Source organism: Corylus avellana, chromosome 11 (assembly GCF_965113065.1).
Source record: "Corylus avellana chromosome 11, dhCorAvel1.hap1.2, whole genome shotgun sequence".
Classification (NCBI taxonomy): Eukaryota; Viridiplantae; Streptophyta; class Magnoliopsida; order Fagales; family Betulaceae; genus Corylus; species Corylus avellana.
This window is the reverse complement of record NC_142500.1, coordinates 12,273,131-12,345,219: the sequence shown is the minus strand read 5'-3', so window position 1 is coordinate 12,345,219 and position 72,089 is coordinate 12,273,131. Positions and strand designations below refer to the sequence as shown.

The following is a 72,089-nucleotide window of genomic DNA, read 5'->3' as shown; positions in this document are numbered from 1 at the left end:
TCCTAAATTTTTTCATTTTTTCATTTTTTTTTTTTTAAAGAAAATCGAAGAGTAATTTTGCTTTTTTAGGGTTTTTAACAACAAAAATTGACAGGAGGCTAAATTGCATCAAATTGAAAATTCGAGGGGTGAAATTGAGAGTTTTTGAAATTTAGGAATGGTCCTCTCAAATTGCTCGATAGTTCAATGGTCCTTTGTGAAGTTTTCCCAAATGTTTATCATTGATTTTTACATATACATAACTACAAGAAGTTCCAAAAGCAACCAAGTTTCGCACGTCAGGTTTAGCTTATGCTATGAAGGTGAAAATATTGTTTAGAGATATAATTGTCACGGGAGAGGGATCTTGGGCACCATCCATAGTGTTGGTTCCTAATGATATTGGTGTCATAGATGGTGTAGATGTAATGGTTGATGAAGATGACAATTTGAGTATTAGTGAATATTTCGTAGATGATACAAATGTTCCTTATATTTACTGATTTTCATTAAATGTTTGAAACTTCAGTGTGACCCCGGCTGAATTTCATAGCTATTTAGATACCATTGTTCATACAATATGATGTTGCTAAGGTTAATTTTCTTTTATATATAAGTTTATAGAAATGAATGAATTCATTTTTTCATGATGAATAGGCTGAAAGTTAATGTTTTTTGAAACTATATTTGATATCAATGAATGTCACGTAATTAGGAAGACAAACAAATACATTTTGACTATATACTATTTGCTATTTAAATTAACTTTCACTTGGAATTTCTTTTTTTTGTGCATCATATCTACTCGCTTAGAGCTACTGATGATTTGTGTAAAAGTTTAAATTTGCTCTTCCGTAAAAATGTAGATATTAACTTTATTTTTAAATATTTTTTTATAAATAATATAAAAAATAAAAAACACATAATAAATTACATTTATCATTATTGAACACCGGGAATTAAGCACGTGCCTCCCTTACTAGTTGTTCAAAATAAGTACAAAAAAAAAAATGGTGGACATCACTTTTTATTACATAACAGTACAAAAGAAAGAAAACGTTGACGTTTTATTACCAAAAAAAAAAATTAAAAAAATTAAAAAAGTTAACATTAATCATTTTTATATAAAAGGGTTGCTATAAAATGGAATAAAATTACCTTACATGTCTTTTATTGTCATTTTGCAACTAAGAGCACTTTTTTAGTTTTGTTACCAAACATCAGTAACATCAAAAAAACACGTAAGACATGCAGTTACCAAATATGTAAACAGTTTTTCAGTAATAGCACTTTTAACAAAAGCTCACAGTAATAGCACTTTTAACAAAAGCTCACAGGCAAAAACTCTATTTTCTACCGCAATCCCAAACATGCCCTTAGTCACAACAGTATTCACAATATGCATTACCCCATTCACATGTGAAAATTAAAATCAGACTCCAAACAACATATAAAAGGAGGGTTGAATATGTATTTACCAAACGATGGGGAATCTTCTAATTAAGCAACCACGCAAACATTTCATCAAATATAATGAAAGCAGTAAATCAATCAACACAAGTAATTTGGTGACGAATTAGAAACTCTTTGAGTACCTCAAAAAGAGAAAAACCATTATGAGATAGCCAAGCCAAAAATCAATCCATTATATAAAAATAAGGATTACAAGAAGTTCACACTTACAAAATCTTTAAAGTTGACACTCTCTTACATAAGACAAGCGACTCACTTGACTTCTACAACAGTAGTCCCCCAGAAGATCTGTACAATTCTTCTATTTTGATCTCCATTATCGGAACTCCGATAGGCTTTAATAGTTGATGAAGAGTTTGCATGGTTTACAAAGAAATAACAGTACGAGAGAAGAGGCAGGATCATCCTAAAATTAAATACTCTTCTTAGCACATTGAATTCTAGACTTAGAAGCCTTAAGAAATTCATGCCCGGGAAGGCTCTATAAATAGATTTGTAAAACTCTAGTCCATAATAAAAACAAAACAAAATAGTTTTAATGTAGATTTTAAGGCAGCGTACGACTAAGTGTAAACCTCGTTCTACGAGAGTAGGTTAACTTATGAAAACTTGGGTTTATGAAGCGACAGGTCCATACAAGCTAGCAACCAGGCTTGCAGTTGAGTCATTTTGCGGTAGCCTCATTTGTACACACTGTGGACGAGATTTCAAAAAAGCTTCCCTATAGGCATTTAAGATGCATTTCGTCAATATGCCCTTCAGGCGAGATTTCAAACGATCTTCTCAGTGGGACTTTGAAACCCATCTCTTTCAAATTCATTGTAGCTAAGATTGTAGACAAGCTTCTCATTCATACGAGACTAGGTTAACTTATGAAAATGCAATTTCATGAAGCAGTGAGTCTGTATGAGCTAGCAACCAGACTTGTACACGAGTCATTATGTGGTAGCCTCATTAACTAAGAACGAGGTTACAAACGAGCTTCTCTATAGGTATTCAAGATGCACTTCATCCGTATGCCCTTCAGACAAGATTGCAAATGAGCTTCTCAATGAGTCTTTGAAATCTATCTTATTTGAACGCACTATAGAAGAGATTGCATATGAGCTTCTTGGTGGTTCTTTGAAATCTATCTCATTCGAATGCAGAAAAATAAAAAAACTATGTATCTATGTGGCTATTTACGTACATAGACTCCCCAAAAAAATCATGATTCCACTTTGAAAGTCTTCCCTTATATGCAGGGTCGATTGTATACAGGGTTGAAGGGAAGGGGGTCGAGAGCGGGCAAATTTCCTTACCTTAGGTAGAATTCTCCATAATATTTTTGTGATACCCCAATAAAAACAACCGTTTTTATTAAACACTCATTATGATTAAAATTTCATAAAGCATAGTTTTAAAACAAAAGACTTAAGCCCTCACACATAACCAAAATTTCCTAAAAAGCCTTGAAGCAAAACCTAAATTCCATCCTTACTGACCGTACGTACGCCCAGGGGACCACCCGTACGTACACACTTGTCTTCAATGAGGACGTATGCTAGGGGGCCCACCAATACACACGTTGACCAGTCTTTGATCCAGTGGGCAATACCCCATAACATACGCCTTAACCTTTTTACCCAATGTGTAATAGTACCCGTACGTACGTTGATACCCTGAAAAGCATTTTTAACCCATTATCTATTTTTCCAGATAACATCACGCCTGCATCCCCTATATAAGGTCCCCATTCAACCTTCAGGCACCCTTGCACTCAAGAAACCCTAAAACCTAGTGTGAGGAGTGATTTTGTGGAGAAATGAGGAGATTGGAGGAGTTGGCCATCTTCTAAGGTAATCCCTTGCCCATCTCCTCAACTTTCATGTTGTTCTTAGTGCCTTTCTTATGTTATAAGTTTTAAAAATGCCCTGACAAGCTCTTGTACTCTTTTTCTTACAAAACCGAGAAATGTTTTCAAATGACCTTAAAGCACCTCTTTGATTCTTTGTGTTGCATGATATTGAGTTTTCTTACGATGCATATGTTTGCTTGGTAGCCTAGGATGAGATGTATCAACCCTCAGATGGAATAGAAGCCTCAAAACATAGTTAAGAGCTGTTGGCTGAAATACCTGACTCACTGGCCAAACATACGCTCTCAAGGCTGTACGTACGACCAGGGAGCAAGGTATCTACCCCTCCTTAGTTCCACTTGTGTAAACTTAGGGTCTAGCAATCTCTTTTGTAAGATAGAACTTAGCACCATACTCGTAGAAGTCCTCTAGTACTGCGCATAACGATATGTCATATTTCGTTATAGCAAGGTTTTGTGATGTTGGAGGACTCGAGCAAGCAAACGAGGTAAGTAAATACTTAAGACCACTTTCCTTAAAAACGTAGGATATGTCAGTTGACTGACCATGCGTATAATATGAGCATGTCTTCATTTTTATATTAACTTGGTAACTACTTTAATAATTTATTAATAAGATGCATTATATGACATGATACACCGGTACGTGCAATATAATGGCTATAGACTTACTATATAGACTTGATTTTATGTTCAAACGTGTGTGTTGTTATATGTGCCTTGGATCCAACGGTTATTTCGTGATCGGCGCAGCCTTAACAAACGATCACTACAAAACGTACATCATTAATTAGTAACGTAGGCCACCCGATGCCGAACTCGGTCGGACTGCTAGTGTTACGGACAGTAGCATACAATGGTCGGGGCATCGGCATTGTATTATAGGTCCATCGAAATAGCACCAACCCTACTGAATGGGTAATATCTCGAATAGACAATACATGATAGTTACGACCTATAAGTATTAGTTTTTCTGCATTAAAATGCTTAGGCAATTGCCGCCGGGAGTACACTACATTTTATTAACTAAACAATACTTTTTGGTGTATTAACGGAGACAACACCTATTTTTAATGATACCGGAATTGTACGTTTATTTCTGTATAATAATAATGAGCTCATGTCATACTCAATTGCGAGGTTTTCTTACTAAGTCATTAGACTTACAGTGTTACTACTCTTATAGGAAGTTCATAACTAGAACTCAAGAGTGATACGGTTACACTATAGACTTTGCTGTAAGACCTCCATGCTGTCGTCAAGTTTGTTTATTATTATTGTTAATTGCTCCATGTCTTTTAATTTCGAGAATTATACTTATCCCTCAAATGATTTATAGATTTCTCAGATTTATTTCACCTGACTTTGAACATTCTTAGAGGAGTAATTTCTCATCTAGCCACTAGTTGGTTAGACTAAGGTAATTGCCAATAACTCTGTCAGGCTAGCCAAGGCCAATTTTGGGAGAGTTACAATTTTGGTTGCCCACCCTTAACCACTTATCAGATGGCATTCATATCATACTGGAAGAGCTTTTTGGATGGCCGGAATTCAGTCATGCTTTGTACTGTTTCACATTTTGAAGTTTCAGAGATTTAGGTTAACTTCTTTTACAAAGAAGGAAGATGCTATAAAACGCTCAATTTTAATAAAAGTTTTAACTGTGTTCGTGACGCGTGTTCTATGCATGTTTCATTTTAGTAACAAAACTTTAGTAATTAAATTTCTACACTTATTTATTTTGTGAACTTTATTAATTGTTTGTGAATATAGATAGTTTTGTTACATATTTAATTGTATGAAATATATAATTGTAGTTAGCTAAGATTATAGAAAACAATAATAGTTCTATTGAACTCTAATCAAATTCTAAACGAGCTTGTGTCGAGATTGATTTAGCAATTTTTCCAGTAAATCATTGCTTAAGAAATAAATTATGATTACCAAGAACTCCACCCCCCCCCCCCCCCCCCCCAAAAACCAAAATCTTGGATCCGTCATATGTCCTTTCCATGTTGGATGAGAGAAGAACTAACAAGGTACTATTATTGGTTTTTGGCTTAAATAAATTATATCTTTTACTTTTTAAGCTTTAGAAAAAGAGAGAAATTCATTTGTATTTTTGCAAATTTTTGGTTTGATTTCTACAGCCCAACTTGCTTTGGGCCATGCCCATCCCTTCTAAATAACTTTCTTTGGGTCGTGTCCATCCATTTTGGACATGTCGTTGGGCTTTCACAATTCACTAAATTTTATAAGGTAATATATTCAGAGAGGGAGAGGGCTATATATATATATATATTGTAATACCTAGCTTGTACGTAAAATATAATGATTATTAATACAAGCAAAGATAGCGAATGGAAAGTTTTTACTTATATACCGAACTTTTTCCATCTTTTTCGCATATTATTAAAAAAGAGAAATAATTAGTGTTAATATTTTTTTTATATCATCTTATAAATTAACCATTAGATTTGTAGACTTATGTGAACCCCACAAATCTAATGGTTGATCGATTGAATTTGTAAGAAAATATGAGAGAAATATGGACAAATTATTGACACCAATAATTTCTCTTTTTTAATTATCCTACAGTTGATGTGTCTTTTAAATTATTATTGGATTAAAATTTAATAGTAATATTTTAAATTTAATGATAATTTTAAAAGTCACATCAACTTTGAGATGATAAAAAAATAGTATGCAGAATTACTCTTTTACAAATTGGGTTTTAGAAGTTTCTTATAAATCAGCCTCTAAAAATAACACGTATCTTTTAAGTGTCTTATTAATAGTATCTAAAAAATGTATGTTTTTCGCATGCTAAAAGCCGCATATCATTGGGTAAGGTCTTAGCATCAATGTGTGTATCTCTTTGTCATATCACCGACCCTACAAAGGCGGAAGCATATGCGGCTTGGAATGCAGTACTATTTTGCAGAGATTTGAGTTTTAAAAATGTTATTTTGGAAAGTGAATTTATTCATGATGTTGTAAACGTTGAATGTTGTAACCTTTGATGATTTGTGAAATGGTTGAATTAATGAGGTTTCACTTTAAAAAAAAAAAAAAAAGGCACTTTTAAAGGCGGGTTTATAAGATTCCTACAATTTAGTTTATAGAAAATTTATGTAGGACGCTAAGTATCTTAAGAGATTTTCACCTGCATTTATGTCCAAAAAATACTCTAAAACATGTGTGTATAATAGACTAAATTAAAAAAAAAATTAAAAAAAAATAAAATAAAAAAATTCAAACCTAATTTAAAGAAAAATTTATCCTATTATAGTCCCAATAGATTAATTGACCAAGAATTATCTTATGATACGTAGGAAATTGATTCGAATCTATCCTCCTTCCTTGGAATCCAACTTCACCCAAATAAAAGAAAAGAAAAAAAATTCTTAAGTTACGTGTGAGTTTGAAAGTAGTGGGGTGTTCTTTCTCTTAATTACAAACCATGACTTTATTATAGTGATGCTACAAAGTAATCGCTGATGATCACTTGTTTCACAAAAACTTTGCCTCATAGGGCCAAAGAAACCTAAAGGGAACAACCTTTTTTTTTCTTTTTTTTCTCCCAGTCTTCCACAGGGTGAGAAGTCGTGTTCAAGTTGTATTCAATATATAGGTATAAAACTTTATCAGTCAACTTTAACTTGACTTATGCTGCTAATTTTGTGTTAGGTTCGTATCACGTTCTCGAATAATATCAAAAAAATTTAGTCCTTATATTACATGTTAGGTTCGAATCTTGTCGAGACATGGGTATAAAACTATAAATGTCAATCTTAACTCAATTCATTCAATTAAATAGATCATACCCATCAACTCTAACCTGCTAATTTTGTTTTCGGTTCATCTCAAATTCACAAATCGTGTAAAACTATCCTCCTAATCCCTCCCTCTTTTTTTCCTCCTTTTCATGACAACCCAATTAGAAGGTAACGTGATTCCAAAAAAGATGATGTCAATTTATGGCCATTTATATTGGGGATTTATTAATGAGGTCCTACACTATCCCTCATCAATCATAATGGTAGTTAAAGCAGTTGATCTAATGCAAATTAAATATATATTAATGGAAAGAGAAAATAGGTTGTTGCAAAGGAATAATATCCTAATAATCTTGTCTTAATCATAAGGATTGTTATATTATATGTGGTATCATTAGAATGAAATGATTTTTGGCTCTTTCTAATTTCTTTTTTCTTTTTTCTTTAAATCAGCCCAAGTCTGACAGTATTTATAAAGGTAATTGTATATTTCTTGTGTAGGGTATTTAATAATATATGATATAATGTTAGCAATTCTTTGCACGAAAAGTTCATAATTATTATATAATTTGTGTTGTATATATCTCGTTGACATGGAAATTACATGTATTTTTATCATAAACTATACTATATGGTGTTGTTAAAAGAATTATTATGTTGTCTACCGACAATATAATTAGGGAAGATGATTATTTATTTTTCTTAAAGAATTACACTCCAATTATCACTTTTGGGGATTCGATTGGGTGGCCGACCACAACTTGGGGCGAAATAAGAATTTTTTTGTATTAGAGGTCCAAGCTTTCGTAGTAAATATATAAATATATGTTTATAAAATTATCTTTAAAAATAACTTATTTTTCGAATATAAAAGATTTCTAATTTGCTGCTATGAACATGTACAAAAAAAAAATCCAAAAAATAATTTGGTATTTCCTTTGAATTATGCTCGATAACGATCTTTCATGAAATAAAATTCATCAATTATCATCTATGTAGTGAAATTTTTTAACAATTTCTTTATCAATCTTTAGCAATTTCGTTAGATAATTTATATTTAAGGGTGCGAAAAAATCATAATTCTCAAGGCTATAGTATAGAAAATTATACTTTTGTAAAGACTTTAAAAGTTTTTGGGGTTGCTGAGGACCCACACCTAATAAGGTAGGGCTGTCCCTGACCACAACTATTAAATCTTTTTTTTTTTTTTGGTAAAGTCCACTTAACCCTCTTAAACTACCACCCTAATGACAATATATCCCTCAAACTATCAATTACGACAATTTACCCCCACAAACTACCAAAACAATGGCAATGTTCCCCTAATGCTAGCAAAATGATGAAATTACCCCTATATAATTTTTAATAAAACAAAAAGAGAAAATTACAGTTTACCCGCTCAAAGTTGACAGCGTTTTTCAATTCGAACACCAAAGTTTCAATTTTTGCAATCCACCCCCCCCCCCCCCCCCAAAGTTCCAAATTTTTGCAATTTGATCAATTTTATCCAAAACTTCTCATATTGCCCATAATTTTTATTTTTTTTTATTTTTTATAAAAATAAAAAATAAAAAATAAAAAATCGGGGTGGCCGTAGCCACCCCTTTGGTCATCTGGTCATTTTTGCACCCCCAAATTTGTTTTCGTTTTCATAAATAATAAAATAAAATCAGGGTCAATATGGGAATTTTTGGATGATATTGGTCAAATTGAAAAAAAAAAAAAAAAAAAAAAAAAAAAAAAAAAAAAAAATTGGAACTTTGTGGGGGTGGATTGCAAAAATTGAAACTTTGATGTTCGAATTGAAAAATGCTGTCAACTTTGGGGGGGTAAACTGTAATTTTCCCAAACAAAAAGTCCCTTAAAATTTTGAAAAAAAAAATTAAATTTTAATATTTTTATTTTTATTTTAGTAATGGTAATTTCGTCATTTTGTTAAAATTGGGGACATTGTCATTGTTTTGGTAATTTGGAGGTAAATTGTTGCAATTGATAGTTTGAGGAGTAGATTGTCATTGGGTGGTAGTTTGAGAGGGTTAAGTGGACTTTACTGTTTTTTTTTCTTTTTTCCTTTTTTGTTTTTTTTTTTTGCCAATAAAAAAAAAAAAACGATTTTTCATAATTTTATTTTAAAATTTTTGGTTAAAAAAAATTTCATTCCATTCTAGCTAAAAAATGGGGTCATTTTTGTATTATTACCCAACTAAAAAAATAAGAATAATAATTTGATCTACAACCTAGCTGGCCCACTCAGAATATTAACTTCAGTTTCCGAGTATTTCTTACCGCGTTGAACCATTCAACTGAATTGATTAGATTATGCAATTGCTCCCTTTCTTTGGGGCTCATTGCTTCAAAAGCACTCCAGTAAAAAGGTTGACTGAGATAAAATAATTAGTTTTTACAAAGTTTCTATGGAATTATTCTTTTTTTCTTTTTACAAAATTTCAAGAAAGTTTTGTAATTCTCTGGGTTTTTAACTCTAAATTGGAATAATTTAACCCATTTTTCAATCAATCCAAAACTTGCAGGCACACTTTGAGCACCCTGATTGAAAAGTTTTCTTGATGATTGATGGACCATGTTCTCAATATCTTTTCAACTTTCCAAAAGAGGTTTCTGTAATAAGAATAACCTTTAATTAGATCGGAGTGTAAGTCGGATGTTTTTGCACCATTCAATAGAAAACTAATATTTTTGAAACACAAAAAAATTAATATAATTCTTTACACCAAATAATTTTTTTTTCTCTTGAGAAAATACTTCTTAGGTAAAATACTCATTGATAAAACTACCGAAGTCACCGTCTTGATTGGTTTTAGAGACTCCAGTGTTGAGGGCTCAGTGATAAATTGTGGGTGTTAGGTTAGAATGAATGGAAATGTCCATAGTCCACTAGATTGATTTGAACTATAAATACAGTGTTTTTCATCTCCATTGTATTTGATATTTTTACCAGATCTGCCAAATTTCTATTGATGGGTTTTACGCAACTATTTTTTTTAAAAGATAAATGCTATAGATCAATAAGTTTTTCTTACAAATTTAATAGATCAAAAATTAGATTTGTGAGGTCTACCATTGACTTATGCAGAGTTTACATAAGTTCTCAAATCTAATGACTGATTTGTAAAATGAGATGAGCCAAATATAAAAGAAAAAAACAATACTGACCCTTAAGATTTTTTTTTTTTAATAATAATTTAATCAATCCAGATTTCCAAGTCATATACCCAGATTTCTCCTTTTTTTTTTTTTTTTTACTGTTTTTAATTGATAATGTGTTCTAGTGCTATTTGTTTGACCCTTGAAAAGATTGGGTCCAAGCATGCATGTGCCATGTGAGTGTGGCCAAGTCCCATTTGGCCATTTCCCACAGTTTGCCTAAAGGGACTAAGTCAACCATCAGGTCAAACAATTTGTCCGTCCGTACGTGTTGGTCCTTCGGCCTTCAAAACAAGCCCTTTTGATGACCTTTGTAAAAGTTGATTTGGTCAAAACATGGAAAAAAATCAGTACTATTCTTTTCAAATATATTTTATACTTTTGTTTTTTTTAATTGATAATATTTCTGTTCACCTTCATTTAATTATTATACATATTAATATAACATATTTTAAATGATTTTTTTATATTTTCTTATATACTTAATATAAAAAAATCACTTAAAACCTGTCACATACGTAAAAGAAATTCAAATAAGAAAACGGTATATATTTCCTATCTAAGTCTTATTTTCTTTGTGTAAATTAGGTGTACAAAGAAATTATTTCTTTTTATTATTATTTTTATTTAAATCCCTTAAGAATTTTGTGTCTTCTAATTAAGGTCAATCACCTTTGAAAATCATATTGGGGGGGGGGGGGGGTCTAACTTTCTTGGAAAATTCCCACAAGAAACAAAAAAAAAAAAAAATCTATTCAACCATAGACTTCTTCTTTCTTTTCTTTTTTTTTTTTCTCCTTTTTTCCTCCAATTTTCTTTTTAATTTCCTTTGACCATCCTATCAATTGGTATCAAATAAACAATTCAAATCATAATTATTTCAAAATTATTTGGACTTAACAAGTACTAGAGATGAAGTTTGAGCCACTTCTGCACACCAAATTCATTGTAATATTATATTGTATAAACTATAAATCTACAAATAGCTCCAGAAGTGGATCTCAACCTTTAATCAAAATCTTCCAAAAAGTTTTTATGATTATGACACAGACGGTTTGATTAATTCATTTACCAACTTATTTGGTCATTTCCATTTAAAAAATAAATAGATAAATAAACTTTTATATGAGAAAAAATGAAACAATATATAAACTTTTATTTAATTCAGAAGGTGTCAAATCATTAAACCAACTCCTGAATTTCCCTAAAAATATAGAGACAAATGGATGCCAATGTGAATGTTAATATTATAATATAAAAAATAATAATAAAAAAATAAAACTATAAAGTAATAGATGATCTCATGCTCACAATATTATAAAAATTGAATATAATATATTTATTAAAAAAAGACAAGATGTCCTTAAGGGATAGCTCAATTAGTTGTGGACTATGTCTCATGAAGCGGTGGTCACTAATTCGAATCCCCTATTCTCCTTCCCTTATGTGGACATATCAAAAAAAAAAAAAGGACATAGTTTTCCTCCAAACTGGATCGGAGAAATTTTCTCTAATCTAATCTATAAAAATGACATATGTCCTTTGAACATGTGAGATACACGTGCTTTTTTTAATAGTAGGGACAAAATTAAAATAAATTTTATCAAAAACTAATGTATATTTCATATGTTAATAAAAAAAATAAATGCATATCACTTTTATAGACTATATTTAAAAAAAAAAAAATTCAATCGAGTTTAAAAAAAAACTTTACCCTTAAAAAAACAACCTAAAATAATTAAGAACCAATAAGCAAGTCAACAAAGAGTCTAATCAATAAAAATGACATCAGCATAAATATATTATGACGTCACTCGCTTTTGGAGTCTTGCGTGTGCAGAGGCTGAGGCGGCACATTAAACCCCCCTCACTCCTGAGGCGTCAGATGCTTGGAAGGTCGCTTTGTGCCTACTTTTAGATATTTAGCAAATTAATTTGGAATTATCGTGATGACTTTATTGCTGAAAAAGACTTCTTTGGAATTTAAATTGGCTAGTTCACATTTCTTTTTTTTTTTTAATTGGTGTCATTAAATTTATATTAGTTTATAATTTTTTTTTCTTTTTCCTAAAAAATCTCATTTTGGTGCACCCACTTGGATGGAATTCATAATTATTAATTTAGAAAAAATTTAGGCATTAAAGCGTTTGAAAAATTATATCTTTTAAAAATGTAACATGTTTTCAAAATAATTTTTTTAAAAAAATTCTTTCCAAAAGACTTTATCTTCAATTTTGTAGAAACGCTTCTTTTTCATAAATTCAAAAGATAATTTTTTGCCTAAGTTTTTTTATAACATAGGAAGCAAGAACCTAATAACAACTGTAATGGCACCTTTTTAAAATATAGCATTTTTCTAACGTCTTAATGCCTAAAAAGTGTATAAATTATGAAATTTAAGAAATTTAAAATTGTAAGGACCCTAATCATATCCAAATACCTATTCCGGCAGTTGGATCTCAAGTGAATTATCTCATAATAATTGTTCAAATTACTACCAAATTCAGTTAATTAATTACTATGAATCTCAATCCCACTCGTACATTATATAAAACTTGATGAGTAATACAAGAGATTATTTTTTTATCCTTTTTTAATCTTTTTAAAGCTGATGTGACTTGTAAAATCACAATTGAATCAAAATTTAAGTATGATTCATTTAAAATTTAATTGTAATTTTTAAGGGCACATCAACTTTAAAAGAATAAAAAGAAAATAAAAATATATCCCTGACATTACTCGAACTTGACAAGACAATCAATTATGTTGCTAGCAAGTAGCAACACATTCAATGCATAATTGAAGGTGCAATTAATGAGGTAGAGCTGACTTTTAGCCCATGCCCCTTCCCATTCCTGAAGATAGTACGTCGAGATTATCTGTGTAATGTCAAGTTGTCAACTATATGATACAAATCAATTCAAATAATTAAGATAAAATACATTTTAGAGTGTTTAATGTTTCCTTCCCCTTCCATTTTGAACTCTTTTATTTCCTTTCGTTCTTTTTTTTTTTTTTCTCATATAAAATATGCTTTAAATAATAAAAAAATCCAATGATCAATATAATATCATAACCAGCTACTATCCACTATACATACCCAAATATAATTATTTTGATAATAAATCCATTCTTACATAAAAGCATATTTTAATAAAAATAAAAAAGGTAGGTTATTGCTTCAATAAATCATACTTGTTCATATCAAATTCTGAAATAATATAAGTTTTTTTTTTAGACAAAAAAAAAAAAAAAATCAAGAGTATTATTTAAAAGTGGTTGACTTTATAATTAAACTCTTTTTTTTTTTTTTTTTGGAAACATGTATTACATCCGAATAAAAATAAAAGGGAATGAGAGAATTCTAAATAGGAATCTGAATTCATAATTCTATCCAAATTTGAAACGATTTGAGTAGGCCAAAATGATTTGGTATTGTGTTATGGATTTCACATGAATTATAATTAAATTCACGTGAGTAAATCAGGAGTTGATTTTACAAAATGAATTCTAATTCAATTCATTTGGACCAATTCCTGAGTTGTCCAAATATGTTAGCTTTTCAAGGGAGATGCATTTACTTTACTTCATATAATTCCATTTCCCATTAAAATGATGGAGGAGTCCCCCAAAGTGCAGTTGTAGAATTCTAGGGCCGGCTCTAGATTTATGGTGTAGGGCTCCACAATTTTGCTTTACTCATGTCTTTTCAAAAGTTGATTTGAACTATTTCCTAGTGGTAGCTCAATCAGCTGTGGACCACGCTTAATAAAGTGGAGGTCACTAATTCGAATCCCCCCTCCCCCTTCCCTTGTGGGGACATGTCAAAAAAAAAAAAAAAAAAGTTGATTTCAATTAACCCTTATTTATTTTTAATTTTTATAACAAGTATATTGATTGAAAGATTAGTTTACTATCAAGAGAATTGTGGGATAAAAATGTAACATAAATATGAGAGAAAAATACAAAATCACTCCTTGTGTTATCTGATTTACAATGAGCTTCATGTGATATTAAAATGAATTTAGAAATTCATGAGGTATGCCAAAAAAAAAAAAAAAAAATTAGTCCTTACAATCAAATTTCGTTCACAAATTTTACATATTCAATTCAATTAGTGTGACACTGGCTTGAATATGACAAATGTCATAATTTTATTGATTTTTGATAAGTTAATGAAGATAATTCAATTGTAAGGACTAAATCATTTTTTTGACATATCTCAGTTAATTAATTACAAGTTAGGCAAACCACATAGACTGTTTTATATATTTTTTTTTCCTAAATAAGGAGTAAGGATATGAAATTCGTGCTTGAAAGTTTCCAATATCACTTGGTTAATTCATGCTATTTTAGTATTTTAAGTAAATAGACATTTAAGGAATTAAAAGCTTTTTTTTTTTTTGTTAGGTAAGGAAAGAGTCTAGTGTATTGTGATTTTTATTAATAAAATTTCAAATTTGAATCTAACGTGAATTTTATCCCTAAATTAAAAATTAATATTTATTTTTAAAAAAAGTAAAATTAATATTTATTTGGATAAAGAGAAGAAACCTCATAGACACGAGGATTATACTGTACTCAGTCAAGCATTACGTCAGTCAGCAAATTCAAACATCGACCGACAATGTAACGAGAATTGTTATTTCTCCATCTTCAATATATATATATATATATTAAAAAAATTATTGTTGGATCTTTTACCGATTCAATAATAGCAGGTCTTAAGGAATATACCCACCGACTTACCAATAGGCAATCGAGACCGTTTTAAAAAAATTATAAAAATTTCTTATGAACTAGTTTGTAGATTTTGTATGCATGTGAGACGATCATACAATTAAAAATAAAACATGTAATTTTGACATGCTCAAAACACTATCACATCATTTGTAGGAAATTTTGGTCCAAATAAAAATAGTAACTCACATGGATTCTAAATTCCCAAATTAGAGCATCTTCAGCAATAAGAGGTATTTTACCTAGTCAAAAAGCACAATTCTCTAATTTAACTACTCATTTTTTAATATCAACTCTAACAGATTCTTTATTTTATTAAATATTATTTTTAATCTTTTTTTTGTTATCCGATTTTGGATCATCTTGTAAATTACAATAGAATTGATTCACGCAGCATATATGTGTGTTATTTTTATTTATTTTTAGTTTTTCAACTATACGCATGCTATTCAATTTTTTTTTTTTTTTTTGGTAGTTTTTAGTGATTAAAAAGACTTAAATTTATATCATAAATTTATGAACAAAGAAGAAAGAAGAGAGAGAAACGTTGAGAGAAGAGAAAGAAACGTTGAGGGAGAGAGAAAATAATGTGAAAATAATATTATATTTAATAATCTAATGTGCTACAGTAGCAGTTAAGATATAATAGCTAATATGAAACTATTCTGTTAGAGAAAAAAATGACAAAAATAGTTAAATGTAGCTAATATTTTCATTTTAGCTACGTTGCCAAAGATGTTCTTACATCGTATTATATTTGTGAAATTAGTGTCGATCATATAGGTATTATGGATTATACTTGGCACTATCCTTGATGATGACGAATGATAATAAAGTTTATATAAAAAAATATTTAACACCATTATTTAGCATTCATGTAAAAAAAAAAAATGAAAGAAAGAAAAAAAAGGTATGGTTCCTAATAATGTGCCGCCTACTCCGTGGTTTGATAGAAAGTTTGGCTGTCGCGAGCATAGGCGATAATCTCGGCCGACACCAAATCCCTAGCAAAGACAAAAATAACAACATCTTTAGCCACTTGATGAGAAGGAGAGGGAGCTTAATGCTTATCCGCTCTCAATCTACCAACAAATATGTCATCCAAACTATATCCTCACTTTTAACGTTACAAAGTAAATTTATCATTTGTTGTATTTTGTTTTCAATAAATTATGAGGCTTTAGACATGACCAAAGAGTCATTGGCAAAGACAAGGCCGGCCGGAGCTGGGAGGCCACAATTTTCTTCTCTTTTTTATTTTTTTTTTATTTTTTTTTTTATGATAAAACATAGCTAAATGCTATGAAATTACAATACAATTAGAAAAATAATACAATCAAATCATACCTATGACATCAGCTTTCGCTAACCCATGTACAACTTCAGTTATGAAACAAATTTTCTTCTAGTAAACTAAATCTAATACATTGGTAGCCCAAACTCCCAAAACTTATTTTTCGGTTGTGAGACATAATCCCTCCTACAGATCTAATTTTCCTCGGCCCAAAGGTCAAGAGTCAACTCACGTCTTCAACTCAAAAAGTCAAGACAAAAAGAGCAAAAAATAAAATAAAAACAACAAAAGCCCGTCAAAAGCAGTTGCAGAAAAGCATGGTATCAGATACATCTTCAGGAAAACATGACTTGGCATGTGAGATCCACTCATCGGGGCGTGAGAAACACGTTCTGGGACACAAGACTCCATTGGTTGATCGGTACAAAAGCAATGAAAAATTAATTATCTTGTCTCTTTTTTTGAGTAAGTATTTCTAAAAATAGCGCCATTAGTAATATTGGTAAAAAAATTATCCAAAAAAGTAGGTATTGTATATATAAGAAGATTCGACCATCATGCGTCAATCCACTTCATTCCTCGGCCTCCCAGCTTCCCAACGCCACCTCCTTCGGCCAGATTTGACCACCACGTGCCGGCGCGTGGATCTCACCTTTCGGCGTGTCTGCACCACGCGCCTGTCAGTGTTCGCCAAACTCCGCTCCCCGGCCATTGCTACTGTTTTCTGGTCTTTTTGCTGCTTTTCTGTTGTATTTCTTATGTATTGTCATTTTTTGTTGCTTTTGTGTTTTGTGGGTTACTATCTCCTAGTTTTTTATTGGTTTGTTTTTTAAGCGGAGATTTTTGTAACTGAATTTGTGTTGATTCCTCTCTTTACAACAGTCCTAGTTACGAACTTTAGCAGTGCTTTTATCGCTTCAGCCTTCTTCGGGTGGTTGTTGCTGGTTACAAGTAGGGGTTCAGATATGTTCGCCTTAATTTGTGTCCCTTTTGCTTCTGAAACCGCCTTGCGCGGCCTCTTGAGATGACCGAGTAACTTGTTTGTCCTATTTCCTACATTTTGTAATTATTTCTACACTGCTTTAATTTGTTCTGGGTCTATTGTTGGAGAGCCTACCCCTATTTCGTTTTTAGGATTGTCCTCTCTTTCTTCCTTTCGAATTAGGTGTGGAAATGATCATTTCCTGTAACCATTTCCTTATTCAATTAGAATATATATATAGAGTTAGCAATCACCCAAAAATTTGTGTACAACGCATTTGTTGACTTGGGTTCTATTTTGAGAGGAGAAATATTATGGGTCAATAAATTTTGTATATTTAGTTCATATTATTTTTTAAGTTTAATAAATCAACTATTAAATTTATGGGGTCTACCATTGACATATGTGGGGTTCATATAAGTTCACAAATCTAATTGTTGATTTGTAAGATGAGATAATCCAAATATGAAGAAAATATTAACCCCTAACATTTATCTTTTTTAAGAGTGCAAAAGTTGTTAACTAGGAATTATTAATTTTAAAAAAATTGAGCATTTATTGACTAAAGAAAAAAGGGACAAATAATCAGAAGAAACAGCGAAAAAAGAAGAAGAAATATTACCAGGTTGGAGGCAATACAAGAGGCAATGAAACCAACCAGTGACATAGAAGAGTAACCTAATCACAGCTTTTCAACAGGAATTAAAACATTTTTTTTTTCTAAAAAAGAAAAATTAAAACTTATTTACAGATCAACATATTTTTTTTAGAAGATGGATTGAGGTGTTGCCATAACATATGAAACCAGCAATTTTGTCGATTCTTCTCCAATTTCTTCAGCATACAAATTCTTCTTTAAACACAAATTTCAAATTAAATTGTAGAGATCGATTTTACTATATTAGCATTTATTATTTTATTTTTTTTCTTCATATTTCCAATGCATAGGTAATAAATACAAAACAAATGCAAGCCAATGCATGAGTGTCTTGGTAGCATAGAACCCCGAAGCTGAAATCCATCATTCTCTACTTGAAAGTCAAGATATCAATCGCATCTATAACTTAAAGATCTCGACCAATGTAAAGATTTTACTATATTAGCATTTATTATTATTATTTTTTCTTCATATTTCTCACTTTTATAATAAATTATGATAATAGTGAAGTAATAAATATTGACATGACATTTTGACAACATCACTCCTATTTAATTCAAAAATAATAATTAAAATTTGAAAAAATATATACTTAATAAAATCCAATAATTAGAACAAAAATGTATTCAGAAAAGATTCTAGCATTGTTTATGGTTAGAGAAATGCTAACCTAACAGCCCATACAATACAAAAAAAAAAAAAAAAAAAAAAACAGCCCATACAATACTATTATAAACAGGCGGGTGAATAGGTGAGAAAGAGGCACCAGCTTACCGCCCACAGATTCTATGCTTTTAAGGAAGGAGGAGGACACGTGGACATTGTTATGGTTGTGTGACATTATAAAAATGGTCGTTTTGGTCATGTGGAGCTTTGTATTGCTCAGTTTTGTTAATTATATAAGTGAAGTGTCCAATCATCAAAATGGTGATGGGATTAGATTACTGCTCATAATTCTTGTCGTTTTTTGTGGCTTTGTAATGAGATAAGCCAATTGCATAAGCAAACAAAGATTCGGATCCCACCATTACTTTTTTTCTACATTCCTAATTTAAAATGAATGATTTGAGGCAGTTATGGTGTTTTTTAGCCGCCCAAAAAGAGTGGTTTGAGGTGGCCGACTACTATAGGGCCAAAAGAAGATGGTTCGGACACCTCTGAACGGTCAGTTTAAAATGATCGAACCATTTCATCACTCTTTAGTTAGAGCTTTTTAGGGGATGATTTGACCGCTCCAAAACACAATATTATGGCTAGAAGTGACCAAACCACCTATTTTGAGTGATTCAACCACCAAACAAGCGCTACTCATACGAGATCCTAACAATTGTTTTTTGGAGAAACTTCACAATTTCTCTCAAAACTTCTACATATTTTGAAAGTATCGTCTGAAGTTTAAAAGCTACTAATTAAGAGTATTAAACTTTTAATTTATTTCAATTACCAAATTCTGTTAGAATTTTTTGTTAAATCTTGTCAAAATTTTCAAAATACCCATACTTTTATTATAAAAAATAAAAATAAAAATTGTAAAGATTTAGGAGTTTATTTATTTATTTTTTTTAAAAAAAATCTTTGCAATTTTTTGTAATTAAAAAAATGGGTATTTTGACAAAAATTAACATAAAATTTTAACAGAATTAGATAATTGAAAGTTCGATACCCTTAATTGAGAGTTTTTAAACTTTGGAATAATATCAAAATGAATGAAAATTCAGAACAATTTTATGATATTTTTCTCAAACCTTCAGTTTGAGAAAATTTTTAGCCACAAATTAATTTTAAGCACAAATTATACAAATGATTTTATAAATTATAAATATATCTCGAAAGATTAGACTGTATTTATTTATTTTTTGTTGAGGGGACCATGTTAATAAAATTAAAATAATAACAAATTTTAGAGTTTTTTTTAAAAAATTATTTAAACAGCACATTTCATAAAAAATATAATGTAAATTTCCAAACTTTTTGGAGTAATTTCAAACTCAAATCACACTGCCCAAGGTGTGAACCATGCCACATTTCATGTGTAATATTTTGATTTTATTATTATTATTATTATTTTTACGAAAATTGTTCTTATTGTCACTTTAGCATTTCTTCTTCAGTGAATAATAAATAATCAATAGTATTATTATTGGGGAAAAAAAAGACGTGTGAGGGGAGATTTTTTGAAACAATCGTTATGTCATTGAATTCAAATCATACACTGCAGGGCTAAAGCCTCTGCATGCATAGTCTCGCGTATACAATCTGGGGGGTCATAAAGCCACACCCTATCTATCTCATTCTGCAAAGCCAAACTTGCTAGAGCATGGACAACTTTATTACCTTCTCTTTGTATGTGCCCCATTTTCCACGATAGGATAGAACGGAGAGCTATACGCAGGTCTTTCGTAAGATGTCCCATAACACTGTCATCAGGCAGCATGGATGTCACAACATCCACGACCACTTTCGCATCTCCCTCCAACTGGACCTGCATAAACCCCATCTCAGTGCACAACTGAGCCGCCATAGTAGCTGCCAAAGTTTCCGTTGCTGTGGGTTCCAAAAATCCCAATCGAGTCACACATTTCGCCGCCCACATTCTGCCTTGATGATCCCGGATAACGACCTCGAGACCCACACGACCTGTTTGATGATTGACTCCGACGTCCCAATTGGCCTTGATCCACCCAAGTGGAGGATTTTTTCCAGATACATGAAGTCGGAGTGTCATAAGCACGCTCCTGCCATACCGCCTCATCCCGCACCAAGTGAAAAGAATCCACCACCTGGGTTGCTTGCTGGACGATAATATTGGGGTGCAGAAATCCACCATCATGAACCATCTCATTTCGCCTAAGCCATATGCGACGAGCAATGCCATCAAACTGAGCAAATTCCGTTTGGTCACAACACATCAGCATTCCTTCCACCACTTGGAAGAAAGACGGCCTTTCAAGACAGCTTTTTTGGAATTTAACACACCCAACACTCCAAACATCCCTGGCCGCAGGACATTGCCACAACACATGATAGGTTGTCTCCTCCTCTCTTTCACAGACTGGACAGCAAGGGTCCATGGTCACTTTCCGGGAACAGAGATTTGCTTTTGTAGGCAAAATCTCATGGCAGGCACGCCAAAGGAAATGTTTCTCCGCATTTGTTATTTTTTGCCGCCATATTGATCTCCACACATCATCACTGTGACGGACCCGAGAGGAGCCATCCGCCTTTGAAGCCGCTTCTTGCTCTTTTTCTATATGGTAAGCACTTCGCACCGAAAAGAGTCCTTTTGCTGTTCCCCTCCATATAAGCGTATCTTCTTGGTTCGTAGTACTCAGAGGTAATGATAGTATAGAGATATTCTCCTCTCGAGAGAACAACCTCTCCAATAATGCTTAATTCCACCAGTTTGTGTTTGCAGCAATGAGTTGACTAACTACCGCATTCGGGTCAAGTATCGATGGAGGTGAATACACCGTGTAAGTGGTAGGTCTAGGAAGCCACCTATCCTTCCATATTCGGATTGTTTTGCCGTTTCCAACTCTCCACACTAGACCATCTTTGACTAGATCACTAGACCCTTGGATACTCCGCCATGCAAAAGAAGGCCGGTTTCCTAAAGAGGCTTCAAGAACCATGCATGTCAAATAGTATTTTCCCTTCATAATCCGTGCAATGAGACTGTCCGGTGTTTTCCAAAGACGCCAAATCTGTTTTGCTAAAAGAGCTTTGTTAAAACAAACAAAATCACGAAATCCCATACTTCCATGATTTTTAGATAGGCCCATCTTGCTCCAACTCATCCAATGGATTTTTGTCTCATTTGCTTGATGGCCCCAAAAAAATCTCACCATGAGGGAATTAATCTCCTTGCAAAGAGCCTTTGGAAGTCGGAACACACCAATACAAAAAGTAGGTACTGCTTGAATCACAGCCTTTAACAGAATTACTTTCCTCGCCTGTGACAAGAACTTAATCTTCCAATCCTGGAGGCGCTTCCACACCCTCTCCTTGATACATTTAAAAGCGCCGATGCAAGATCTTCCCACCAAAGTGGGCAACCCCAAATAAGTATCATAGTGCTGCTTTGTCGGAATCCCAGCTATCTCTTGGATGTGTTGCTTGTCTTCATTTAAGGTGTTTCTACTAAAAAATATAACCGTCTTATTTGCATTCATTTTCTGCCCTGACGCCTCTTCATATTTTTGTAGAATAGAGGTTAGATGGTTCCATTGAGACAAATTGGCCCTGCAAAACAATAAACTGTCATCGACGAAAAAGAGGTGGCTTAATGCCGGCCCCTTCTTCGATGTAGGTACCCCTGTCAACCTTCCATCCATGTTGGCTTGGGAGAACATAGCACTCAGAGCTTCTGCACAAATAAGGAACAAGTAAGGTGATATTGGGTCGCCTTGTCGGAGACCTCTAGATGGGGTGATGAGGCCACAAGGGTTCCCATTCACCAAAATCGAATATTGCACCGTCTTAACACACATCATGATCAGGCAAATCCACCTCCCATCAAAACCCATCCGCTGCATCACGGCTTCTAAAAAACCATTCCACCCTATCATAGGCCTTGCTCATGTCGAGCTTAACGGCCATAAAACTCTTTTTTCCCCTCATCCCTGAGTGCATCGTATGTAGCGTTTCATAGGCCAGTAATACATTATCGATGATAAGGCGTCTCGGAATAAAGCACTTTGCGTGTGAACTTTGGGCCATTATAGCCCAAATTAGTTAATCCAGATGCCTTTAGAGTTTGTCGGAAGGCCTCCATGAGATAACGTTGCCTTATGTTTCTCCCAAAATTTTCAAACATTGTCAATACTTCATTAAAATCATAAGAACTATCCACGGGTCAGGGGCTAAATGAGCCAAAACCTTTAAAAGTTCCCATGCTTCATGTCTTTCTGCCGGGTCCGGGTGGTCATAGAATTCGGTGGATTTCCATTTTAAATCCCGATGTTGGTCATGAACTATAACATTTATGTGTCTATGACTATAGTTTTGAACCTCCACCTCCCATCCTTCCTCCCAAAATAAAGCCAAGCCCCCACTTCTCCCCACACAATCCACCACAAATATGTTAGAAAAATCCACCTTCATACGAATTGTCTCTAATTTTTGTTTACGTAATTTAGTCTCCATTAAGAAGACTAAATTGGGACGCTTTTCTTTCACCATCCGACGAAAATCTTGAACTGTTCAAGGGTTCTCAAGCCCCCGATAGTTCCAACTAAGGATATTCATTGCGGTCGGTGGGCTGGTCACCAGCCACCGCCATCCCCGAACCGTCACTAGTAATACTCACAGAGTAGGCCTTTTTTTCAGTCCCCTTTAATTTTCCTCCATCTCCAACTACGTATTTCTTACAGCTGGTTTAAGGAGTGATCATAAGTTCAAGAGGTGTCACCAACTCGTCTCTACTTTTTCTCTTCCATGAAGAGAGATTCCCTCCCTGGCAACTTGTATTCATTTCCTTCCCTGATATTTTCCCCTCCTTGGCGTCCTTCAAAGAATTTTCAACCTCTGTTAGCACCAGACCCGTGTATGGACCCCCATCATTAGTGAATAGGCCTTCAAAGCCCACAGCCTGTTTTGGTTGAATGTCACTGTTCATGTCTTCCTTTGCCTGCCACGTACCCTTAGTTGTTGTCAACCGTCTGTTGCTATAAGGGGATAAATCTACCAGCATGTGTCTCTTAATGCCTCTTGATTTTTTCCTTCCAGAGAAAATTTTCCATGCGCCTTTGTTCTGGTAGATTGAAATTCAAATTGTTCTTGCATAACACCCACATTAATTCTTTCCTTACTTGGTTGGCTTGTGCTAAGGAAACTCTCGTCATTTCTCCCCATATTCCCGAATAATGGCTCGCGGTTTTTGTGGGATATGTTTTTTGACTTTCCTGATTGGGCTCACCGGTTTCTTCATCCTTACCGGATTCCTCGACTCCTCGTTTCTGGCCCCCGCTTCTACGCCCAGTTTGGTCTGCCCTTTTCGGCCGGTCTTCTTCTGCTTGTCGTGGATATCTATCTGCATGCCAGTCCAGAATTCGGTCACCACTTCTAGTTGGAGATTGTGCCCTTATCCATGGTCCATTCTGGGTAAAGTCCTCTTGATTTCTCATTGTTTTCCTCTTTAGACACCCCTCTGGCCCATGGCAAATTACACCACAATGAAAACAAAATTTTGGTAACCTTTCATATTGGAAAACAATCAAATGTGATTTCCCTTCATATTTCATCATCCGGCCCCGGGGGAGAGGTTTATACAAATCAACCATGATCTTCACTCTGAGAAATTCCCCCCATCCAATCCATCTCTATCAGTGTCAACTTTCTCGACTATCCCAACCGAGGCACCAAGTTTGAGACCGACTTCTTTGCCCATACATGCCAAAGGTAACTGTAGCATTCTCACCTAGAAAGCGGCTTTGTCAAAACTGAATTCTGAGGGCGAAGATTGGCCGTCAAAGTCTTCCACCAGAAAAAGATTTCCTTCAAACACCCAGGCTCTTCCTTCTAAAACTCGCTTCTTATCAGTGGCATGTTCAAATTCAATCAAGAACAAATTCCCTCCCAAAACTTTGAAAGTCAGAGCCCCGATTAATTGCCACCATCGCTTAAGCGTAGTTTTGATGGTCTCCTTGCTCACTACTCGCTTAGACATCAATTTTCCCACGATGCATGATTGTCCGCGCCTAACCACCTTTGTCATGTCCACTGCTTGAATCTGAACCTCAGCATCCTCTCCCTTTGACAATGAAAGCTTTGCCCAAAGGTTCGATAGATCCTCCGCCATTCTTACAAATCGATGAAAAATGAATACTCTAAAAAATCTCACAAAGATTATGAGAAACTACTCCTTCTCCTCTAGGACTGGGCTAGAGAGAAAACCATCCTTATCATACGAGGGGAGATTTTATGGTTGCCTTTAGCTGCTAACATGTTATTGCCATTTAATAAAATAGTAGTATTTAATTGTCTCTTTTATTTTTATAATAAATTTAGTTTGTCATTATAAAATATTTTACCATTTTCTAATCGCACTCCATGATTGTCCAAAACCATCTTAAATTGATGAGACACGTCACACACACACACCATTTTATACTTTTAATTTTCTTAAAATTTAAAACTTAAATTTTTATTTTTTATTTTTATTTTCTTGGACATTAAATTGTGAGAATTGTGTATGGGTTGATTATAATCTCTCAAACCCAATTTAGGGCCGTTTGGAAGTGGGATTTCAATAAGTGTAATTTTAAAAATTGCGTTTTTAAAATCGCTTTTTAAAAAAAAAAAATTGCACAAGCATTTAGTAAAACATGTTAATAAGTATTTTTTAATTTTTTTTTTTTATCAATTGAGTGTTTGAATAACATTAGCATATAATTGCGGTTTCATGACACTACAAAAAAACCATTTTTTCCTGACTGAAAATTTCTGACGTTTTATGGTGTTTGACACGTCGGAAAATTTTTCTGACGTGTGTTGACTGTTAGAAGCATAGGTGTCAGTAATTTTTTTTTTTTTTTTTCTGACATGTTAGTGGTTAGAACCTCAGAATTTTTTGACGTTTTATTATATCAGATGTCAGAAAATTTTCTGACGTGGCAGAAATCCCATGTCAGAATTTTTTTTGACTTGGAAGAAATTCCTTGTTAGAAAATTTTCTGACGTGGAATTTCTATCACATCAGAAATCTGCCACGTCAGAAAAATTAGGTTTTTTTTTTTTTTTTTTTCCTCATTAGTTTGTTTGTTTTCCTGATCGTTAGGTTTTACGATTTATTGTTTTTTTTTTCTCATTTGTTTTTTTTTTGAATTGACAATTTCATAAGCACATCTTCCAAAGTCAACAAATCTTAAAGACACGGTACATATGTCCTAATGACTTGTAGTTGATGGATCGGGAACAAAAATTTTTTTTTTGAATGGTAGCAAATTTAGAAATAATGTCATGTTGCATTTGCCATTTGGCATGATAAAACCATGCAGTTAGAAAGGACATATGTACAGAAATTCAGTTACATGTAATGAAATTCGACATTTAGATCTATCAACATAAGAAAGAAATAGAGAAAGCCATGGAATAACTAGTAGGTCATTGAGTTAGTTCAAAAATTTTATTAGGATGCCAAACCAAAATGGAAAACAAAATCCAACCAAACTAATACGTCTTATATGACCAGGTTATACATGGCAATATGCAGAGGCCATAGTATACTGGCAACAACATCCATGAGCTTCCTATACCGCTAATTCCAAAGGCTTCCTAGATAACTTGATGTATACTGGCAACAACATCCACGAGCTTCTTCACAATCTGCAGTAAGAAATAATTTCAAAAAAATATGTTACTCTACAAAGAGAAACAAATACTCTACTCTATCCTGTGGAAAACAAGACTGAATAAAGTAGAAACTTTCCTCCATGACCTACCACAAAATCTTATTAAATCAATAGGTATTTATATTTGATTGCCATCTACATTCATAGAATTGCCATTTACATGAAGAAAGGTAGTATAATATCTATTTCACAAACAACAAGAAAACCTAACCAAAACTAGCAGTTTAATTTATAAATTGAAGCATAAAGTACCTTCAAGAACATAGAAGCAAATTGATAATTGATTTTTTCTACCGGTACCCAATTATCATAATTTTTCCACTTCATAAAGAGTAACAAGTGCTCATAGTTACAAGAGGCCCAACCTATTAAACCCTAAACGAAGTATTGATTAAACATCCATCAAATGCAACTTACTATATATCATATAGACATAATTACAAGTATCACAAACATGTAGTCTCTACGTCAATCATATACAACCAAACTATATATGTTACCATGAGTATAGACTTAATTACATATAACATTAAACATCAACAAAACAAGAACAAAATATATAATAGGTTTACCAACTACAAACTCACAGACAATGCTCAATCTAAGTCGATAGCTTCCTCACTCTCCAACTTCTCCGCATTACCTGGAGATGATAAAACAATCAATCAGGAAGCAGTAGGTACCTTTCTTATCAGGATCTTAGGCCAAACACAAAAAATGGCACCATAACAACTTTAACATATATACTAACCAAAATGACATTATTATAATAGAACAAAAAATGCACTAACTACAATTATAAATCATCATCAATGCAATATCTATCTATATATAAATATATATAGATATTCCGACTGGAAAATAATATCCTTCATTCTAAAATTAGACGCAAACACAATGCTAATGTTTAGTAGTAGAAATAATAACAAACATCATCGGGGTCACTATCAACAACAACAACATAAAAAACCAATACTAATTCCAATCAAATGAATCGCCAAACCAATGAAGAACAAAACATTTTGCAACAAGAGTGTCCATATATATATTCAAGAAAACCCAAAAAAAAAAAAAAAAACAAATTGCATTACCTGATCCACTCCCCACCGACGATCTCACCACCAAACGGGCTGCAAATTCTTTGTCTGGGACATCCTTAACTCGAGTCATATCGGATGAGGACCTCGACTATAACATGGACTCAAGCTGAGAAAAACGTGCCTCATACAAAGTGTTCATACTAGCCTCACTCTCAGTTAGCCGCACAGCAACCTGCTCTCGTTGTGCATCTAACAGCGCAGCTATCTCTGCCCTATGCCTCTCCCTTTCAGCTTGCTACGCCACTGTCTGCTCTCCCTGTGTCTCTAGAAGCACATCCATCTCCTGCTTGTGCTTCTCCCGCTCAGCTTGTAGTGCAGCTTCTATCATTTCTGGGACACCAAAGCTCCCAAGAGGTTGTGACCGTGGCGCGACTGGTCTATAGTAGGAGTGGATGCTGCCGCGCACAGGTAGTATACCTGCTCCAACTTGGCGAACCCGACTAGTGTACTCCGGCTTATTGCCGATCCCCCGTGCGTACGCATCGTCGGGTGCCCACCGTACGGTCCCCTCGGTTACAGATCTTGTAGCAGCAGGGTCAGTGGGAAGCAACTCCTTCATCCTCTCCTGTAGAGTACACATTAAAAGAAGCAATTAGAAACATTAAATTAAAATACAAAGAAATATACATTAACCAAGACATATCGGTTATTAGTAGCATACACATCTCTCCCTGACCAAGTCATTTGGATATCCGCCATCCTTCTTCACGTGTGTGTTAATGTAAGACTATGCTCGTGTTGGCGGAGTCCCGGTATTTATGAGCTGCATAAACAAATAAAACATAAACATAATCAACATAAATTATATATATATATATATATATATATATATATATATATATATATATATAAAACTGATCAAAAAATGCACATACTTCTTCATGTGTAACCTTTGCATAGCTCTTTGACCCGGTGCAGTGAGGCTCTTTGTTCTTCGACCGGATTCCCTTCATAAATGCAGCATAATCCTACACAATTAACATTGTTAATAACTTAGGCTAACACATTCATTTTAATAAAACTAAACAAAACTCACTAAAATATGTGACTTACTTGATTCTCTTTAGTACACCATTTCTCCAATAATATATCCACGTCCGTTCTGTTGTACATAGATAATTGTCCCCCTTCCCTAGCCTTCACTGTCGCCGGAGTATCGTCCGACGTGATGTGAAGACTCTGCTTCAAGTCATACCTCCAAGTCTTATGCTTGTTTCGCATATCAAGGAAAGCGTCCCGTTTTATGGCCGCGATATCGCACTCAGGCGGGATATAAAAGTGCTTCTGCATATATTCACACGTATATTTATATTAACAATACATCATGTATTTGAGATAAATATATGAATATATAAATAATTATCATAAATACAATAATATTTAATTATAACATACCATCAATGCATCCCAGATATCTTCCTTCCTACGCTCCGGTACATTCTTCCACTCGCCGCTAATCCTTACATAAGTACTGCTCCTGACGAACACTCCTGTCATCCATCTAAACTTGGAAGCGCTTTGTCCCACAGGCTGCCACGCGGGGTTATACTCACACACGATCCTCTGGCCATCGGGGATCTCCCACAACTTGTGACATGACTTGACAATCAAGATATGGTAGCGGGTGATGCCATTTTGATCTACACCTAATACATTAAGGATTTGAATAAGTTAGTTACTTATTTAAACTAACTACGTATTGAAATAAAAAAAATATTACGATTTTTTAGCACATATACTTACTTATCGTCCGAACCTTGTTCACCGCCAATGGGCGTGTAGCGGCATCATCGGAATGTGTCATGCGCGACACCATCCTCATCACCCACATTGCTATCCAGGGGCTGTGTCTCATCACTATCATCCACCTGTGATCCGGTGGGGTACGGGTGCCGCTCGAAATGGCCATGGGAAACGATCCCCAGCTCGCTCAACGTCGTGAAGTCAAGCGTGAAAGGTGTGGATGTGCTTGGCTCTGGCGGAGTATGCTGAGAATCTACATAAATGTCACCACCAAAGCCCACGTCCTGCCCTGCATGGGTCTACCCTTCCACATGATGTGGAAATACCGGTCTATACCCTTCTGGCTCCATATCAGCCCGAGGGGATGAATGTAACGCATGGGTGCCGGATGTCAACCGCACGGTCGGTTGCCTCTGTGCTTTTCTCTTTTCCCTGTAACTCATATCTCCCTCCAAAATACGTTACGAACCGAATTAGTATTTAAAATAAGTAAATATGTAAAAGTATATGTAAAGTAATCACACATTTAAATTTTTAAACATATACTAGTTACTCAATTAATTATATATCATTTCCACAAACTACATATAAATTTTATGGTTAACTTAAAAAGCAATTACAAATTAATGTAATTTGTAATGAAAAGTAATTTCTTAAACTTAAACGAAATAACAACTATTCCAAATGGGGACCATCAATAATGATCATCTATCTAGGCTAGTTGTTTTCGTATTTTTTTTAGTACAGTTTAGGGCTTTCTTCACACACTTTTTTAATTTTGTTCTTTTTTTTTTTTTGTTCTTTTTTTTTTTCCTTTCAAATTTACATTATTTGATGTTGTTTAACCGTTAACATTCTTCATTCACGTTTAGCTTCTATCATTTTTCCTCAAAAGTTCATATATATGCATTTGTTAGATGTTGGGGACCCTAGTTAAATAAAATAAATCTAGCTAGGGTACAAAGTCAATTTATATATATATATATATATATATATATATATATATATATATATATATATATATATATATATTTTCCTATTGTCAAAGTTTTTGGTCGTATAGCATTTATAAGTATTAATTGGGCAAAACCTAAACAATATACAAGTCTAAGTTTCATGCATTTATTATTATAAGTTAAATAAATAAATCTAAGTTAATTACTAGTTTCCGGATATAACGGATCAAAATTAACCACATGGTTGTTCATATATATATACCACGTGCATACCAAATAACAATCATAACACATAGTATGAATTACTTAATTAATTAACAAATTAACAATAAATAACTATCTCAAACAAAGCAAAAATTTAAATAAGTTATATATAATAACATAAATGTGAAATTGTTATATATAATATATATATAGCCGGCCATATATATACTATATATACATATGTATTACCCATATATATATATATATATGTAACAAAAAAATTGAAATGCATATATATAGCTAGCGAGGAACGACACGAGTGAAGCAATTCATGTAAATATATCAATCATCTTGCACAAAACCAAATTCATAATAATTTTCTTTTCAAACGTATTACACGAAATTAGCACAAACATCACCCAAACTTGCAACACCAAATCCAAACCAAACAAATATATATATATATATATATATATATATATATATATATATATATATATATATATAACCTTTCCGGATTCTCCCCCTCCCGTTGTTGGTATCAGAGCCATAAGAGTTCCGATCTCTTTGCTGCTTGATGTACACCCTGTTCTCCTTTGAACCCCCTGAGTATTGTCTTGCTCTTCTCCTCTTTACTTACCCCCTGTTAACCTTTCTCTGTGTCGAGATCCTAGTTGTTAGACGGTAGTCCACCACCCTGTCAGTTACTGTTGTAAGGAACGGTAGTTCACCACCCGGTCTAGTCAGTTTGCAAATCCGTAAGTCCCGTTGAAAAGCCTGGGTTGGCGTGTGAAGGGCAGGTAGTAGGTACTGAGTGTTGGCCAAGGGTATGTGTGAATAGTTCTGGTTTCAGCCGTTTCGCGTCCAAGGGTATGTGTGGATAGTTTAGCGTCTAGGAAGGACATACTTAGGAACTTTGCCCAGTGTGTGATTTTGAGTTTAGTTTGTGTGTCAAAATGTGGAGATCTAATTCTTCTGTTTGTTCTAATTCCAGTTTACCACCTGACGTGGTTAATTTTGAAAATTTTTCTGTCGAAACTGATACTGATTTTAAATTTGATAAGTGGAATATCCCCAAGCTTAACGCCAAGGATGTTTACACTACTTCATGGTCTAAATCTGTCTTTAGATCTGAATATTTTGTCAAAACTGTTGAACAAACCTTTGCTGTTACCGGCAAAGATCAAACTATGACCTTATTTAACAAGAAATTCATTAACGATTCTCTTGCTAAGTTTATAAGTTTTTGCATGTTGGTTCTGTGCAAGTTGCGGTCAAGCCATTGACTTGACTTGGTATTAATACTTCTGTTTTGTTATGCTTGCGTGACACAAGATTTATTGATTTCAAAACCAGTATTCTTGGAATGATTCAATCATCCTTGTTTATTGGTCCTGTCCATTTTGATGTCTTCCCCAACATTTCTCTTGCTTTAAATGATATGCATATTTTGAAAGCTTTGACGCTTAATGTTTTAACTTCTGGTTATAATATGGAAGAAGGTAGCAGACCCCTTGCTATCATCTACCGTATTTATTATAAGTTGATGAAGACAAATCTAGATCCACAAGCTGTGATCAAGAATTCAGGTGAATCTACTTTGTTAATTCAAAGTTCTACTCAGAATGCTTATATCAAAACTCCAAAAATGATTCGCTGTAATGAGATTGACCTCCCCAACGAGTGGCTTTTGGAAGGTGTTGCAAAACCTTCTCGAGTAGTAAACGATGCCTCTAATCTTGATTACATCCAGCAATACATGGATGGATCTGTCAAAATCAATTTTTCTGATTTAGGACTTTCTAACAGAATTGAAAGACCTCTGTTCGAAAGACCTCTGTTGGTTAACGAACGAATGAATTCTTTTGCTGGTTCCACAGCCTCAGAAGGATTTCGACGTCGTGATAAAGATGTGGATGAGTCCCTTAACGCTCCTTCTCCTCTTTGTCCTGTTAACCCTGATTTGAAACTCAAAGGAATTTCTACCGATTCCCAAGTTTCTTCTGCTTTTTACTCTACTAGAAATCATCTCCAAACGGATGACGAAGGTGGATCTATCTCTCCTTCTGCTTCTGATTTTAATGCTCCTCTTCCCACTGCTCATCATCAGTGTAATGTCATCACTGCAACTGCTCCCATCAAAGATTTCTTTTCTATTATTGATTGGCCTGCTTTGTCCAAAGATTTCAGTTCAAAAGAAAATCGTGCTTTAAGACATGCTTACCGTGCCAAATATTCTGAAAATGAACAAAATCTCATCAAGGTCAAATGGACTGAGATGATGATTAAGTCCCAAAAACATATTTTGTTTTTTGATTATCTTCAAAAACATTTCCCTGTCGATAATGTTTTGAATGTTGTCAAAAATAATTTTGTCAAAGAAGATAAAACTGTTGTCAAATCTTCTCATCCTCCTCTTGAAAATACTCTTCTTGATGTCAACAAAATTGTTGTTAAATGTTCCCCTTTCAAAACTCATGATAATGATCCTATTACTAACGATAGGAAAATTATCGAATAAAACAATTGTTGTGCCAAATCTCTGCATATTTTAGGACAACAATTGGACCGTATCGAAGAGAAACTTCCCTCTCTCTCTTCTGATCCAAAGGTTTCCTCTGCTCCTTCTAAAATTGAAAAACCCCTGATTTCTCTCCCTGATTCGAAAGAATCTTCTGGTTTGAAAACGACTTCTCAAATGAACCTTGAGAAAGTCAACAAATTGCTTTCTGAGTTAACTACTGCTCGTGCCAGTTCTTATGGACAAAATTTTGGTAACAAAAAAGTCTCTTCTTCTGATTCTGAAACTTCTTCTCAAGAATCTACTGATTTTGACATCAGAGTTCTTGAACAAAACTTTGGTAAGATTGAAATGGAGCCAAAACTCCAAAGGATCTTTGACGGATCTAAACCTTTTAATCTTACAAAGAATTTTTATTCAAAAACTACTCCTCCTGATTTACAATTTGAGGAAAGGTTTCTCCAATCCCAATTCTCTGTCTCTGCAAATAAATTATATGAATGGAATATTGACGGTTTGTCTGAGCAAGAACTGCCCAATAAGATGAATCACATGTCCATGGTTGCTAATGCCTATCTCACTAATCACAATAAAAGCCAAGCTGATATTGTGGATTTACTTGCTACTGGTTTTTCTGGTACTCTTAGAAATTGGTGGGACAATTATCTCACTGAACTAAGAAGAGATCAGATCAGGAAAGCAGTAAAGAGTGATGAAGAAGGATTACCCATTTTCAATGAGCAAATTGGTATGGGTGAACCTGATGGTGTTAACTCCTTGATCTATACAATTATCAAACATTTTGTCGGAACTTCTTCCAATATCACTTCCCGTATTTCTGATTATTTGAACAATCTTTGATGCCCTACTATGTCTGACTATAGATGGTATCAAGATGTCTTTCTTTCCCGTGTCATGGTTAGACCTGATAGTCAAAAACCTTATTGGAAAGAAAAGTTTGTTAATGGGTTGCCTTCATTATTTGCTCACAAAGTTAAAGATGAATTGATCAGTTCTGACACTGGTCTCATTGATTTTGAAAACTTGACTTATGGTGATTTGTTTTCAACTGTCAAAAAACTTGGTATTAAGATGTGCATCGATCAAAAGATGATCAGACAACAGCTTAAAAAGGCCAAGAAAGCTAAGTATGAAATGGGAAATTTCTGTGAACAGTTTGGATTACCTCCTATTGCTCCTTCCAGAACGCAAAGGAAGAAATCTAAAGCTTTCATGAAATCACCCTCTCCATATTACAATAGTAACAAGAAAAGAAAATTTAATAAACCTAAATTTTCTAAACCTCATCCTAAATGGAGTAAAGAATCTAAATTTGAAAAATACATTTCAAAAAATAAATGCTTCAACTGTGGAGAAACAGGACACTATGCTGACAAGTGCCCAAAACCTCTCAAAAAGATTAAAAAAGAGATTAATGCTTTAAACATCAATGACGATGAAAAGTAAAAAATCTTTAGAATTTTTCAAAACAATGCCTTTTCTGATTATTCTTCTGATAATGATTTTATATCTTCCTCTGATTCTGAATATCGCTCTGCTTCTGATATTTCTGCAAATTGTGTCAATTTTGGTTGTACTGAATCTTGCTGCAACCCAAAAACTTGTTCTGTCCTAACCAAATCAGAAGAACAAGAAGATTTGCTTCTTACCCTGATTTCAAAAATTGAAAACCCAGATTTGAAAGAAGAGTATCTTAAAAAACTTAAGAAACTCATGACCAAAGATGTTGAAAAACCTGTTGGCACTATATCTCTTGAAGATACCTTGAAACGATTTTCAAAACAAAAATCCAAGGTAGCTACTATCTTAGATTTGCAGCATGAGATTAGTATCATCAAGAAAGATATTGTTAACTTGCAACTTGCCTTACAAGATGTTAATACTGAAAACAAAGATTTACAACAAAAGCTTTTGCTTTTAAATCTTAACCAATGTTTTCCTGGAAGTGTTTCTGATAATGAAACACCTGAGCATGATGATGAGGCTGAATCCAGTCATAAATCTTTGTCCAATGAAGTTAAGATTGTCAGTATGATCAGTAAACTTGTCCCTCCGAGATGGTATTCAAAAGTCAGAATTACCATTTCTCCTGATTATGCTTTTGATGTTTTTGCTTTGATTGATTCTGGTTCTGATTTGAATTGCATTCAAGAAGGATTCATTCCTAGCAAATATTTTGAAAAATCCACAGAACGGCTGCATTCAGCCAGTGGAAGCAAATTGCACTTTGATTTTGAGTTAAATAATGCTTATGTCTGTTTCAATAATATTCATTTCCATATTCCTACTGTTCTTGTCAAAAACATGAGTGAAAGGGTAATTCTTGGGATGCCTTTTCTTGCTTTACTTTATCCATTCTCTGTTAACGAGATTGGTGTTTCAACTGTTAAATTTGGTGTTAATATTCAAATACCTTTTGCTTCAAAATTTGAAATTGATGTTAATAGGTTGGATATTAAGTTTAGGCAGTCCTCAGATCTAGAGTTGGATAAGGACCCTATTACCATTAGAGTTTTGTCTTGCCTAAACACCCCCCTGACGGTCGTGTTTTCCCAGAATTCTTTGTTCATACCTATCCCCAGCACATGGCGCATATTATTATTTTTGCTTTGCAAAAAATAATTTTGACGTTATTTTGCATATATTTTATAAAAGTTTTAACCATTTTGGTTTTAATTACTTTTCTTTTGAATTTTTGCAGTGTCACTATGGCTAGCAAAAAGGATAAAGAAAAAATTGGTTCAAAAGCTCTGACTATAAAATCAGAGTCCCCCCTTGCTTCTTCCCTGCCAATTTCCTCTGTTGCCATAACCAACAGATTTGCTCCATTTGCTCCCTCCATTCCTGATTCCCAAATGTCGTACTCAAGTACACTTGCCTCCTCTTATGATCCATTTTCTGACAAACCAAAAAATCCCTTCATAAGGTATGATAAAACGTCTGCCTATATGACTCTCCCTTATTCCCAGAACTTGTTGTTTGTCGAACTTAATCGTTCTGCTTCTTCTAAATCTACCGGAGATATTGCCCTCTCCTATTTTCCCCCAAATTTTCTTGCTTTACTTTATCTTTTGTGGATTCATTCCTAGCAAATATTTCTCCCCTATCCCCTGCATCTATATGCATTCTGCGCTTCCTCCCCCTCCCGTTGTTGATATATATATATATACTTGTGAGGAGCTCTAGTAGGAGCTAGAAACGGAGGGAGAGAGGACGACGGCCGGAGATCGATGGCAAAGAGATGGCCGGCAGGTTTAGTTGCGGGCGGAGGATCACTAGAATCATGAGATCGAGAGAGTATACATACGGTGGAGAAGAGAAAAAAAAAAAAAGAAGCTTAATATTACTCGAGCTTCAGCTATGGTGGAAGAAAGAAAGAAAAACAGAGAGAAAACAAAGAGAAAAAGGAAAAGTTTGGGCGGTCATGCGTGGTAGCTAGCTTCCAGTTGGGGGAAAGAAAAGATAAAATAAAAAAAAATAAAAAATTCAAACGTGCCAGGCCTCTTAATTAAGAGGCATGGCGCGCAGCAGCTGGTCGGGAGAGATGGGATGGGTCTGTGCGGGGAGGGACTCGAGGGAATTTCCTGACGTGCCATGTTTGGCACGTCAGGATTTGACGTGCTAGGTGTTGCGCGTCAGGAATATAATCAAGAAAAAAAAAATTATATAATTAATTAGCTATATAATTGTCTATATATATATAATGTTCTGACGTGGCCACGTCAGAAATTTCTGATGTAGTAAATGTTGCCATGTCAGAAAATATATAATTTTTTAAGATTTAAAATATGTAAGAATTTTCTGATATTGTAGTATTTAACACGTTAGAAAATTCTGACGTGGTACTATTCACACGTAAGAAAAAAATTTCTGACGTGGTAAAATTTCTACATCAGAAAATTAATGACGTGGTAACAAAACATGTACTGTAGCCACGTCAGAAAATGCTATTTTTTTGTAGTGTGACCAAATAGGTAAATATTGCACCAAATATTTTTTTAAGCGAAATCATGATTTTAGTTTAAATTCGCACTTTTTCAAATAAGTACTTTTTAGTGAGCTTATAAAAATCGCTGATTTTTCCACGATGCGCTTTTAAAATTACAATCTCAAATATTCCAAAATTGACATTTGATTTAAAAACTCAAATTATTTCTTTAAAAATACACCCTCAAGCAGACACTAAGACGCAAAACAATTTTCAAATATCTCCATGTATCGTCCTCAACAAGCAAAATGCAAATGACATGGCAGGTGACGCACGTGGCAGCGGCCAGCGAGTACAAAAATTCCACCCTCACCCAGCCGTACATGATTGACACCCACATAATAATAAAATACATTATAATGACAATTAAAATAATAAAAACAGATTAAAAACAATTATCATGGATTACTATCCTCCGTGATACGCATCGGCCATCGTGTCGTGGCCTCCCAGCCCAACCACTTTTACAGTTTTACTTGTCCCACACCAATTTTCTGTCGGGGTGGGTCTCTCAATTCTCATCTCTCTTCCCCCATTTTTTATTTAGAAAATTATATAGTTCGAAAAATGATATTTATCCATCTAAGATTCATCTATTAATCCTATTAATACTCCGTCACTAAACACTTTGTACAAACTATAATTATAATAAGAGAAATGCTACAAGTTGTTCTAACATTCTCCTGATTTTATGTGTATATTATTTTTTAAGAAGTAAAAAAAAATTTACCCACTTGTCACTCATATATATATATATATATATATATATAAGAAATCAATATTCACGTAAGATTAAGAAAATACCAAAAAAAACCGTAGCATTTCTCTAACTATAAACATTGCATCGCATGTAAATAAAAAATATTTTTCTTTTCTAAACCACACCTCAAAATATTTGATCCTAATTGTTTTTGATTGTTTTTTCTTCATTATTGTAGAGCTATCTCTTAGTCTTCTTAGCTTTCTCGACTCTTTTGGAAGCCAGTCGAAAGCTATATTAAACGAGAAACCTATGTGCATGCCCATCTTTTATTTTATTTTATTTATTTTTTTTCGAACCATTCAATCATTTATTTCATTAATGATAAAAATCTTGAACAATTGTTTAGCTATGACAATATCAATAACAAGCCAATGGGCTTTTCCTATATGGACCACTTCATTTATTATTTGTTTGCCTTTATGTCACTCCGTTTGCTTCCCTTTTAACTTGATTAACAAACAAATATCCAAACAATATGAAAATTGCATTAATATTAAGGGTAACATCAAATAATGTGGAGAAGTTTTATGATTAAGACGATGGGTCCTAATCCGAACGGCACGCGTGAATAGTCCCCATTTCTCTCAGCAACAAAGTGCACAATCATCTAGGTAGATTCTCTCTCTCTCTTTATTTATTTATTTATTTATTTTTTGGGGGTTTAAAATCGTCAGCATGCACATTTAGAAGCCAACCAACACAGAAAATACACGCACTCACTGACACACTCAGAGAAAGACACATTACACATGCAATCCAATCATGCATACATCAAAACATACACACATACACATACATACATATGGAGAAGAGAAGAGAAGAAAAGCAGTGTTTCTCTCTCTGGGAAATTGCCACGTCATTTCGCCCCTCTTTATCCAACCACCGCCTGCCGTCCCCAAAGTCTCTCTCGCTCTCTCAAGTCTTAGCTGTTCCTCACTGTAGCTCCTTGGCCCCCCTCCCCACTCTCTCTCTCTTCTCCTTCCTCGTCTTCTTCTTCTTCTTCTTCTTCGTCGTCGTATAAATAGCATCGCTAACCCCAAATCCAAAGTTTCTCTCTTTGAGGCTTATCCTCTCTCTCTCTCTCTCTCTCTGTGGCTCTGCTATTGACTTCATCAGCAGCTAAAAATGCCTGCTTGGTGGGGAAAGAAGTCCGGCAAGAGCAAAGAACAAAACCCACTTAGCGCCCACCTCTATGCTTCCAAATCTTCAGTCAATAATGAAAGGGTCAAGGCCAAGGACAAGGAAAAGGCCAGCAGCTTCGACGAGGTCTTCTGCCGGAATTCGCCGCGTACCAGCAAGGATTTCGGTGGCTCCTCCGGATTTTCAGGTTTCGATTCCGATGGCGGCGACAAGGTAGGCCATCCGCTACCTCGGCCGTCGATTTTGTCCGGGAACGATCATATCCACGGCGCCGTGGTCGGTATGGGATCTGGATCGGTTTCGAGTGTGAGCTCATCTGGGTCATCGGAGGATCAGCCGGTTGCTCAGGAGCAGGCTCAATTCAGTCAGTTCAGGTGGGTTTTTGGAGCTTTGGAAGATTAGTTTTTGTGTGAAAATTTGGTTAAACAATTCCAGGTGTTTGATTGATTAATTGATCATTTCTGGTGTTATTATTGATGTGTTTATTTGGATTGTTTTTAATTCAATTGATTTGCAAAAGAGGCACCTTTTTTTCCGCTAATTTTTTGGTTGTCAGAGTTCTGGTTGCTTTGCATACGGGTGATTTTTTCTGGTTTCCAATCCAAAATCAACATGTGGGGTGCTTTGTATATGGCGGTTTTTCTGATTCCCAATCGAAATTCGGCATATGGGTTTTCCGTCTTTTTCGCTGTCTCAGCCTTTTAAACCGAGTTTTGTTACTGCTACCCAATTCTCTCTCACAGTTTCTTCTTTTGTCAGATTTTGATAGCTTTGTACTGAGGTTTCCATCCTTACAACCAACACAAACCACGTGGATCTGCTGTCAGTTTTTTTTGCTCTGAGCCTCTTGAACTTAGTTTCAGTTTTGTCCATTTCTATATTCTCTCTGTCTCCCACCTTGACAGCCTAGCTAAGTATATACCTTCTCTTGGCTTGTTCCCTCCAAATGGATGAGTATCTTTGGTAAATAAATGATTGGAAGTTTTATGTTTTATTTTTTATTTTTTGGTTGAGAAATGAAGCTGTAGCTATGCAAGTTCAATAATTTCCTGGACAATCTAAATCTTGATCACATGCATATTCTGCCTGACGCTAAGTACTATCCGTTGTTAATTGTCCCTGTTTCTTGCTTCCATTAGCAACCATTTCAGATATTTCCTGTCTTGCGTGTTTCAATGAACTAGCTCGTAATCTTCACACAACGAAGAAAGATGGCTAATGGAGTTTACTTAGTCTTCGCGTGTGACAGTATTTAACAATGGTTATGACCGTGTATTTTAGAGGTGGAAGTCTAGGGTTTGACCTCTCATAGTTGCGGCAATTTGGAAGAGGGAAAGGGGGGGTGTTAAAAAACAAAAAAACTAGATTTTTGAATGATTTCAATTTCAATTATGCTTCTCTAACGCAAGTGTGAATTATAACCAATTTTATTGTTCTGGATTGTAGAGGAATTGGTGATACCAAGACCAACACGAGGTCAAGAAGCCCCGGACCAAGCCCGAGGGGGCCCTCAAGCCCCACATCACCTCTTCACCTGCGGTTATGCGGCTTGAATTTGGAGTCTCCAACGGGAAAGCAAGAAGACGGGAAGAGTCAATGTCATCGGCTGCCTCTTCCTCCAGGTTCTCCTACTAGCCCTTCTGCCTTGCCCAACACAAGAACAAGTGGAGTCGTTGAAAACACAACTTCTACACAATCCAATTGGAAGAAAGGAAGGCTTCTAGGAAGAGGGACTTTTGGGCATGTATACCTCGGATTTAATAGGTAATTTTACTGTTTAAGATATATACTTAGTACTTACCTAATCAAGAAAAGGGCAAATTGCACTTGCACCTTCTGTGGTTTGATGCAGTTTCATTGACACCCCCTAGATTTTCAAATTTTCTATTTATCAACAATTTTTATCCATTTGGAAACATATCAAAAAAGGATAAAGTGCACCTGCACCTTATGTGGTATCTTATTTTTAATTGAAACCCTTCTTATCATGCCTTTTAGTATATTTCCTTCATTTGGGCAATATACAGAAAAGTGTTATAGCAACTGTTAGAAATAAGAAACCGGTTCTGTAGATAAATAATAGAAGACTTATGTAGCTTTATATATTTATTGAGCAACTCCATAGCTTTAAATTGTTAACTCCATGACCTTGAGGTCCATGTGAGTTTCCATGTGTGCACCGATGGTGCACATCTGTTTCGGAATCAATATTAGACGCATGAAGTGCTCAGGTAGTGTGAGTGATCCACATGGTGTTTCTTGTAAACAATACCTATCTTGGCATATCCACATGAACATGAAAAGAACTCAGCAGCAATGTCAATAAAAGAATTGTGGAAAAAAATGGAGTAAGATTAGCATGTTTCATGTTTTCTTACTTTTCCAATTGTTGTATTTGCAACAGTGGAAGTGGACAAATGTGTGCAATAAAAGAAGTCAGGGTTGCTTCTGATGATCAGACGTCAAGAGAATGTCTCAAGCAACTGAATCAGGTAATATGTTTATTAGTATATTTATTCCCTTCAATTTTCACTTTTTAGTTGTACATTTGAATTTTCACTTTCAGAGTGCAGTTCGTCATCTGGCAGTACATAAGATTTTGACTGAATTTTTTCTTGTCAACAGGAGATAAATTTGCTTAGTCAGCTGTCGCATCCAAACATTGTTCGATACTATGGGAGTGAATTGGTAAGAGTTCATCTCTTAAAGGTCAATAATATGTGCCCTACACATGAACAGAAACACACTGTAAATATAGTTAGATTCAGAGGAACAGTGTGTGAAGGTTTTTTCATTTTCAATCTGTGTAATGGGGCCCGTTTGGCAATGGACTGGCCAAAGTCCCATTTTTTTTTTCAACTCTCCGACATTCTTATTTTTTATATCACATCAATCACTTTTTATTACTATTCAAATAAAAAACTCATTACAAAACAAAATTTTTTCACTTTTCCATACAAAAAATTCAAAACTTCTAACTACTTTATATCACATCAATCACTTTTCTATGAATTGCGAATACTGGACCCTGCTTTTGTAACAATTCTGGATTACCATGTTCTCAGGGTGAGGAAACACTCTCAGTTTATTTGGAGTATGTCTCTGGTGGCTCAATTCACAAACTACTTCAAGAATATGGTCCCTTTAAGGAACCTGTTATTCAAAATTATACCAGGCAGATTATTTCTGGGCTTGCCTACTTACATGGAAGGCATACAGTGCACAGGTATTTGGCTATTAATTTAGTCATGGTCCCTTAGTATTTTGCCCTTGGCATTGCAGCTTTGTCAGTTTCTTTATGATTATTTTTTGATAAGTGTTTCTTTATGATTATTAAGTAATGCGTTTTTCTTGGCAGGGACATCAAAGGGGCAAACATCTTAGTAGATCCTAATGGTGAAATCAAGTTGGCAGACTTTGGCATGGCTAAACATGTATAGTTGTCTTACCCCATAAACAGAATTCTAATTCTAGAAGACTAGGGGGAATAGTCAGAGTTCATGCTATTACAAAAGCGTATGACTCTCTTAAACAACAATATAGCCAAGAAAAGGAAGAGTGGAAATAAATGATATTCTTGTAATGCTGGTAATGGAAAATAATTTTGATTTTCACCAAAAATTTGAACCGAAAATAGTCGTAAGATTTTAGTTCTCCCTCCCTCCCTCTCTCTCTCAGTCTCTCGTGCGTGCGCACACACACACGCAAGCACACCTGTTTGTATGCAACCAACTAGACTGAAGGGCATATATAACCTACTAGTATGAAGCAAGCATGACATACTGTTGAGCCAGAAACATATCTGATCTAGGAACATTGAGAATAGTATGTTTTTGTATTCTTCTTTTTATGATTTCTTTCTAGTTAATTGTCAAAAGTAATTCTCATTTTTGGTTCTTCTTCACCAGATAACGGCTTGTTCTTCAATGCTTTCTTTCAAGGGAAGTCCTTATTGGATGGCACCTGAGGTATATTATTTGTCTCTTTTGCTCCCAACACAACCCCCTCCCTCCCTCTTCTTGTCACCTGCACATTATCCTCACTTTCTTTTTGCCTTTTGAACCTTTTATTTCTCCTATGACTGTTCACTAAGGTGTATTTACTCATGTTTCTATCTTGTTTTATAATCTCAGGTTGTAATGAATACAAATGGCTACAGTCTTGCAGTGGATATTTGGAGTTTGGGATGTACAATACTTGAAATGGCAACGTCTAAACCACCATGGAGCCAGTATGAAGGGGTGCGATATTGGATTTTTATAAACTGTTTCTTTATACCACACATTTTGTTATGGTCTTCTTTGAAGTGTTTGTAGGACCAAAATTGATTTGTTATGTTGGGTTGAACAGGTGGCTGCAATATTCAAAATTGGTAACAGCAAAGATACTCCTGAAATTCCTGAATGCCTTTCAAATGATGCAAAGAGTTTTATAAAGCTATGCTTGCAGCGAGACCCATTAGCACGGCCTACAGCCATAAAACTACTAGATCACCCCTTTATTCGAGACCAGGCAACGACTAGAGTAGCAAACATAAATGTGACCAAGGATGCCTTCCCTTACATGTTTGATGGAAGCCGCACACCGGTAATGGCCTAAGATTCTTGTCCTTTCCCCAAAAAAAATATTATCTTTTTTAAGTGTTTATATTGTTAAAGTATTGATTAAATGGTTAAATTTATTTTTTCGTATTAGTTTAAGCTTTATGGAACATGTGGTGATTTAACATGGTATTAAGCTAGAGGTCCCGAGTTCAAATCCTGACTGCATAGTTTACCTCCAATTTTAATTAAATATTTTACGTTCTGTTTGAGTCCACACGTGAGGGTGAGTATTAAAGTATTGATTAAATAATTAAATTTACTATTTCTTATTAACTTAAGCTTATGGAACAAGTAGTGATTTAACATATTTCTTCTAAAATTCTAATATACGAGGACCCAATATATTTCTTCTAAAATTCTAAAATTCTGCCTTGACATGAGTCACTTTTGAATTTTTACAGCACAATCATTAAGAAGTAATTTGTAGGGAACTTGTTTTTTATTGACTTTAAAATACGTCTTTATGGTAAAGGAAATATGCATTATCAACTCAGGAATGATTTGATTATTTTATTCTGGGTGGTCGCCAAAGAAAGAAAAAACATCATCTCATGTTGTTCAGAACTTCCACTGATATGTCAAGGCTTTTGCTAAATTGAACTGAAATGATTATTGCGAACTTGAACAAAGAAAAATAGAAGAAATGGAATCTATTAGGGATCTTAGGATTTTGAAATTTGGAATTTGGAATTTGATGAATATATAAGTATAACCACCATATAACTGTTGGCATGAAAATTAGAATTATCGTTTGAGGCAGACATTTTAGAAAAATAAAGATAAAATGTAGATTATATCTAGTTTCACTCTCTTTTCTAGCAGAACAGAAAGGTCCTCAGTGGCAATTAACTTAGATGAATTTAAATCTATTGACGCCTCTAAATTTTATGAGTCAATAAATATGGGATTTAAGCTAATATTGTACTTGCTTCAACTTCCTGAGCAGCCAGTGTTAGAACTCCATTCAAATAAATCAAAGATGACTTTGAGTGATAGAAATTATGCAACAATGCCAGTTTTTACGTCTTCTGGAACTTCGAAAAGCCCAAGGTAATAACATCCCGCCCTTTATTCTCTCATTCATGCTTCATAATTGTATGGCATTATGAAATTGACTTTGCTTTCATATCCTTACATGCAGGGATAGCATAAGAGCGATTACATCTTTACCTGTATCTCCCTGCTCAAGTCCATTACGACATTATGGACCCGCACACAAGAGCGGTTTTTTATCTCCTCCTCACCCGACCTATGCAATGATGGGACAAAGTGGCTATAATTCTACTGACTACAACTCATATACAACCATGAGAGCAAGCCCCCCATCATACACTTTTGATCCTTGGCGGGAGACCTCTCCATACAGAGCTCATACCCCTGGTAGCTCACCAAGAACAAGACCCATTTGATTATGTAAATAATAACAAAATCAGAAAATCTCTCCAGAATGCTTCATGGCTGAATTTGGGAGGATATAGTATATTCTTGCTCCTTATATCTTTCAGACAGTTAGGCAGTTACTATTTTGCTTACCTCTTCTAGGAGTGACTGGATTCTTTATGTATTGGGGGCTTTGGAGGGGAGCAATAAGAGCAGCAAGATTTCTTTTTCTTTTTTCTTTTTTTTTGGGTTAAGTAGAGCACCAAAATTTCAGTCCATGGGGCAGATGCTGGATGTCTTGATCTTGTAACAATCTGTTGATTGTTGTAAATGGAAGGTGGTTACTGTGTTTGTAACATTTACATTGTATATTAGTTAATGGTATAATATTATTGGCATCAAATCTTTGTTTATAGCTACCCTTGAAGCTAGGCTTTGAAAAATCTATTGGAGCTTAGAACTTAGAAGACAGCCAGGGCTGTCCTGCTGTTCAATTCTTTTTAGGGCCCCTATGGAGATCAAGAGGACCAAAATGTGGCTTCTTTATGCAACTAGAAACAGCCAATTTGGTTAGATTGTCTGGCTTTTATGAAGTGAAGGAAGCTCTAGGAGACAATTTTAAGGATAATTTGAATCCTAAATAACAAGAGGAATTTTAGGACGCTTCACCCGCCGATTGCCTGCCGGCTGTGTCGAACTCTCAATTTGTTGTTGTCTTGTTCATTTGTTTTTCTTCTTTCAACTTACCCGAAACAAGATTTTTCGGCTGCTTGATATGGTTGTTCCTTGTGTGTAAAGAAAGCTACTTTGATCATCAGCATCTCTCTCTCAATTTTTTATTTTTTGTTTTTTATTCTTTGTGGGTGTTTAGTTGGGATCTATTTAATCCTAATAAAGAAATATATGCCGTACGTTGAGAGTGACCTTAGGAATTAGGATGCAAATCAAACGAGGCATGTTCATCGTACATTGCCGTCTCAGGTAGTACTCACTTTTCAAAAAAGTTGAGACACGTTGTAACAAGAATGTCACTGCAGATATAATTAACAATATTCTTACCATCCTCTATCTTTTTATATATATATTTGTAAGTATGATGGATCTTGAACTTACGATTTCGGCAAAATTCTACCTAAAAGAAACAACATGCAATTATATGTCCCATACGTGTCTATAAATTGGAAAAAGAAAATAATAACATCATTTTCGGAAATATATTCATATATTTTGCTAGATTTCATCCTCTACAGAAAAATCTATCTGATGGCTTTTCAACCAAATGAAAGGTTCCCGAAAAAGTTGGATTTCTTTCTTCTTTTATTATTTTTGTTATTTTTTTATTAAGAAAAGACGGGCAAAAGAGAATAACTGTGAATATTTTTCCATCCTTGATTTACTCTTGAAATTGAAGTACTATCCGTGGGAAAAAGCACAATTAGAATAATATATTATAAAAGAGTTGATACAAAAATTTCTTTTTGGACTGCACGACTATCACTCGAACACATTGCTCCCATGCTTCCATTGTTAAAAAATATTATTCTAGGATTATTTACCTTCTTATATATTTTAGGTCTACTGAGTTTACTTTTCTTTAGTCTACAAAGTATCTTGCCTATCACTCATAGGTTCTATATAAATAGAGGTTTCTTTAATCATTCTCGTATCAATCTTGCTACAATCTTTTGCGTTCTCTCTTTTCTCTGTCTTCTTCAATATATCTCTCCAATATATTTAATATGGTATCAAAGTAACTTTTATGTAGCCTTCAATAAACGTATCTTTTATAGTGTTTTCCTTTAACGAACTTCACTCTCATCGCCCTAGCCAAAATTTACCAACGGTGTCCAAACGAGCTGCCACAGCCCCTAAAGAATCTGCCTGTTCTGTTACGTGCCGATCACCTTGGTAATAGCTCCAATCGACATATAAGGGCCAGACGAGTCCAGAGCCGTCAAGTACAGCCAATTTCGACCTTCCACGCGTCAACACGCGCCGCCTGAAGCTTCTACGCGGGTTGCCCACGTGCCGCAGCATTCTTCTGATCAACTTGGTTGCGGTGCCGTTCCATAGATCTACCGCCGGTAGTCTCAAGTTCGTCCAGAATGCTGCCAATGGGTTGGATGTGCCGCCACGCACCAGCAGAAGGTTCTGCTCGTGGGATTCATGCACCCCAGTGTCGCACAGTGGAAAGCGCATGTACCACACGCAACAGACGACCTCCTAACTTACTGCCAAACACGTGTCAACCTCTTAGCACGCCACATCAGCCCTAATGCCACGTGCACCGCCAGACCTTCTACCACATCAGCACCCTTACCACGTCATCATGCTGGCTTGTTTGACTTTTTAGGTTGACTATTTACTTTGACCATTGCCAGGATTGACTTTGACTGTTGACTTTTAGATAGCCATGTGTTTTCTACTCAATTTTTTGTCATGATTTCATATTTGTGGTTTGTTTTTGTTTTTGGAATCTCTATATGACGCAAAATGAGATTCTTCACAAAGTTAAGGCGTTTGTTTTGTCCGATTTAAGTCGCTTCATATATTGTTCAGTTCGGTTCCAAAGCCTTTTTGGGCATAGTTAAACCCGGTTCATTCTTCTTGCGGTGGGCATACTCTAGTCAGACCAATCTTTCATCCGGTCCATGGGTTTGGGCCAAAGAAGCCCATTTCAACCGAACCACTTATGCCTTCCCAACCTCTATCATTATTGGTCACTGTCGCCTCTCTTCAAGCCATCAAACCATTACTTGTCAAAATTTGCGGATCAGACCGATCATTTCAACGGTCCACTGGTTTTCGGGCGTGATTAGCCCATTTCAACTGGCCATTTTCTCTTAGCTTAGCCGACCAGGCAAGACGATCCAAAGGTTTCAAGCCAAATCAGCCGACCATGCTAGTAGGTTCAAGGGTTTTGGGCCATAGTAGCTCTCTCAACCAGCCCTTTTCTCTCTACTCAGCTGACCATGTCACCTATTCCATTACTAGTATATGGTTTTCTAGTCAAACTACTACCAAGTGAATCAAGCTCTAGCTTAAATGCATGGCTAAATTCAGTCAATGCCAATCACAGCGGCAAAATCCACTATTGCAGATTAGCAAGTTTTATGGCATCACTTCGGCAACTCTTTCGGTACAAGTAGCTTTTTCGGTGAATTCATCTTTCTTTCCCTTTCTTTTACCCAAACTCAAGCTTACACCTTGAGTTTGAGGAGGGATTAAGAATATTTTTCTAGGGTAATTTACCTTCTTATGTATTCTAGGTTTACTAGGTTTACCTTTTCTTAGTTTACTAAATTACTTGCCTATCACTCATAACCTCTCTATAAATAGAGGTTCCTGTAATTATTCTCATATCAGTCTTGCTATAATATAGTCCATTATATGCTTTCGCGCGCTCTCTTCTATCTCTCTTCTTCAATATATCTCTCTAATATATTTAACACCCATATATCCAGGAAATGAATATTTAAACAATAAAAATAGAGTTCAACTTCTTGACAAGTCAACCATAGTTGCAACTCTCTAGAACTCTCCGAAGAAACCTCCTGCCAACGGACTGCCATCCGGCTTCTTCCTCCATCTTCTTCTATATTCACTTTCTTTCCTTCTCCTTCTCGCTTCATCGGAGGTCTAAATTTCCTCTTCGGAGGCTTTATCTAATGCCTTTAGTGTTTTATTGGGGGCCAAAACCCCCACACACCCTAATGTGGCTCCGCTGCTAGATTTGGCCGTAGTTTTGGTTGATGGTTGTAGGTGTTTTGTATTTGGAATAGAGTGGTGTATAGATGAGGAGGATAAGAAATATACAAAAATAAAATAAAGAAGGGTAAAGTCCATATACATCCCTCAAACTACCACCCAATTAATAATGTCTTCCCCAAAATTTGGGATAATTACCTTTTTCCCTCATGAACTACCACGTTCCGTCAATATACCCCCATGAACTACCACGATTACTACCTGACCACATCAAACTACCATTTACTTCTCAAAAACTCCATTCCGTTAGTCAACCTTGTTAAATTGGATGGAATATTCCCTTTTAGACGTTAAATCTCATAAAAAAAAAAAATACCCCCAAATAAAAAATTAAAACAAAAAATATAAATACATAAAATTTATAAATTAATTTTTTTTAAAGAAAAAAAAATAGGCTGGGGGTGGCCGCGCACCACCCCCATGGGCCGGGGGTGGCGGCGAGCCACCCCTAGCCACTCTAGGTGTGGCTCGTTGGCCACCCCCTGGGCAACCACCCCTCAATTATTTTATTTTATTTTTAAATAATTTATATTTTTATATTTTTAATATATTTATTTATTTTTAAATAAGAATAACATGTATCATCGTTCTATTGGTGATGATGTGAGACATTAATGAAATCTGTCAAGTGTTTTGATAGAATTTGATTACATGGACTAAATTGTTATTTTGTCTTGTCCCGATAATCTCTGAATTATTATTATTATTATTATTATTATTGTTTTATATCACACACATGGATTTTTAATTTAGGACAAACACGTGGACTGATTTTGTATATATATATTTAGTTTAGGTTTTTTTTTAACAATTTTTTTAGTTTTTTATATTGACTTTTTATTTTTATAAATTAATTTATATGTGTTTTTAAATTTTAATATATTTATATGTTTTGTTTTAATTTTTTGAATTTTTTTTTTATTGAAACTGGTACTGATACATTAATAATATATATTTTTTTAATTTGTTATATTTTAACGGTATTATATGTAATTTTTGTTTATAAAATTAGAGTATTTGGGTCATTTCAAGTTTTTTAATGAGGTTGTCCGATGGAAGGGATTTTTTAGGAAGTAAATGGTAGTTTGATGTGGTTGGGTTAGGGTTGGCAAAATGGGTAACCGGGTAGACACGATTACCCGTTCATACCCGCGACACGATTACCCAATACACAAACACGACTCGTTTACCTAAACGGGTTAGCGGGTCTGACACGATTATAATACGGAAAATATCTGGGTAACCCAACACGACCCGCTTAACCCGTTTAATATAACCGGGTCATATCGGGTAGACCCAACCCGACCTCTAAATAGGTAACACGACCCGTCCTTTTTTTTAAAAAGAAATCCTTAATGAAAAATGGAAAAAATAATGTAATAATAAATTAATGCAACGACCCTCCTTGCCAGTTCCATGAACATCAATGAAACACTGCCTAAGACAGTCACAAAACCATTCCAACTCATTTTCTTCCTGTTACCATGCTTGTTGATAATCAGAGGCATATTCTACTGGACCACTGGTTGCAGATTGCGGGAATAAACTTCTTTTTTCTAATTTGCTTGTCAATAATCATGATCATAGCCGATATAATTGATAGCTTCTATGCCTTGGATCACATGGTGATTCTCTGCAAAATTTCACCAGCCACTCGACTGTTTCTGCATTTTTGAATTGTGAATAAAAACATTCACAAAGATTAGCAATTTTCAACTCTATACATATTAAATAGTCCATTTTGGCATTTCCGTCATAGCAAATTAGCAAGAAAGAAAAAGATCATAAAAAAAAATAATAATAATAACAACTAACAAAAACAAAATAATAAAGAAAAAATAAACAAACTCCATCATCATTAGATTTATTACAAAATAACTAAATAAGGTTCCCATGGGCCATTATCATTAGATTAATTACAAAATATTAACTAAATAAGGTTAATATTTTAAGAAATATTAACAGATTGTGCTCCAGATGAATTTGCAATGTTACAAGAATTAACATCAGTTGTCAAAACTTCATCTTCTTTGCTATCCAACTTCACTTGTTCTATACAAAAAGAAAAAAGAAAAGAAAAAGGAATTAATATTATTATAGTGTAGTTAAAAAATAATACAAGTAAATGAAGAAATTAAATATGCAAATAAATAATATTACCTTGATTTCCATATAACCAATCTCTAGTGCAAATTAATGCCTCAACAATATCAAGCTTGAGTGAGCTCTTATATTGATCAATCACACATCCACCAATACTAAAAGTGGATTCTGAAGCAACAGTAGAAACAAGAATACTCAAAATATCACGAGCCATATCAGCTACTTCAAGATAGCGAAATTCATTTCCTTTCCAAAATGAAAGGATGTCAAATGAATCATTCACAGCCACAGATCTAAGTTCTTCCAAATAAATTTCCAATTGATTCTTCTGTGAATTAACATCAATTCCACCAAATACCAAATATTTCTACATGAAAAAGATAGAATATAAACATAAATAATTAAGAATATATATACTATATACTAAGTTGCTAACAAGATAAGAAATTAATGATATTATTCACCTTTTGCCAAGCTAGTGTTGCTCAAGGTACTTGGGGCAGCTGAATAGTTATAGAGCTTAAATTTGAAGGTATAGAAGAAGCACAATACTCCATAAAAATTTTCTTTAATTTCTCATAAACATTCTCATACTGTGTAGAATTCATAACTCCATAGATCTTCGTATAGTGATAATTTACAAGATAAAGCTTGTAACGAGGATCTAAGATAACTGCTACGACCAACACTTCACTAAATTCTAACCAATATTTCTCAAACTTAGAGATCATTTGAGTTGCCATTAACCTCTTATGCTCATCTTCACTCACAAGGTCTTCCTTCAAGCTCACATAAATCATGGCAACTACGGGAAAGTATAAGTTAGCAGTGTGATACTTAGTACCAAAAAAAGCACATGTAGCTTGGTAAAAGCAAGCTAAGAAACTACTAATATTATCTATCTTTTCCCACTCAGATGCAGTAGGACAATGCTTATAGTTTTTATCAGTCATCTCCAAATAACTAAAAGCACACCTATAGTGAATAACACTCTCAAGCATAAGATATGTAGAATTCTATCTGGTTGGCACATCTTGTTTTAACCCATTATGACTGTCCAATGACATTTGACTTGGGTAGTAAACGTTGTAGTTCATGGGGGTAAATTGACAGAACGTGATAGTTCATGGGAGAAAAATGTAATTACCACCCAAAATTTCAATTGTGACAATGTCTTCCCCAAAATTTAAATTGTGATACTGTCCCTCCAAACTTTCAAACTACTAAAATATTGTCAATGACCCTCGGGCCACTAGGTTAACAAAAAGATAAAAATACCCATATAGATTTCTCAACAAGACAAAAGTACCACTATAAATTTGAAAAAAAAAAAAAAAAAAAATCTTTAATTTTTTAAAAAATGAAAATTTTAATTTTAAAAAAATAATTTATTTATTTATTTTTTAAAAAAGATTTATTTTTTTAATTTTTTAAAACGAATTTTATAAAAAAGGGGAAATTTTTATTTAAAAAAACGTTTTGTTTTTTGAAAATTTTTATTTCTTCAAATGAAATTTTAATTTTTTTTAAAAAGAAAGTTTTTATTCAATTTTTTTTTTTTAAAAGAGATAATTTTCAATTTTTATAAAAAAATCAAAAATTTTTAATTCTTTTTCTTATAAAATGATTTTTTTTTTTGGGAAAAATATAAAAAAACTTCTTAAACTAACAATCGTTTGCAATAAAGCCTCACAATGTTCAAAATGTACTAAAGTAACCTATCAAACTACCAAAGTGTGTCAAAAAGGCAAAATATTTTTAATATTCCTATAATACCCCTATTCTTTTAAAAACTAAAATAAAAAAGATTAATAAAGTAATAAAATAAAAAATTAAAAAATTAAAAAAATGAAAGGGGTGGTTGCCAATTGAGCCAACCACATGGTTTGATTTTGCATTTATCCATATTTTTTTATACCGTACAAGTGATTTATAATTTAAGCCAACTACAGTGACTAATATTTTATTTATTCTAAAAAAAAAAAAAAATTGTTCTTATTCCCCCCTTGGGTTTTTCTTTTCTTCACTTTTTTTGTTTAAAAAATAATTTAGTTTTTTTATTTTATTTTATTTTATCTAGTTTTTAAAAGAATAGATGTATTATAGGAATATAATAAAATATATGAAATTTTTGACACACTTTGGTAGTTTGATGAGCTATTTTAGCACATTTTGAACATTGTGAGGCTCTATTGCAAATAGCTGTTAGTTTGTGAGGCTTTTTTATATTTTTCATTTTTTTTTTTAAATTTTTTAAATTTGGCCCCTACTTGAATTTTATATATATTGACAAATTTCATAACATGCGTTTAAGAAGATCTCCCATATTTCAAAAACTTTCAATTTCATCCCTTGAAGTTTCAATTTGATGCAATTTACCCCTCTGTTAATTTTTGCCGTTAAACCCTAAAGAAATCCCTAAAAAGACCGAATTACCCTTCGATTTTCGTTTTTATTTTTCATTGAAAAACTGAAAAAAGAAGAAGAAGAAGAAGAAAAAAAAAAAAGGTCACAAGGGGATCCAACAGTGGGTTGATCACCTTGTGTGTTTTTTTTTTTTTTTCTAATTTTTTTTTTTTATAATAACTTTACTTTTATAAAAAAATCAAGGGCGAACATTTTATCACTTTTAACGTTTTAAAATTGATAAAGGCATTGCATCAAATTGAAAGTTCAGGGGTGAAATTGAAATTTAGGGGAGTCTTCTCTAAATACGTGGTAATTCAGGAGTTTTAAAGTGAAGTTTCGCCAAAAAGTAAAGAAAATATACTGGGAAAGTCTTCATATCTCTCTTAAACTACTACCTAATTGACAATGTCTCCCAAACTTTTAATTGTGACAATGTCTCCTCAAAACTATCAAAACATTGTTAATGTCCCCCAATGACAAAACTACTCTTAGTAAAATAAAAAAAAAAAAAAAAAAAGAGTAAAACTTATAGAAAAAACCTAAAACTGAAAAAAAAAAAAAAAAAAATTCCGAGGAGTGGCCAAATTTTTTTTAAAAAAATCTTTTTTATAAGAAAAAAAATTAAAAAATCTTTTTTATAAGAAAAAAAATTAAAAAATCTTGATTTTTTTTTATAAAAATTGAAAATTTTCGTTTTTATTTTTATTTTATAATTTTTTAAAAAATAAAACTTCGGTTTTTTCAAAAAAAAATTGACGTCTAAAAAAATAAAAAATTTTCGTTTTTTAAAACAGATTTTTTTTTTAAAAAAAAAATCATTGTTTTTGAATAAAAATTTCCATTTTAAAAAAAATTAAAAATTTTCGTTGAAAAAAATAAAAATAAAACAAAATCATTTTTTTAATTAATAAATTATTATTTTTTAATTAAAATTTTTGTTAATTAATTTTTAATATTTTGCCGAATTTATAAGGATATTTTTGTTTTATTGAGAAATATATAGATACATTTTTATCTTTTTGCTAGTATTGAGGGACATTGACAATATTTTGATAGTTTAAGAAGATATTGTCAAAATTGAAAGGTTGAGGAGAACATTATCAATTGGATGGTAGTTTGAGGGGGTGTATGGACTTTAGCTAATTTATTTAAATATATTTTAAGTACAAAATATATTTAAATAAGAAAAAGAAAAAGTATTTTGTTCTTTAAATTTTTTTAAAAAATAAAAAGGTTAGTGCTGTAAAAGAAATTAATCTAAGGTCCATAATGTCGGTTTTAGAAAAAGAATAAAAGATACTGATGCATCCGATCTTTACCTTTCCCTCTTTCTATTTCCATCCCCAAACCAGTTTTCCCTCCCTTCCTCTCTCTCTTCCTTCATGTGGAGGGTTCATATCATTCTCCTCTGAAACCCATTATTCCCAAATCAAATCTTCAAAAGCAGGAAAAGAGATGCCAATAGAAATGCCCAAAGGGCTACCATTCTCAGTGGACACATGGAGTCTGTGTTCAAAGAGAAAGAGACACCATTTCTTAACCCATGCCCACAAAGACCACTCCTCTGGTATCTGCACCCACTTCTCTTTCCCTATCTACTCTACCCTTCTCACCAAGACCCTTCTTTTCCAACACTACCCTCAGGTCTGTCTCTTTTATCTACCAGTTTTTGCCATGATTTAAAGCATGGCTTCTTTTTTTTTTGGGTGTAATTTTGTGGCTTTTTTGTGCAGCTTGATGAGGCGTTGTTTGTGGGTATTGAGGTGGGTATTGAGGTGGGGCAAACGGTGGTGGTCGATGATCCTGATGGGGCTTTCACCGTCACCGCATTCGACGCAAATCACTGTCCTGGTAGGCTTTCTTCTTTTTCTGGTTATAATTGCGTTTGTATTGTATTTTGTTGGTTAATGGGCTCTGTGCTCATCTGGTTTTGTGGAATTATAGATTTGTGTCTTAGTGTAGGATGTTTTATATCAAGAATGATTGGCTTGTATGAGTTTGATTGGACTCTGTTTGTTTTGAATTGTGGTTAGGGTTCTTCTTTGAATGCTTCTCCTAAGAATGGGATTTGCTTAAATATTTACTTTTCAATGGCGTTCTTCTGTTAACGGTTTCAGTTGAAGTTATGCTTTTCTTTAATTTCTCCCCAAGCCATACAGTTCTGTTTTTGTAATCTGAACAAACTACTTGATGCATCCTTGATGCATGTCCGAAATCCAGAAGTAAGAAATCAATACTTCACTTGTTAGTATTACACTAACTCTCATAGCAAAGGTTGGAATCTCACCTAACAGAGGAATCACACCTCAAAAGAAATAGAGACTGAACTCAACTTCATTCTGTTCTTTTATTACTGTCAGCTTACAACCCTTTATAGAACAGGGTGTTATTGGACTCCTAATGAGCTTCTAATGGCTAACATTGGCTCACCCACAATAGGATAATAACAGCTAATGATGGCTTTCGTTTCTCTTGGAAAAGTGTTTGGCGGACTAAGGTTCCTTTGACGGTGGCCTTTTTTGTTTTGTTGACGGCCCTAGGAAAGATCTTTACCGTGGAACCTTAGTCCGCCAAACACTTTTCCAAGAGAAATGTAAGGAACCTGGCCCTGAAACTCAGAATCTTTTTGTCCCCGTCATGTGGTCTTAGATGAGCTCTCAAAACAACTTGATGGAATTAAAAGCAAAAACAGCTGGTGTGAGATCATGATCATGATGGATAACCGGTTCCCCCACATTGATAACTTTTTTTTTTTTTTGATGTCGGGGAACCTCTCCAAGGCAGGGCCCTTCGGACCCATCCCTGCAGAATAAACCCCGGTCCCCCCCACATTGATAACTTAAAAAGATTTATTTCAATATTCTGGAACAAGGACTAAATCATTAGTAATTTGCTGAGAATTATTGGATATTTGATTATATGTTGCTAGGATTTTCAAGTCTTTAAAAGTTTGTGTCTACATTAGTATGTAATGACACCTATGTTTTGTAGATTAGAAAATTCAACCGTATTGGATATATGTCTTTGCTTTGTATCTTCACTAACTAGAAACTCCCACAAAATTTATATGCAGTCCATGCATTTGAATTTTGAATTTGATGACTGTTTCCTGTTTCTTTGTAACTGGTTAATTATGGAAAGAAGAGGACTCGTCTGCATGCTTCCCTGAAATTTGACTTTTTCTGGCATTTGCTTGAGGATATGCAAAATGTATTTGTATTTAAGTTTCATTTTGTCATTCTAAGGTGAGAATAGAGATTGGAGTGGATGTTACCCATAGAAATTGAGAGAGATGAATGAACTGGTGGTAGATATGTGCTTCCAGAGTTTTTTGTGGAGGAAAAATAGTTAATGACATGCAGTGAAGTTTATAACAACTCTAACTTTAATAAATAGGGGTAGTTGGGATTAAGCTGGGCCCTTTGTGTGTCTCTATGTATGTCAGAAAGGGGGCGGGTGTTGCGTTTGCTCCATATTTAATTTGTGTACAAAACCTATAATGATTTGGGGGAGCTCTATTGACAGATCATCCCTTGTCTGGCATGGATTCTATAAACTTCAGGAGCTGTAATGTTCTTGTTTGAAGGCAATTTTGGTAACATCCTGCATACGGGAGATTGCAGACTCACACCTGAGTGTCTCTTAAGTTTACCGGAGAAGTATGTTGGCAAGAAAGGAAAAGAGCCAAGGTGTCGACTTGATTATGTTTTCCTAGACTGCACATTTGGGAGATTTCATCAAAAACTTCCCAGCAAATATTCAGCAATCAGGCAGGTACTGATGGTCCTCACTCTATTCATGTTTCTTTATACTGTGTGAATGGTCTCAGAGATCTTGCACTTGTCTGAATAATCACCTCACTCTAGGCCCTATATACTTTATTTTGTTTTTCTCATTTTAGAATTGAAATTTTGATTTGTAAATATCATATAACTGTAGGTACAGATAAGCATTTTGCATGATCCAAATCTTTCTGGCTCTGCCTGTAACATTGCTTATCTTGCTCCTATGTAGTGTTAATCTGTTTTATGTCAAATTACTCTCTGAAATTTTTTGTGGACAATATGCCTTTGTTTGCAGCACCTGTAGTCTGATGAACCATGACCATTTTTATGCTGATAGCCTGTGTATAGGAACCTGATTTTGGTGAATCATGACCCTTTGTATGCGGATAGCATATGTTTAGGAACCTGATTTTAAATCTCTTTTCAATGATTCATACATTACCATTGGTAATCAGTTTTATACAGATATGATTTACCCCTTATATAAGCCCTATTTTAAGCAAAGATGATTTATTTTCCTCTGTACATTCTAACTGGTGCAGAAAATCTCAAAGTTAATATTGAGACACCGATTGCCCAGAAAAAAAATAATAAAAAAAATAAAAAAAATTGAACTCTGGTTTAAGTCCTGTGATGCTGTTTTCTTCATTGTGAATGAACAGTGACCTGGAGTTCAAGTTAATATTGAACTTCGATTTAGGTCTTGTGAGTATTACAAGAATGAATGGTTAATCTAGAGTTCAAGTTAACATTGAACTCTGATTTAAGTCTTGTGATTAATACAAGAATGAACTGTAAACCCATATTTACTCCCTTTGACATGTGTCCACTAATAAGGCGCTTAAGCATAATTTGAAATTCTTAAATTAAGCATTGATCTAGATCAGCAACAGTAATTCAAAAGTGTGTCCTATTATGAAAAAAAGAAAAGAAAAGATTGTTTTCCCCCTCAAGTTATACTTGAACAAAATGATCTTTTACTTCTCGTTGTTATTATCTCGGTTATTGTTAATCTAGCAAAATTGCATGCTTATGTGATGTTATTATATTTCTTAGCTGTCCGTGTACTCTGTCTGTGAGTGGGTGGACGGGTTTGATTTGTTTTCTTTACTGTTGTATATTAGATGTTAGCCCCATTTCTTATGCCATGTATCAAAATAACTGCAATCTTCTTCTAACATCAAATTGCGCACCCATGAAACAGGTTATTAATTGTATATGGAAGCATCCAGATGCCTCCGTGGTATATCTGGCCTGTGATCTACTTGGTCAGGAAGAAATATTAGCAGATGTGTCCCAAACGTTTGGGTCTAAGATATATGTTGATAAGGCCACTAAGCCAGAATGTTTCCAAGCTCTTACACTTACATTTCCTGCAATTATCTCGGAAGATCCCTCTTCCCGCTTTCAGGTGTTAGATGGGTTTCCTAAACTGTATGAAAGAGCAAAAGCAAAGCTTGTTGAGGCCCGAGCTAACTTCCAGCCTGAGCCTCTTATAATACGCCCATCAGCACAGTGGTATGCATGTGAAGAAGAGTACTCAGAGAATGAAAGTCAAAGGAAAATGAGATTCAATGAAGCAGTAAAGGACCAGTTTGGTGTTTGGCATGTTTGTTACTCTATTCACTCGTCGAGGGAAGAGTTAGAATGGGCCCTTCAACTTCTATCACCCAAGTGGATTGTTTCAACAACCCCCAATTGCAGGGCTATGGAGCTGGATTATGTTAAGAAACACTGCTTTGGCACTCGATTCGCTTCAAACGACCCTATCTGGAAGCTTCTTGACATTGCCGAAGCTTCTCCAGGTGTAGATGTACCGGCCAAAGTTGTTAGTAGTTCTCTAGGTGAAGGGCACACCGAAACTTATGTGGAACCTCAATTTGAGCCAGTAAAAGTATCTACTGGCATGAAAGGACTTATAAAATTATCCCCTCCAAGTAAGAGTGTGACATTATTTGGAAGAGCGAGACTTGGTCTTCAAGATTTTAGTTTTTCACATGAAGAGCCGAGAGTTGTATCAATCAACAATGACCCTCCACAAGTGGCTGCCAACAAAGCAAAAGAATTCTCATTGGAAGAGGATGCTGAAGTGAAATGCCAGAAATCTGAAATTAAGACAGATATGGATGGTACTGTAGTACAATGTCAGAAGGCAGTGGATACAGAGACACAAGTTTGTAAGAATTCTTCTTCGTTAACAATTGGATCTTCAAAGAGCTTTAATGAAAGATTTAGAAAGATGTACAGGTCAATGAATGTTCCTGTGCCTCAGCCTCTTCCGTCGTTGGTGGAACTTATGAAAGCCAACAAGCGTGCAAAGAGGAAGTTTGAGTTTTAGTCTCTTCTCTTTTTCCTGCAATCAACTGTGCTTCACTTTGTCAAAACAGGCAGGAAGAGAATAAATACTGAGATGGAGCCTGGGATTGGTTTGTTTCTCTTTTTATTGAGTTACCACCCATTTACTACAACCCTGCTAGGAGGAATTATACATACAACAGAAAAAATTGGTGCCTTTTTTTTTTTTTTTTTTTTTTTTTAGATTGCAAAAATTGCTTAGCAATACGACAAACATCATTGTAATTTACTCCCGTTTGTGGGGTGAGAATATTTGTGTAGTAGTGATTTATCTCTCGATGAATAAAGGATGCATCAAATAGTTATTAAAACTCGAGTCTACATTCAAATCTTGGGGTTCTTGTATGAGTCACTTATATATATATATATACATATAAAAGATGCCCCTAAGAGCATTCCCAGCGACTCCCTATAAGGGAGTCTGTTCCTTATGTATAGGGAATATGTCTAAAAAATTGTAAAAATTCACCTACAGCAGGCTCCCTATATGCTTCCTCAAATCTTCAGCTGCTACAGTAGAACCCAATGTTTTGGGTTCTACTGTAGTGATCCATATGCTTATTAAATTAAAAAAAAAACTCTCTCCTCTCACATCTTTTCCCGCACGTCTCTCTCTCGCCTCTGTTTCTCTCTCTCGCACTTCACCAAACGGCTGACACAAAAACAACCCTGCAACCAAAAACAACCCTGCAAACCCAAATTTTCAATACTTTAATCGCTTTCTTAACCATTCCTGGCCGAGGCAAACCGCCTCATTAGATACGCGCTCGGCTAAACCCGAACGCATAACAACAACGGATTCTAGCAAAGCAAGCTCCAATTTGGGAACCCTCGAGTGGAATTTCTTTAAGATTCTATATACCTTTTCGACATCGGCGGCAAATTCGTCGTGGCTCTGTTTGTGGGTCTGATCGTCTGGGTGATTTTGAAGGCGAACTAGCCCAAACCCAGTTCTTTCAGCGTCTGATAGATGATTGCAGTTGCTCTGGCCGGTGGGTCTTCTACGGCTTGGATTGAATTGTGGTTGGGTTTGGGGAAGACCCATTTGAGAGTGAGGAATGGGATTGGGGAATTTCATGGTGTGTGGAGTGTGATGCCGCGTGAAGGAGGTTGAAGGGCTGATTTGATTTGGAGGAAAGGAGGAAGTGAGGGTGCTTATTGAAGAAAGTCATGGAAGAAAGTCATGGTTTTTTAAGATAATCTCTGCATTGTCGTTTGTGGGTTTGCAACTACAGCTTAGCTTGAAGACGAAGACGGAGACATGAGAGAGAGAGAAGAAAAGAGTTTCAAGAAAAAAAAAAAAAAAGTAAAAAATATTATTTTAATGATATAGGGAATGATTAAGGGAAGCTATTGTGGTGTATTTTGATATAGGGAAGCAAAAAGTAGTTTGGTTCTTTAAACTTAAGGAATATGACAGGGAAACTGCTGGGAATGCTCTAAGTACATAGGAAGTATACAAAAAGGAACACAACTAAAAAAAGCAAAACCCTCCCCCCCCCCCCCCCCCCCCCAAAAAAAAAAACACCAAGGCAAGATGTACATCCTATTTGAATTACAGGAATTAGACTCCCAGACACCTTTAACTTCTGTGCCACCTTTAAGTCCCAATTAAGTAAAATACCACCTGAAGCCCCACAAGAGACCCCCCCATAAACTGCGCACAACGCTAAGAGACATGATGAGCCATTGAGCCTTGCCTTTTCTACAACTTGAACACTCGCCTCTGACATCATAGTTGATGAAGCACTCCAAATTTCTTAGCTCCCTCTTTCTTTAAATACCAAGATTAGAGGGAGAAACCAATTCCTCATGACAATGATCCTCTTGCTATCAAAAGAGGTAAAGTTTGCTCCTCATGACCCACACAATAGGACAAATCTCCTTTGCACAAGACAAAGCCCCATCTGAATACCCGAAATCTCCCAACACAACAGGGGATAGATACACATACGGAAAAAGAAGGACCTCTCCAACCTCACCATCACCACCCACATCCATCCCATCCAGGGGAGACAGAACAACAACCAACCCAATCAAAAGACACAATGTGACTCTTAGCAGCCATGTCTCCTCTCAACCAAATGCATGTCGACTAAAACAGCCCTTCGGTCACCAATAATTCTGTTAGAATATTTTATATTATATTGCCTTATATGTTCTAGGGTTTCTTGCCCATTACTTTTTTCTCTCTATAAATAGAGAGTTAATATAGAAGAGAATACAATGTAGTCCTTATATTCTTCCCCTCTCTCCTTCTTCCGCTCTCAATATATTCAACAATATATTTAACAGACTCAAACGCTTAAGGTTCAATGTAAAACCAACTCACACGTGCCGACGAGAGGGAGAAGAGAAGGAAGAAAAAACTCTATATATCCACTCAAGGAGGATGTATGAGTCACTTCTGCTACATTTATTAATCAATTTCCTTCATCACAAGTTGTTTAGAGGTTGACCTATAGAATGCTCCTACTTGCTAGTGGCTGAACTAGAAGGCAGTAATAGAGATTGCATGCTTAATCAATTTCCTTCATCACAAGTTGTTTAGAGGTTGACCTATAGAATGCTCCTACTTGCTAGTGGCTGAACTAGAAGGCAGTAATAGAGATTGCATGCTTATCCATGGGGCGAAGTCACTTGCCACTCCTTATCATGTTGTTTTAGGGTTCAAATTTAGGATTATAAAAAGAAAAATGCTACACACACTCCTAACTTTTGTACATATATAGATAGTTATATTATAGGAAACATGTTGTCAATAGTGGTATCCCAAGTTGTGACAGAATAGGTGTTTCAAAGTATTTTCATTAAGACAGTGTGCAAAAAAGGGCTTTCATGTACTTTGGAAACGCTTGTAAATTCGTCGTTGTGCTACCGAAATTTTGTTAGAATGCAGAAGGGTTTAAAAGCTAGCGTTTTTACAAAACTAAGGTTTTCTCTTAGATTTGAAAGTTTGATGTTTTTCAATGATTTCAATTGTTTGATTTCATTGTATACATGTTGTACGTTGGGTCTACAAACCCGTTGGAGTGGATAGAGGTTGAAAGATGGGGTTTTTGGGCAACTTTGAAAAGTTTGGGTTGCTACCAATATTCCCTCGTTCGACCGAGCTTAAGGCAATAACTTTAGAGAGCCTCGGTTGATCTTCGGTCGACCGAGCCTGAGGCAAAGAGTCTAGTAGGGTTCCAGTAACCCTTGGTCGATGCTTGGTTGACTGAGCTCAATCACTTTATTTTTCTCTTTCAATTTTCTTGAGTTTATCAAGTATACAGAGAAGAGTTGGAACGAAGAACTATATATGCTAGAGTACTTGAGCCAGATAAAGCAGACGATTTTCTACCTATAATGAATTAAATAGAATCGTATTAACATTTAATTCGAGGTCCTAGAACATGAAAGTCAAGGTTTTTTCCAAGGGATTTTCGTGATGTTCAAAGGTTCTAGGGTTTGATAGAGGTCCTAGGGTCTTAAAGGGAATTAAAACCTAATGATTGGGTACAATGTAAAAATAGAGTAAGTCGCACCAAGTCACAAAGGTTTTAGTTCAGAAGATTTAAGCATAAATTGTAAATATAAACTTACTGACCCTGCACTTAAAATGTTTTATTGCATTTTATATACGTTTTCATTTGTGATTGTAAGGCCTATAATATTTGAATGCATATATGAAACTATGTTATCACATGATTGAAAAGAAATGAGCTTTTAAAGTGAATGACGTCTGGTGGAAACATGTGGTGTGTAATATAGATTGTAAAAGTGTATGTTGAGTAACCCAGCGGTTAAGTGGGAGGAATTCACTTAGCAAAACCCTTAGTGGTTAAGTGGGGGGAATACGCTTAACAGCCTTTTGATAGATAGTTAAGTTGGAAAATATGCTTAACAACAACCCTTTGATGGTTAAGCAAAGACACTAAACAAATTCGATGGTGAAGTACGGGTAAAACACGGGCAAAACCCTCTAGTGGTTAGGTGGAGGATTTACACCTAACAAAATGTATAAGTGAATATGTTAGATGGGAGGAAAAAAGTCGGCCCTAGGTTTCTTGCTAGGAGAAAACCTAGAGAGAAAAAACATGTGGGGGAGCTCCCTCCTCCTCTCCCCTCCCCCCTACTCCCCTCTTCTTTCCTCCTCTCCTTTTTTTGTTTTTGGGGACAATACATTTTACCTCCTGAACTATCCACATATTTGCACTTTTACCTCCAATATTTAAAATGTGACACTTGATCCCCCCAAACTTTCAAATTGTTGCAATTCGACTATTCTGATTTTTTTTCCCAAAATGCCCCCATCACATATTTTATTTATTAAAAAAAAAATCCAAAAAATCAAAAAAAGAAGAAATATGTTGGGGTGGCCGAACCACCCCATAGGGAGTGGCCGGCCACCCCGTTTGGCCTGGGGATGGCCGAACCATCCCCAGGGCCCGAGGGGGTGGTTCGATCGGCTACCCCCTTGGGCCAAACCTAGGGCTGTTAAGTGAGCGAAGCGTCTCGCGAGCAAGCTCGGGCTCGGCTCGTGCTCGACTCGAATATTAAATGAAGCACTTCATGAACACAAATCCTAGCTCGAATATTAAACGAAGCAAGCTTGGCTCGACTCGGCTAAGCTCGTGAACAGTTCGTATAAGCTCGAGTGTGTATATATATATATATAAACTAACTAATACATAATTAATTATAAATCTCATAATTATTAAAACCTTAAAATTGCATTTATATTTAAGTGTTAGAGAATGGAAAATTCTACACCCTTCGTGATCAAAGAGAGAGAGAGCAATCATTAAAAAAACCTCGTTTCAATTAAAGCATATCCAAACGAAAGGAAGAAGAATCAAGCAGAAACTATTGAGGGAGATTGCGAAAGGCATAAACTATTGAAGAATTAAACAGACCCAAACACTATCACTACCTGTCTGGTGAGTGAGAGTGAGAGAGTGGGAAATGAGAGTTTAGGTAGAAGATCCGTTGTGACTGGTGAGGGGGATTGAGAGAGAAACGTTAAAAAAATATTTTTTTGTAGGGGGCATTGTCCTAATGCAGTTTGAATGCAACATGTTAACTTGTCCCACATTGTTAAGAAAACATCAATCTCCAACTTTGCTTATCTATAAAAGGATGCATATCCTCTCTCTTTGAAACCAAATGCCTTGCTGTATTGACTCAGGCTCCATACTCGACTAGTCAAGCTAAGGAAATGCTCATATGCAAACTAACTTCTTAAGCCGTTTTAAGAGTACTTGAAGTTAAAAAAAAAATTTAAAACAAAAACATTAAATATAAGAGCCAGCTCGCGAGCTGGCTCGGCTCGACTTATTATTAGCTCGAGCTCGATTTTTTTGGCTCGCCCTTAAGCTCGACTCGAGCTCGAGTAAAATTTAAACGAGCCATGCCTAAACAAGGGAAGCTCGCTCAAGCTCGGCTCGTTTACACCCATGCCAAACCCTTAAAAAAAATTTGAGGGTTTGGCCCTAGGGGGTGGCCTAACCACCCCCTTGGGCCCGAACCACCCCCAGCCTGCCGGTCTAGGGGTGGCCGAACCTGCCCCATGGCCTAAAGGGGTGGTTCGGCCACCCCTTAGTGTCAAACCCTCAAATTGTTTTTTGAGAGTTTGGCCCAAGGGGAGGCCGAACCACCCCCTTGGGCCCTGGGGGTGGTTCGGCCACCCCCAGACGGCCGGTGGCTTGCCACCCCAGCATATTTCTTCTTTTTTTTTTTGAAATTTTTTATTTAAAAAAAAAAACTTGGGATGGGAGCATTTTCGGGAAAAAAAAAAAAGTCAGAATGGTTGAATTGCAACAATTTGAAAGTTTGGGGGGTCAAATGTTACGTTTTAAACATTAGAGGTAATAGTGCAAATATATAGATAGTTTATGAGGTAAAATGTATTTTCTCTCTTTTTTTTTTCTTTGGTTTTTCCAACCAAACAATTCTTAAAAAAATTTAATGGTATTGAGGCCAAGAAATAGGTAGCATTAAAGCCCCTTGATAAGCGCCGAATGTTGCACATTCAAGCCCCTTAATTTGCATATGTTAATTCCTTAGCGTTGTTATTTGTTTGATTTTGTTTTGTTTTTGTGTTTTCAGGTTATAAATAAAGATGCAATTAATTCCATTGATTTTGGGCTTAAAAGCACACTTTGAGATGATTAAGCTTAGCCAATCATAACATGGGACTTATATGTTGTGGTTAAGTTTAATCAAATAAAGGAAGGGATTAATTCGGAATTTCTCAAATTGGAGTCAAAATCGGATTGGATTCAAATTTGGATTCTGCATATGTCTCTGTATTTTGGCCATAACTTTCAGCTTAAATATCCGATTGAAGTGATTGAAGTGGCGTTGGAAAGCTAACTCAAATTGATACAAATCATTGTGAAATATCATTTTCCTAATTCGAAGTTCTGCAATGCCAAAATCGCCCCGAAAGATAGGAACACAATTTTGGGCGAATCTTATTCCGATTTGGACTTAGGTTTTCTTTATCCTAATTGGACTTGGACTTAAATCTCCAAAATTTCTAGAATTACTAGGGCTTCTAGGACTCTCCTAAGCCCTATAAATAGGCCTCTAAGCATTGAGAAAAAAGACATCGCTTCCTAGAGCTAGAAATCAGAAATTTGTCTTTGAAGCTTAGAAGATCATGAGCGGCTAAACCCCTTTGTGGGGTGTTGATGTAACCCTATCCAAGTACAATGGTTTGATTGTATTTAATTTCTAGATTTTCAATTTATGCATGTTGATTGTATAACTATGAGAATTGCTACATTTTGATTATGTTCTTAATTATTAAATGCAATTGTTCTTAAATTCTAAAATCAATATTTGTGAAATTCTTCTCTTGTCTTAGAAAGTATTTTACTTTTATTGATCTCAAATCATTATTCTTTTCTGTGATTATGAGAATGATGGTTATACAATGGGTTTAATTGACATATGATCAATAGGATTTGATAGGCCATGCCTAGGGAAGACAGATTGTACTATACCCTAGTTTAGTGTAATTTAGGTAGACAATCCGTGCCAATCGAAGATGGGTTATGCTTATTCATTGATTGTATGTATCCTGTTAAAGAATTTGATAATTTATACGTAGGGAAGACGGGTCGTATCGCATCTTAGTGGTTAGGTGGACGATCCGTGCCAACCAAAGATAGATTATGCTTATTCTTTAATAAGGTTGTTTCTTGTTTATTTATAACATGCATATAATGAATTTCTGGGATTAATTATTATTAGCCATTGTTGTACGGATAGAGGTGAAGTCAAAACCCTACACTATCTCTCTTATTTTAAATCTCTTTTATTTTCATGCAGTTTAAGTTTTAAAGAAAATCAAATCAATTCTCTTTTTAATTAAGTTAATCTTAATCTTTTGAATTTTGATAAGAAAACCCATGCAGTCCTTGAGGTTTGACACCCTCTCTATAGCCGTATCCTACAAAGATTCGTCCTATTGCGAGTGGTTATTTTTATAATTGATATTTTTGGTCACAAAAATACCACATCACTATTGTCACTAGAAGATGAAGAACCAGATGTTGGACTTCTGTGTATTGAAGAGGGTGAAATAGGTTGAGGAGATGTTGGTGGGGCAGATGGTGTCACAACTGGCGTTTGCTCTTCATATTCATCTAAGACAGCATTTTCTTTGTTCGCTTCTTTATTGCTCCAATTCCATGATTCTTCTTCATTGAAGACAACATCTCTACTAACGACTACTTTAGTTGTTAATGGGTTATAGAGCTTGTATGCCTTTGACTCCTCATTGTAGCCAACAAAAATACACTTTTCACCTCGATCATCAAGCTTCCTTCTTTTTGCTTCAGGAACTTGAGCATATGCAACACACCCAAAAATTCGAAGGTGAGCAACACTAGGTTTGTATCCACTCCATACTTCTTGAGGTGTCATGTTCTTAAAACTCTTTGTTGGGCACCGGTTCAACAAATACATCGAGCATGCTATAGCTTCTGCCCACAATTGCTTCGGCAATCCTTTTTCTTTTAGCATGGATCTCGTCATATCAAGGATAGTGCGATTCTTCCTTTCCGCTATCCCATTTTGTTGTGGGGTATAGGCTGCAGTGAATTGATGTTTGATTCCATTCTCTCTGTAAAAATCTTGAAATGCATTTGAGGTGTACTCACCCTCTTGATTAGATCTGACAGCTATAAGCTTGTAATTACTCTCCACTTCGGCGAGCACCTTAAAGTTCTTGAAAACAACTAAGTCCGAAGATTTCTCCTTGAGAAAATAAACCCATAATTTTATGTTGAAATCATCTATGAAGGGAATGAAGTACTTGTTACCTCCAAATGATATGGGATCCAATGGCCCACAAATATCAATGTGCACCAACTGCAGTGGTGCTTTCGCCCTCCATGCCATACCACTAGGAAAAGAGAGTCGAGACTGCTTACCAAGTACGCATCCTTAACAAACATGGTTTGCTGAATCAATTTGTTGTAGACCACGCACCATTCTACTTGAGGATAATAGCTTCAAGGCATTAAAGTGAAGATGGTCAAATCGTAAATGCCACTGCCATGACTCGTTTTTAATGAGTCCAATGAGGCATTTTTCGATTTTCGTATTCAGGTTCAAAGGAAACATACAGTTCTTGGTCATTTGAACACGTGCAATGAGCCTTCCACTTGTATCTCTTAGAGAGAGAACATTGTTCTCTATATGTACAATATCCCTTCTAGAGAAGATGGCCAATACTTAGGATATCGCTCTTCATACTTGGGACATAGTAAACATCAGAGATGAATTCTTCCTTGCCGTTTTTCTGGAAGATCCGGACTTTTCCTCTTCCTTCAACTGCAAGTTTTGAGGAATCTCCAAGGCTCACGTTTTCGTAAACTCCTTCTTTGAGTTCAGCAAAAGTTTCTTTTCTTCCACACATATGATTGCTTGCACCAGAGTCAAGGTACCAAACATCATGTTGACCACTAGAATCATTGTGTGCCAATAAGAGAGTAGAATTCTTACTCTCACTGCTTGATGCTTCCGCAAGGTTGACATTGTCATCATTCTTGTACAAACATTCTGAGGCATAATGTCTGTATTTTCTGCAGTTGTAACATTGGACATTCTGCTTTCTCCAGTCAGGAAAATTTTTCCTTTCTTGAGATGGTCCATGATCATTTATATTACCACGTCCTCGACCTTGACCTTGACCACGGTAGTTGGCACCACCACTTCTTAGATTCCATTGTCCACGTCCTCCCTTTGGTTTGTCAAAATTTAATTTTGACTCCAAAGCTTGCTCAAGAGATGTGGCGTTTGCATTCTTCAGAATGCGCTGTTCATGAACTCGGAGAGATCCCAGCAGCTCCTCTGCACTTATAGTCTCCAAGTCTTTTTGATTCTTTAATTGCCGTCACCACGTGCTCAAATTTGGGAGTGAGGGATCGAAGTATCTTTTCCATGACACGAACATCTTCAAGTTTTTTGTCATTTCTCTTCATTTCATTCATGATTACAAGTAATCGAGAATAATAATCAGAGACATTTTCTCCTTCATTCATATGGGCAGATTCAAATTCAGCCCTTAATGATTGAAGGCGAATTCTCTTCACTCGATCAACACCTTTGAAAATTGTATTCAAGGTGTCTCATGTTGCTTTGCTCATTGCCGCTTCAACGACCTTCTTAAACGTTGAATCATCAAATCCTTGATAAAGGAGATACAACGCCTTCTTGTCCTTCTTTCTTTAGTCTTTGAGAGTGACTTTTTGATCTATAGTGTAAGTGGCTTCTTGCCCCAGAGTGAGCTCAACGAACCCGGTACTAACAATCTTCCAACGATCTTGTGATCCAAACAATGCTTTGAATTGGATGCACCATTTCTCATAATTTTCCTTTTTTAACTGAGGAACTTGGATTTGCACCATATTTGAGACCATGACTACAATGCTAGGAATAAACTAGCTCTTATACCAATTTGTTGGGATTAAGTTTACAAACCAATACCCAAATACATGGACACTCAAAAAATAAAAAGAACAAAAGACAAGATAAAAATAATACTTTAATATTGAAGAGAAATATCAAGCTTCCACTTGCTTCTTGCTTACTTAATCTAACGTACATAATATCCTTATATAAGGATTTCTTACATGTGAGCACATACATTACTAACTTACAAAAATCAATAAAAGTTGCTATAACAATTATAGCACTTAATACTATGGTTACAAAGTCCACAAAGGTGGCTAGCACTCAAGAGTTGCCTACTTAATCTAACGTACATAATATCATAATATAAGGATTTCTTACATGTGAACACATACATTACTAACTTACAAAAACCAATAAAAGTTGCTATAACAATTATAACACTTAATACTATGGTTACAAAGTCCACAAAGGTGGCTAGCACTCAAGAGCTAAAACTAAAAATCACAAAGTCTAATAATGTTGCCACCTAACAAATATTCTTTTGACTTCTAAGGCATGCATAATTTACTAAGCTAATTAAAGTAAAAGAAAGCTGTGTCGAAATGCTAGAATTAATTAGAAAAAAACGTGTACAACCTTCTTGCATGCTTTCTTTGACTTTGCATTTTTATTTGCACTTCCAACAACTTTCACATTGTGCTTAACAAAATAGCTAAAAGCTTAGCCTTGCAGCAAAAACATGCTCCACATCCGGTTCAATAAAATGGTTAAAAATTTGCTGAGCTAGTACAAGGAAAATATATAAAAATAATAATATTTTAAATAGAGTTACTTTATAAAAGTGAGTAGCTAAAATAAGAAAATGTATTTTTCAGTTAAATCTTAGCTAAATAATTGTTGAAGCGGTACAAGTGCTCTTAGTTAAATATTCTTTTTTAATTCTTTCTTTGTTGTCAACAAATGAGAGAAAAGAAAAATGAATATATAAATGCCCTTTAACAAGCTAAATAACTTTCGTATTAGAACTTACCTTACAAAAATTAATAAATTTGAGATAGAGTAGAAATCGTTAAATAACTATTTTCGTGAGCGTTTTCAAAACTTTATTAAAAAATTAGATTTAAAGAGTTCACAGACCTGGGAGCTTTGTGTGTCATGTAGCAACGGGGTGGCGACATGAAAGACCTATTGGCAGCCTTTAATTGCAGGCTCAAAATCAATGGGATTGTAAATATCAGCTTGAAAAAGCACCAATCTGTTGGCTGCGTTGGGCAAGGACTTGAAAAGATCTACTTTGGCTGCGTCTCCTGCAGAGATCGATGAAGGAAAACAAAAGATCCATAAATAAAGTAAAAGAAATTGAATATATAAAACACCACAATCACAGAGAGAGAGAGAGAGAGAGACCCAAGTTCCTGAGAGTTGCATGGACTGTATAACCTTTCTGTAAAAGCTTTTTCACAAGGGAAGAGCCAATATAGCCTGAAACTCCGGTGACGCGGACTCTGTTGCTGCTCTTCTCCATTGTCATCCAATTTGTTTTTCTATTCAACTATCCACAACATGCCGAGGCCCGATGCTGGTGGGCGAATTTAAACAATATATAGCCAGCCCCTACCACCGCCCATCTACGTGGGCGCTTAAATTGATGAGTTTTTTTTTTTTTTTTTTTTTAATCTAATTAAATAAAAAATAAAATATCTCCTATAATTTAAGAATCTACAGTATCATAGTTTGTTTGTAAAAGCGTGTTTGAGATTACGTTAGAGAAGATTTTAAGTAAAAAACGTTTTTGGGCAAAAACTTTATTTTTAAGCTTTTACTAAAAGTGCGGTTTGACCATTTTTAAGCTTTTTAGACTCTTAGAAATTGCTTTTAATTTTTTTACTAAACAAATATTTTTTTTTACAAACGAATTTTTTGAATATTAAAAGCACTTTTAGGCCCCTAAGTCAACCATTTAATTTTGTGATTTTGTTCTACGCAATTTTTTGGACTATAGCGTACGCAACTGTCAAGAAAATAAATAATAATAAAACATAAATCACATGGCTAGCTGCTTAGGACAAAAAAATAAATAAATAAATAAATAAACTAGAGATGTGAAATTTGTCTCGAGACATCATAAAAAAATTGAGTAATTTTAGAAGTCCCTCTTGTGTCTTTCTTGAGTTCCACAAAAAATGATGTGGCTATTAAAATCATCATTTGATCAAAATTCAATAATGATTAATTACAAATTTAATGGTGATTTTAATAGTCATATCATTTTTGGAGGGACTCAAGATGGACTTGTAACATTTAATAAACTAGTTGAATCATTGTAAACACCGGACATTTAAGACAACAGCTATATTTTGGACTTCTCTTGGCATATAGATGGATTTCAATAATTTTAGAGAGAGAAAAAAAAAAAAAGGGATAAAGACAATTGCTAAATTTGGATGTCTGTTGGTATATAGTGGTATATAGAGATATGGATATCATTTAATTACGTCGATTGAATCGATTTGTATTTTAATTGCTTTTCGAGGCACTATCAGTCAACACAATGTGTTTTGAACTTTCATATTATTATAAGATTTTGACAATTACATATATAAGTTTTTTCTATATGGTAAAGAGCAATAATAAAAATAATTTTTTATATTATTTTGCACTTATTTTCGTATAAATGAAAGAGTAAATTTATCATTAAATTTGTTTACGAATCATATGAATCTACGAATCTAATGATCATTTCAGTAGAATTGCAAAAATATGTTAGCTATCTTCGAGAAGACCCATTTCAAGTTATTGTCCAACGCTGGAATTTTGATTGGTTTTCGCTTGCTAGATTTTCATTTTGTGCATTTTCTTAGATGGGCTAATTTCGATTTACCTAATGTTTGCCATAACCAATACATCTACAACCTTGGTATTGATGAAGCATAAAATAATGTTTTGTCATACTATAATGCATGTTTGCACGTCTTCTATGTGGTGGATCTCCATATCGTGCAATGAATTCAAAGACCAAGCTTTTGTCATTAGAGAAGACCAAGCTCTGCCAGTTTCCT

General features: G+C 34.7%; 3 protein-coding genes across 4 annotated transcripts; 2 read left to right on the top strand and 1 right to left on the bottom strand.

Moving 5' to 3' along the window:
- Window positions 1-27,613: 27,613 nt before the first annotated feature.
- LOC148583100 (uncharacterized) lies at window positions 27,614-29,287 on the bottom strand. The gene is made up of 5 exons (XM_088511556.1): window positions 29,122-29,287; window positions 28,774-29,024; window positions 28,432-28,662; window positions 28,254-28,346; window positions 27,614-27,943 (listed from the first exon to the last, which is right to left on the bottom strand). The coding sequence occupies exons 1-5, from the start codon at window positions 29,285-29,287 to the stop codon at window positions 27,614-27,616; spliced, it is 1,071 nt and encodes a 356-aa protein (XP_088367682.1).
- A 9,140-nt stretch (window positions 29,288-38,427) lies between these two features.
- MAP3KA (mitogen-activated protein kinase kinase kinase 3) lies at window positions 38,428-45,113 on the top strand. The gene is made up of 11 exons (XM_059576035.2): window positions 38,428-39,088; window positions 40,161-40,478; window positions 41,119-41,206; window positions 41,340-41,402; window positions 41,780-41,940; window positions 42,073-42,148; window positions 42,623-42,682; window positions 42,848-42,955; window positions 43,065-43,301; window positions 44,265-44,368; window positions 44,460-45,113. Exons 1-11 carry the CDS (start codon window positions 38,700-38,702, stop codon window positions 44,725-44,727), a joined length of 1,872 nt encoding a protein of 623 aa, XP_059432018.2. The 5' UTR covers window positions 38,428-38,699; the 3' UTR covers window positions 44,728-45,113.
- A 9,213-nt stretch (window positions 45,114-54,326) lies between these two features.
- On the top strand, window positions 54,327-59,403 carry LOC132166123 (DNA repair metallo-beta-lactamase family protein). 2 transcript variants are annotated; one of them, XM_059576889.2, is made up of 4 exons: window positions 54,327-54,622; window positions 54,712-54,829; window positions 56,541-56,752; window positions 57,968-59,403. In XM_059576889.2, the coding sequence occupies exons 1-4, from the start codon at window positions 54,434-54,436 to the stop codon at window positions 59,099-59,101; spliced, it is 1,653 nt and encodes a 550-aa protein (XP_059432872.2). In that variant the 5' UTR covers window positions 54,327-54,433; the 3' UTR covers window positions 59,102-59,403. The 2 variants fall into 2 exon arrangements, with proteins under 2 accessions (XP_059432872.2, XP_059432873.1); XM_059576890.2 differs by lacking the exon at window positions 54,327-54,622 and having other exon boundaries at window positions 54,742-54,829; window positions 56,504-56,752.
- Window positions 59,404-72,089: the final 12,686 nt, after the last annotated feature.

Bases quoted from the DNA above. Each gene is read 5' to 3' on its own strand.
- LOC148583100 (XM_088511556.1), bottom strand. From the start codon at position 29,287: ATGGCCATTTCGAGCGGCACCCGTACCCCACCGGATCACAGGTGGATG. The intron at 28,663-28,773 runs GTATGTTATAAT...GAATATATGCAG, and splicing joins ATATCTGGGATGCATTGATG to AAGCACTTTTATATCCCGCC. The intron at 28,347-28,431 runs GTAAGTCACATA...TTAATTGTGTAG, and splicing joins GGTGTACTAAAGAGAATCAA to GATTATGCTGCATTTATGAA.
- LOC132166123 (XM_059576889.2), top strand. From the start codon at position 54,434: ATGCCAATAGAAATGCCCAAAGGGCTACCATTCTCAGTGGACACATGG. The intron at 54,830-56,540 runs GTAGGCTTTCTT...TATAAACTTCAG, and splicing joins CGACGCAAATCACTGTCCTG to GAGCTGTAATGTTCTTGTTT. The intron at 56,753-57,967 runs GTACTGATGGTC...CCCATGAAACAG, and splicing joins AATATTCAGCAATCAGGCAG to GTTATTAATTGTATATGGAA.
- MAP3KA (XM_059576035.2), top strand. From the start codon at position 38,700: ATGCCTGCTTGGTGGGGAAAGAAGTCCGGCAAGAGCAAAGAACAAAAC. The intron at 40,479-41,118 runs GTAATTTTACTG...TATTTGCAACAG, and splicing joins GTATACCTCGGATTTAATAG to TGGAAGTGGACAAATGTGTG. The intron at 43,302-44,264 runs GTAATGGCCTAA...CTTCCTGAGCAG, and splicing joins TTGATGGAAGCCGCACACCG to CCAGTGTTAGAACTCCATTC.